Source organism: Gouania willdenowi, chromosome 9, assembly GCF_900634775.1.
Source record: "Gouania willdenowi chromosome 9, fGouWil2.1, whole genome shotgun sequence".
In the NCBI taxonomy this organism is placed as follows: domain Eukaryota; kingdom Metazoa; phylum Chordata; class Actinopteri; order Blenniiformes; family Gobiesocidae; genus Gouania; species Gouania willdenowi.
In genome coordinates, this window is record NC_041052.1 from 24954601 (window position 1) to 25026689 (window position 72089).

The 72089-nt window shown below is 37.2% G+C and overlaps 2 protein-coding genes across 3 annotated transcripts; one reads left to right on the forward strand and one right to left on the reverse strand.

Annotated features, from left to right (window-relative positions):
• The first annotated feature begins 4500 nt into the window (after window positions 1-4500).
• zbtb34 (zinc finger and BTB domain containing 34) lies at window positions 4501-34748 on the forward strand. Of its 2 annotated transcripts, none has more exons than XM_028457783.1 (2): window positions 4501-4646; window positions 28311-34748. In XM_028457783.1, the coding sequence occupies exons 1-2, from the start codon at window positions 4629-4631 to the stop codon at window positions 29829-29831; spliced, it is 1539 nt and encodes a 512-aa protein (XP_028313584.1). In that variant the 5' UTR covers window positions 4501-4628; the 3' UTR covers window positions 29832-34748. The 2 variants fall into 2 exon arrangements, with proteins under 2 accessions (XP_028313584.1, XP_028313583.1); XM_028457782.1 differs by having other exon boundaries at window positions 4510-4723.
• A 15651-nt stretch (window positions 34749-50399) lies between these two features.
• angptl2b (angiopoietin-like 2b) lies at window positions 50400-63398 on the reverse strand. Its single transcript, XM_028458197.1, has 5 exons — window positions 62868-63398; window positions 55351-56251; window positions 53771-53964; window positions 52362-52632; window positions 50400-51403 (listed from the first exon to the last, which is right to left on the reverse strand). Exons 2-5 carry the CDS (start codon window positions 56231-56233, stop codon window positions 51204-51206), a joined length of 1548 nt encoding a protein of 515 aa, XP_028313998.1. The 5' UTR covers window positions 56234-56251; window positions 62868-63398; the 3' UTR covers window positions 50400-51203.
• Window positions 63399-72089: the final 8691 nt, after the last annotated feature.

Consider the following 72089-nt stretch of genomic DNA (forward strand, 5'->3'; position numbering starts at 1 on the left):
GTGGACAGTGAATCTGCTCCTTCTCCTGGCTCTGTAAATGTGAGTGGAGCGCCTCACGATTCTACATACCGAAGCTTTAACCTGAAGCCACATACACATTCACTTAAAAAACATAATATTATAATGTTAAACAGATAGTATCCCTACAATGAAATTTGTCTCTGAATGTTTTGTATCCTGTTGAGGAATAAAATATATAATAATAATAAAAAAAAATAATAACAATAATAATCTGTAAACACACAAGAACACTTCTTATTCATATTTGTCATTTGATTTCTTCATTTAATTAGCTTACTTGCATTTTCAGTAAGAAACATCAGTTTTATTTTGGAAAAAGAAACATACCAAACATTTGTTGATCGAACATGTAGCAGAAATACAACATACTCATCACCCTGAAGCTGTGAACTACAACTCGCTATAACTTTATAAGAAGGCTGAGGTTGAGAGAATGCACAGAACTCTGCAAAGTTTGGCTGAATTTGAGAGTTTGAGTCTTAAATTGTTCTCATACAAAGCATTGTTCTATGTTTGTTTTCATGTTTGTCACCGGTAGAGGGTAGTCTTGTATGGGCCAATGTGTATAATTTGTGGCAATGCAGAGAGGCTCCTGACTGCTGGTCTATATAGAATCTATATATATTCTAGTTTCCAATGTTGCGTACCTCTGGGGGTACCCGGCAGGGTTGGGGTCAATTATAATTGTAATCTTGTAATTCATAATTAATTACAATTATGACATAATTATAAGTGTAATTGTCATTTTAAAAATCTGTTGCTGTCATAACTGTAATTGAATTGTAATTGAGTTTAAATAATTTACTTTGTAATTCTATAAAAATTGTCAATTATAATTTATCGCAAAACCGGGAACCATGTTACAGTTCTATGTACAGTTCTACACGTGTCGTTAACAATTATTAAAACATGTTTTATATCAAGCTTTCCCACATTTTACCATTTAAAAACAGGCTTAGATGCCCACAACTAAAAATATTAAAACCTCTATTTTAATTGATTAGGAAGCCTAACAAGGTTACCAATAGATAGGAAAAGAAATTAAATGATAGATATTTGTTTTTAGTGTATTTTAAAGCTGATTTAGGATTCGTTATTATAAGAGATGCTAACAGAATTCAGTTCAGTTCAGTTTATTAACCATTTTCAGTATGAAAACCACATTGGAAAAAGATGTGCAAGGAGCTCAAAGTGCACTGTCAACATTTTAAAAAGATATTTCACGATAAAAAAAAAAAACTAAACAAAACAACCAAACAATCAATCAATGTCACAAAAAATACTGTCCAATAAAGAGTCACATAAAGCCACATAAAATACTATAGGGTAGAATGCTGTACAATAAAAAGTCCATACAAAATTAAAGTGCCTTGTTTAGAGTCATCACAGCTTGTGGGAAGAAAGTGAAAGTGTTTGAATATAGCAGGAGAATATTTGATAAAGCGATACCTTTTCAAAAATGGCCCTGGTAGTGTGGCCTGAGACGTCATTCACAATTTGGAAAGCTGGAGGAAGGTTAAGTTTTATTACGTTATTTATTTCAGGCTCAGAAATTGTTGCTAATTGTAATTGAACTTTAGTAATCAAAAACACAGTTGTAATTTTTTTATTTTTTTATTTAATTGTAATTGGAAAAAAATGCTGGTCACTGTGATCATAATTGAACATGGGTAATTGAAAACATAATTGTAACTGAAAAATGTAATTGACCCCAATCCTGGTACCCGTACCCCACTTTGGGAACCTAGGCCGTACTTGAATGATGGTCATTTGCTCTAAATACAAGGAATGTCTTGATTTTCATATGAGGCATGCTGTTGGTCAGAGGCTTAACACAAAACAGTGGAGTTCCTTATTCCTGATACATGATATGTGCTCTTTAAGCAAATCATCTGCCCTCTGCTCCTAAACACTCTTTTACACTGACAGGGTGGTTTGGGGATTTTGCAATGTCATCTGGGATTTTTCAGCAGGCCATCAGAGCATTAAGGCCACACCACCTGCAGCCCCCCATGCATTTGTTCCCTGTCGCTGCACCTCTCACAACCAACCAGCCCCATTAGCTCTCCACCAAATCATTCCCAATGACACTGCACTAACAAAGCCCTATTTCAGGAAAGATTACAACTCCAACAGAAAACCCTTTGATTATAGGTTTGTTTAAAATGTTATCAATACCATGATCATTCCTGGGGATTAACAGAACCATCTCTACTCACCCTAGTTACCCTGCACCTTCCCTTTGTGCATCAATCTCCTGCAAAAAAAGGGGAGAAAAGAGGATTTCATCCCAGAATAGAAGAGTGACTTGTTTGACAAGAAGCACGTGCTATGGCTTCATGATTCCTTTCTGTATGCTGAGCAGCAGCCACCTGCACATAGATTAGGTCAGATATTCACCTGAGCTGCCAACCTGTCACTCACACTGGATAGAAAAAAAGAGACAGAAACACACACAGCACACATTCATCGCCCAGTGCTAGAACATAGTTGTCCTAACAGCAGACAGATTACAGGGGCTTATTTTTCTCCTTTTCCCAAATTCCCAAAACACAAAGCAGTACTGTTATTTATTCTATTTTATATATATATATATATATATATATATATATATATAAAATCAGAACAAAGAAGCACTGCAATAATTAAGGATAAAACAAAGCATGAAAGTAGTTAATAATGGCAAAAATAGAAATAATGCACAAAATGGTCCCTATTAGAGAAGCACACATTTACATGGTAATCGTTCATTAATCTTTAGTTTATTAATTAATTCAATAAACTTTAACTTAATGATTCCAAAAAGAATCTATTGAAAATCTTAGCAACCAGCCATTCAAAGTTACCGATATGTGTTTAAAATGATTAATAAACTACTGAGGTGCAGATCAGCCAAAGATTGAGAACTAGATAATAGATTAATATTTTCACTGAAAACTTTCCCCTGTTAAAATGATTCTGAGGGTCAGATTTACTGCTCTCAGGTGGACAATGAGTTTGACACATGTGATATTGAAAATCAATTAGAAATGATATTGCAGGGATGCATGGGATTTAGCAATAAGACCTCACTTTTAGTTCGTCAATGTTGATTTAGTCATCTAATCTTTATTCTCATGATTTATGTCATCAACACAAGACTCAGTGTGCATGTTATCCACACAAAGACTGATACCATTTAATGGATACTATAGTAAAATAGGGAATGTAAGAAGCTTTCCCACCAAACATAAACATGCATGCTGGAGACTTGGTTAAGGGCTATCCATCATGATCAAAAAGAACATAACTATGTACTGTATAGGCTAGAGTATATATAACTGCATTATAATAAAATATTTTATCATTGGTGGTTCCCAATGATAAAGATTACATTATTCTCACCCACAACTGTCAATAATGTAATCATGTCGTACTTACTGTAATATGAGTGGTCCAGTAAAAATATTTGCCATTTTGTAGAAAAGGAAGAAAAGTTGGACGCAAGAGGGTTCATCAGTTTAGTATCTGGCGCCCCCATGTGGCCGTTTTTATAAAGGGAAGAGAGGGTTTTAAAAATAAATTATCTTTAAATTGTGCAATTACAGATTTATTTATTCATTCATTCATTCATTCATGTATGTATTTATTATTTTTATGTTAGTGCACCACTCCTAAAACTTACCAATTTATAAATGACAAGATAGGTTTGAATTATCTGATGAAATAGGTTATTTTAGGTATTCAATTCATCCCTTGTTTTCAAGCAAAAATGAATAAATAATAATAATAATAATAATAATAATAATAATAATAATAATAGTCAGGTAGGCCTGTGTTTTTTTTTTCTTTCTTTTTTTTTGGTTTGTAATGTTTGTACGTTTCAGTTTTTACAAACAGTTGTTTTTTTTTTTTGTTTTTTTTAACTTATTGATAATTATCTGTATTGTTTACTGTATATCTATGGTTTTGTTTTTTTTCTAAATGCTAATAATCCTGTAATAGTACTCCTAGATGTATTTGGCATTATGTGTCTTGTTGTTTGTACATATACGATTTGTTTAAAAAAGCAACAAAAAAGCAAATATCATTGATGATGATGATGATGATGATGATGATGATGATGATGATGAAGCAAACAACTTTGATGTGATGGGAGTGGTGGGCTGATTTCTATAGTTGCATGTTTGGCAGACTTGTTTTTTCTATCTTTCGAATTAAAACTTCTGCTAAAACTTTGGTGTGTGTTCGTGAGTTAAATGAACGTGTTCTTATTACATTTTTGCCTCAGTTTAGGTGACGTGTCAATGCTTTATCCATAATAATGTAACACGTTGTTACATTCATGTTCCTTTTCGATCGCGTACAGTTTTGAGTGACTTTATCTGGGCTTCATTTGCACGTTTATGAGGCTAAACATTCAGGACACGATGTCTCGGTGTTAAACAGTGACACTAAGGGAGGGGCTGCTACTGCTGCAAAGCACGCTGACAGAATGAATGCAAAGAGCCCAAAGAACACTTCCTGTTGATGCAAAAATTGCAGCAGCAACTGTCTGACACATCTGGAGTGGAGAAGGGGGGGAGGCCTGGCTGTAGACAACTACTGAGGGGAATGGACAACATTTAATGCTAATTTGGAAGACGGTGAGTTCAGCGGACTTCGACTTTCGTTGTGGACCGGTGACTTGTTTGTTATGTCGGCTCGCCTGCCCTTTTACAGTGTAAGTAACGCGGTGTCAATTACATGCACATTACTGATTCCCCGCTAGCTTACATTAGCGCAACCTTAGCATTATGCTTCGGTGGAGCAACCCTGCTGCTAACTGTTAGCGCAAGCTAGCATCGGTGCTGTTTGCTATGACAGCGGACATACTTTCTACCAGCCTGAGATGTTATAACTCAATTACACGGATTTGTCAAGTATGTCCAATGTGGGGAGAGATGTCACCAAGGTGTTTCCTAATGTTACATTGTAGCTAATACGATAGTTACGTCTTTTTTATTCGTACTTCGGGTCGGTTTTGGGCTAGTCCTTGTAGCTCCTACACCGGTGTTCCAGTTAGACTGGTGATCAGTTTAAATGGTGAACGACATACGACTGCTTCACTAGATGCAAGGACCGACCAGATATGTCATACTAGTAATTATTTTTTTTAGCATTTTGAGCATGTTTTCAGGTTTATATTTCGTGATGGCTACTTGTATAAAACAAAGAGGTGAATTACCCATGCTTGGAAAAGACGGTGTGCTACTGTGAGATTTAGCAAGCCGTTTGGTTTCGATACCATTTCTATCATAACTTAGGTGTGTTCAGATGAATAAGTAACAGACTACTAAGAAAGTGGACTTCATGATATCTCTTTAAATCTCATTTACATGTTTAAGAAGTTAAATGTTTGCTTTTTCGTTTTTAACCTCTATCAGCGACGCAAGTCGGTCACCGGTTGCAAAGGTAACCTGATTAACCGGAACACCACTGTTTGGCAGCTGAGGCGGTCCGGCCCTGTTAGTACAATCCGGAGCTTTATAGAGTTCCACAATAAGTTACGGTGTCAGTGACCACCGACGATGACAACACGCCGAAAAAACAACGTCGTGTGAGGTCAACTGCTGTTAGCAGCGCTGCATCATGACTTATACTAGCTGCAGTGATATCAATTAAAGTTTACACAGCACATTTGTTCTGCAACGTAGCAGCATGGTTGGCATGTGGAAATGGCATTTATTCATAAGCTAACAGGGCTGTAAAGTGAACGGTCAGGCCCTCGAGTTTAGCAATGAGAACAGTGTCATGCGATGCTCTGAACTAGCCTGCGTCAACTTTCTGTAATGCCAAGCGCCTACAGCATGGGAGGGCAATTATATATATATATATATATATATATATAGTTTTTTTTTTTTTTTTTGACCAAGTGGGTTTTTCTCTCTCTATGTAAAATCAGATTGTTTTGATAAGATGTGACTATTTACAGTAAATGTGATTATTAAGAAATGGACAATACACTTTACTCAAATTACTGTCCTGTCAGTTTCACTTAACCAAGATTAAATACCAATTAAAAAAAAAAAAAAAAAAAAAGGTGCAAGGATGAAAAAAAAATACAATACAACACAATAACTAGTTACCTAGATATTGCGAGTTACCAGCCAAAATCCTAAGTGCTACAGCTGCTGATGATAATAGCTGGTAAAAAAAAAATGGCATTGTATTGGCTTTATACAAATAATTCAGTTTTGACTGTAGTCCACCCACCTCATTGGCTGTTTTTCCCTAAAATTTGTTGCGATATAGGGTTATAACCCAACCCTAAACCTAAGACGTTACGTACGTGTACTTCTGTAAACTGCCAATAGCACCGGGGGTTGTCCGTATGGAATAGACGCTTTTTTTTTTCTACTTCAGTGATATAAATGTAGTTTCTTTTGTGCCTTGAACAAGTACATCAAAGTCAGGCTGAATATTTGAAGTGGCAGGTGATTATCAGTGAGAGAAGATCTGTATCTGGATTTATTACATTTCATCACCATGTTTGTTCACATATGGAGGTAAATTCAAACGGAACCAGTGCCTTCTGAGCTCATGTGTGCAAAGTTCTGTTTCTTAATGGATGAGTAGAAATCCAGCAGTGATGCTGACCTAAAGTGCTCATCCAGTATCGTTGGATTGTGGCTCAATCAGTTTCAGTTGAACATCAGTGCGCGTATTACCCACTCTGCAGATAAAGGGAGGCAACCGTGTGCATTATACCCTTAAGTGTCTTGAAGTTTTTAAATCAACTTAAAAACTAACCATGGACTCGAGCTGCATGATTATGGCCAAAATGCTAATCATGATTATTTTGATCAATATTGTAATCATGATTATAATTGCAATTATATGTAATGCTAGGGGGGAAACGATCAGTTTTTATTACACTACTTTTAAACAAACAATATGTATACAGTTTACAGTGCAAAAGTAAGCTTCAAATAAGAATTGTACTTAAAAAATACGAAAACAATTCACCCAACAAATTCAAATATACCAATGGCAAACAAAATCAATACATTATTACAGAGCGCTGATACTGAGCCCATATTTTAAATGTAAATATTGCAAATGATCAGATGAATTTAATCGTGGCAACCAAAATTGTGATCACGATTCAAATGTGATTAATTGTGCAGCTCTGCCATGCAGTGCTCCTAACATGGATGAGGACCTGCAGATGTCCTCAACTGATGCTGGGACTTTTTTCAGGGTTTCACTTATGATTGAGTTTGTTGCTCTCAGTTTGCCAGAAAGGAACATAATAAATATCACGAACAAAACCTAAATTTTAGTTTTGTATTTGGCTCATGTTGCACTGCAGTCACATCAACAACAAATACAAAATCTGCCATCCAGTCCTAATCTGTGAGCTCTGGTATTTCTTTGACTTTTTTCCTCACCAAATTCTTTTATCTTTTCTTTCAGTTCCTAAACTCTTTTTAGCTCTTTGTCGAGGCTGAGCCATCTTACAGTTGCATGATAGCCTGTTTTCACCATTTTCAATATTTTTCTCCTTGATGTATTTAACAAACCCTCTATGATTTAATGCTTGTGTCCAGATAAAGTTAACTAACTACTACTGACTTGCTTAACATATTCTGATGTAGGATACAGTGTAAAAATACCAATTTCCGATCTGGTTTGATTTCACTCACTTTATCTTGCATCCGTTTCAAAAGTCAGTTTGTCCTCCTTTGTAATCTTAAAGTCCTTCTTTATCCGACAAAGAAAATGAGTAACTGGGCTGCTTCACAGATCTCATCCAAAGCCTAGAAGAAAAAGTCAAAGATGTCTACTTTATTCTGCAGCTGGAGCTCCAGATTTCCTGCCATGACCCCAATCCGCCTTGTTTCCACGTTTATAGAATTGTTCTTTTTTCTCCGGGCACGTTAGCGCCGCTGAATCCACCAAACATTATTTGATGAACTCACCCTCAGAGAATAACTTACTGTTTTTTGCAATTTATATACAGTATGTCACCATGTCTGCATATGTTGTCTGAAGGTAACACTATAAGAAGTGCAATCTTTTTGCAATATCTAAGAGTGACGTTTTAATACTTTTATTCTTTTGTTCAGTTATGACCATCACGAGCCCTCCTTTGGGAAGGGTAAACCAGACTTTATTAGAAGGAAAGACATGAAAAGGGAGGGCAGTGAATTGATACACCTGTGTGATGGTGAATTTACAAGGGAAAATTATTTTTGGGTCGTACGTCGTTGCTCCGTAGGTATACTTAGGGCCCTATAAATTCCGTTTTATTTTTTTTCAAATTCCGTTTTTTCCACTTTACTTTTTTTAATTCCTTTTTTTTTAGAAATATTTATCATTTTTTAAAGAAAATATTAGTTTTTAACTCCTGTTAGGAAACAAAATAAATAATAATAAATAAATAACTCATAATTAAATAAAAATGAATGTAAAAAATAAAGTATACACAATTAAAAGGTAGATATAAGTTGTAGTGACATGGATTATTCTGACTGCTCCTTTTTAATTATTTATATGTCATATAAAGATGTATGAGAACAGCATTAATGTCACCTGGTTTCCTCTCAGGGATCAATGGTTTACTGAATCTAATGAGATTTATTGATTAAGGTCTGATCATATTAGTTTAAATTAACCTAATTTAAATGATCCTATCTTCTGTGTATTGTGGAATTTGACGTTGACTAGATGTTGCACTTAGTTACTTTTGTCCCCCATAGTCAGGACAAAAGTAACACCATGCAATACACTGAAGTTAAAAAACAAAAGAAAACAAAACATTTATTTAAGGAAAACAACAAAGCAAAACAATTTTCGGGCTTATAAGCCATGCACTCTCTAAATAGAAAAAAATTTAATTTTTCATTGCTACATGCATTTTACTGTAGCTCTGATGAGATGTTAGAATGTAACATTCTAATAACTTTGCTCCAATGGACTTTTATTTTGTAAACCGGAAATTCCCACTGAAACGGTTGCACTTGACGTAGCTTGCTGACTGTGAATGTATAACTACGAGACACGGACAAAAAGCTGGAATAAAAAGAACTAAAGGACAACATGGACTGAGTTAGCAGTTCAAACACTGAGCAGGTGAAGATGATAAAAGCTGATCATGTTTTCACGGAGCAACGCAGCGCTACACGAAACCCGAACGGAGCTTTACAGGCGCAGCAAAGTTTAACTGGCACGAGAGGTTCTGTATTTAGGAGTCAGTGATGATTTGCGTTGTTTTAGAGGGTGTTTGTGGTAGTTTAAGATGAGTTTAATGCAGCCAGAATAGGAGGAGACAGGGTGGTGCACCTAATAAGCGGTCCCCGCAAACATTTCCCCATAAGAACGTTCTTTGCACCACAGTGACGGGGTTTCATGCCGATGTTGTCCATTTCCGCGTTTAAAAGTTTTTATTTGTCGATTCCGTGATTCCCTCCGCGATTCCGTTAACGCGGATTTTATAGGGCCCTATATACTGTGATGCTGCTAAGAGTAAAAACTGCTGTGCCAGTGTAGTGACCTATAGATGGAGATAATATCACAGGGAGAACATCCCACTGCTCAGACACAATGAAGACAGAAGTGATCATTGGGGGTGAGTGTGTGCTCACAAGAGTGACACAGCCATTTTTAAGCTAAATCACAGCGCAACCTATCCTGAAGTCCCAGACATGCCTGTGTGTTCACAGCAGATGTACTCATAAGATCCGCTATTGGAAGCCATTGCTTCCCACCAAACTTTACAGGCAGGCGACTTCTGAGGGCACCACTCCTGCAGCAAGCACCCTGCCGCCTCAGGTGCCCCACAGACCCCAAGGGCACGCAGAGACACCCCCCACCCCACCCCCAACCAAGCATGCCCGCAGTGCAGAGGGCACAGCGCACCCACCCACTGCCCAAAGACATAACGACAGAAAAAGATGCAACGCAGGCATGTTGAACACAGTATCTGGGTTCACCCTAGGACTAATGGTTTACAAGACGCCAACTTTAAACATTGGGCAGGTTCTGATTTTTCTACTCATGCCGTTACCTTAAATACACTCCTGAAGGTTTGCTGTGGTAAATGAGCTAAGTCCTTTTTGCGGCAAATCAGACATTCCTCAGTTGCTTGATTTAGACCTCAAATTTCTTCTGATTCTTGTATCTTGTATAATGTATGTATATTTCTGTAATATATACAGTATGCAATTTCTTGAAAGGAAATATGAAAGGATAAATAATTATTCCTCACCAAACTTTGTTCTTGCAAGAATAATTTCTGCTCAAAGTGGGTGCTGCATTTGTAAACACCATTTCCATAAGAGCATCAATAGGGTCAGCAAAATGCACATAGGTTGGATGCATACAGTGTGATACAACAACCACGAGGATGTTTAGACTTATGGTTTCCAATGTTGCTTAAAGCATCATATTATTTCCCCAGCTTGCTTTTTTCTATATGCATTTTGATGCCATGTGGTTCCTAGGAAGGATATTCACATTCAGCCAGCCATCCATGACATGATTTATCAGAGCAAGCACCATCTTCCACTTTCACATGCTTGATGTCTAAAGCTCACATGTCAGTTGTGGGTGCTTTTGGCAATGGACATATCAACAATCCTGACTGGTCTGTGTTCATGGAGTGCAATATGCAATATATTGTGATGCACTGTGGTGCATTCACCTGTTGGTAATCCAACAGAAATCCATGAATAAAAATATATTATTACGTACATGATATAACGTGTGCAGGTGTTCATTCTTCCTGTTTTTTTTTTTTTTGGCATCTTTTTTTAGTTGGGCCTGTATGCTACAGAAACGCTAGTAAAAGAAGTGCAGGAATTCATTCTTATCACAACCTGAAGTTCTCATGTAGACAGAAAGACTTTTACAAGTCCAGTTTGCCTGTTACATTGCAACCTAAATGTGTTGATGTATTACCGCTTCCATCTAGGTAATTCTTCAAAGCTTATTGGATGTGAGGAATTCTGCCAGAGGTGATTTAAGAACTTAGTAGCAAGTTATTAATTATTTCAGGTGTAAATAAGGCCTCGTTATCGTGGATGAACAAGAAACTTTTTTTCAGTGTTCTATTTTGGGCTGATTTTTTTTAAAATTTATTTATTTTTTTTTTTTACCATTGATGTAAATAAATATACGTCATTTCAAATCATAACGCTGGCTGCCATTGACGTAAATAAATATACGTCAATTGTGTTTTTGTACAGGAGTTGCAAGGAGACTGTGGCAGAGTCCTCTCATGAATATCAGCCTTGTACTATGATGTAGTGACCAACTGGTGTCATGTAGGTGGCAGCAGTGCACCTTTGGGATGAGAGATTAGCTGTGATGAGCAGAGGTCAGAGGAAGAGGAGATCAGGGAGAAAATGGCGCAACGAGAGAAGACGGTGAAGTTTACAGCAGCGCACTCTCGAGCAGAGCATGTGTTGACCTAAGTGGACTATTAAGAGTGTCGCGATTGTGAGAGAAAATGATCTACAAACCGGGCCAAACGGGTCAACTCGGCATGTCGGGAGGAGGAGGAAGTTGCGTGTGTGGGAACTGAGGGGAGGGTGAGAACTTGGAGGAACACACAGTACTGTAAAGGAACCATACAACTCTGACCCAGATAGAAAAATAATAATAATTTTGCCATCAAAAGCCCGATCTCAGTATTGTTTTTGTTGTTTTATAGAAGAAAACCAATGTTGAGGTGTCACTAAAATAGGGATGAGAATTGATAAGAAATTAGCGAAATTAGCTTTTTGCTCAGAAACTGGCCTTTTGTGTTAAACTTACCTTTATTCAACTGCTGATTACAAATGAACAAAACAAGCTAGAAACAAAAAATAAATAAATAAATTTGATGAAAGTAGAGAGTGATTTCTTTCAGAATCAGATTTTAGATTGTCTTAGTACAAAATATTCTGTGGGCCTTTAAAAATCAGTCAAAATGCTCTAAAATGGCTGGCAGTGAGGGGGGGTAGCTGTTCTGAAAATGGCTGGCAGCCAATGCGTTAATGATTTACACCCAAAACTAATCCCTGCCACTGTTGATTGAAATAAGGGAAGTATATGCTTTAGGGTCAAAACAATTTGTCGATTAAAACCAACTAAACCGTGCAGCAGGTTGATGGGAGGGTTTATTTAAAGCTTCTTTTCAAAACACTTTTATTGTATTTTAAGGCAGATATATAGCTGTCAACATGTTACATGGGTCAAAATTCAGGAACTGTAAGTTTATCAATATAAGTGTTAATAATAATAATAAAGTGAGTAGGGATGTAACGATTAATCGTAAGGCAGTTAAAAATCGATTCATAGGTATCACGATTGATATCGATCTTCTGAAAATTGAATCGCAGTACTTTTTTTTAACCATCAGGGGGCGCTATCCAGAAGTGTAGGCCGGCGGGCGGAGTCTGCTAATACTTTCTTTCTGGCTGCCTTCTACTCTTAAATATGTTGATAAATGATTCATTACCCCTTTAGCACCGAAAGAATATCTGCAATATTACATGAATATCTGTCAAAGTCACGTTTTTCTATTAGCTCTGTCTGCTAGCATGGCATCTCTTCTTCACTGCTCGATTAGCTGCATGCCAACCGACCACTGGGTTGCCAGCGCCCTCTGCTGGTCCAAACAAATATCTGACGTAAATACAGGGCAATGACGTTTTTTTTTTTTTTTTTAAAGTCCAATTGTTAAGGCACAAAATACATTTTCAGTTGCACTTTTAAAAAGAAAAAGAACTATTATGCAGTTTTGCATTGTTTATTATAGAACCAGAATTTAAATTAATAAGCTTCTTCTTCATTTGTATTTTCCCTTTATTTATTTAATTCAAGATTTATTTTTAGTTAAATTGCATTATTTTGAATAGTTTATCAAGGGATTCTTTTGACAATGAAAAATAAAAGGAAAAAAATAAAGGAATATTTTTCAATCATCATTTGTCTACAGTCTCATTTTGTAAAATAAATCGTGAGAGAATCGTATCGTGAACCCAGTATCGTGAATCGAATCGTATCGGGAGTTGAGTGAATCGTTACATCCCTAAAAGTGAGGCATAAAATCACATCAGAATCAGAATCAGAATCAGAATCAGCTTTATTGACCAGGTACAGTTTAGAACAATACGAGGAATTTGACTAGGTAGTTGCAGTGAGAGGAGACACATCAACACACCGGAGCAGCCATTTGCGGCGCCCACATGTACCCTCTTGTAATTTTAAAACAAAAGCTTCAAAACATAATCAGAAATCAGAATCAGAAATGTTTTTAATGGCCATGTACAGTTTTAAGGACAGTACAAGGAATTTGTCTTGGTAGTTGGTGCACAAAACAAACAAAAAAAATAAAAAAAAACAAAAAACAACCCAGCAACAATAATAATAATGATAAATATAAAAGATGAGGGATAAATAAAGGATAGATAGAGAATAAAGGATAAATAGGATAAATATAAATATATATATATATATATATATATATATATATATATATATATACAGTGCAGCAGATAATGTCATCATGGAGGTGGTGATCGGGTGGGGGGGGGGGTTCAGTGGGTGACTTGGGGTGTGTTCATGTGGATGGTGGCAGAGGGAAAGAAGCTGTTTTTGTGTCTGGAGGTTCTGGTCCTGATGGACCGAAACCTCCTTCCAGAAGGGAGAGATTGAAACAGTTTATGACCGGGGTGGGAGGGGTCGGCCACAATCTTTCCTGTACACCTCAAAATCCTGGAGGTGTACAGGTCCTAGAGGGAGGGCAGATTGCAGCCGATGACCTTCTCTGCAGAGTGGATGATACGCTGCAGTCTGGCCTTGTCCTTGGCAGTAGCTGCAGCGTACCAGATGGTGATGGAGGAGCAGAGGATGGACTGGATGATGGAGCTGTAGAAGTTCACCATCATCTTTGTTGGCAGACTGAACTTCTTCAGCTGCCGCAGGAAGTACATCCTCTGCTGAGCTTTTTTGATAAGGGAGCTGATGTTCAGCTCCCACTCATATGTTTTAAGAATTAACAATAAAAGTGTCAATATAACAATGAAAATTTAGTTGCATGAATGTGAATAACCATTTGTAAAAAAAAACCGCAATATTATTTAGAAAATTGTTTAATCTTTCAACTTAAAGCTTGAAACATTATACACCTTTTCGGTGATGTCAGCACTTCACTTAGCAACGCGCGCCGCCATTTTAAGAGTGGTAATCATTTGCCTGACAACCGCTATTTACCGCTGATATCACGGTGGAGATTTTGCAGTCTGGCTGATTTTTATCGTATAATGCCCAAATCCTGCGTAATATTTGGCTGTCATAACCAAGCATGGCTGAAGGAAAAGATATCCTTCTACAGAATACTGACAGAAAAAGGCCAGAAACAGAAATTATGGATCCAAGCACTGAAGCGAACAAACGTAGATGAAACTACATGGAGCCCAAAATCAAACCCATGTAAATTTGCGATGGTAAAACAGGGGACGGGACCCAGATAAGCAAAGTGCTTCTCTCGTCTCCTTTTTCGGCATGTACAAAAAAAAAAAAAAAAAATGTGAATGTAACCATGTCGGAAAAAAACTGAATAAATAAATAAAAAGTGGTCGTATGTTTGCAGTAGACATTTCGTTAATAGTAGGTTGTGTATTTTGGGAATCTAATTTCCTCTTGACTGATTTTATGACATTGATTATGAATTCCCTACATTTAAATTGTAATTTATTCAGTGATGACTGAAATGTTTATGGCAACTTGAAATTAACAGTAAATATGCAATGCGTTGACATGTACATTAAATAAACAAAAGTGCTTCACATACCCATTTATGTTTTCATTTAGGATTATTATTATTATTCTTATTATTAGTGGCACTAGCCTAGCATAGCCACAGGCGTAACAAGCCAATTATCATGATGACACAAGCCTACATAGACACAAAAACACGTACATAAGCCTACCTTAAAGAAAATATATGCATCCAAACTTTTGTAAGTCCTCATCTTCTCCATTGTGTAGACGCCAGGGCTGTTAATGAGGTACTCGTAAATAGCAGGCCATTGGAGATCTGGCCATGTTGTCGGGTCGTTTTTCCATGAACCTTGAGGTGCTTGGTATGGACATGATTCCAAACCAACCAGATGTAACTTCCTTTTATATCGGTGCTTGGCCTTTGGCTCTAATCTGCTGAAATATTTGTACAACATTGAGTAAAACCTTTGTGTTGTCCGCGGTAAATAGCAGTTGTCAGGCAAATGTAAACCCCTCTTAAAATTTTTTTTAGTGAACATTTTACTGTTTATTGTTGAACTTTGACAAAATAGTCTTGTTTTACCTCAATTTGGATTTAAATGCACTTGTCAGTGGTTATTTATTTAAGCATTGTTGCATATTAGGCCTTTATTTAGGTAATGCCTTTTTAAAAGATCATGGGAAATATTTTTTGTTAGATTATTTTTTGTTTATTGATTTGATTTTGTGCATTAAAAAGAGCTTCAAGAGGATTTTTGTGTCACATTAATTTGTTAGTTATGGAATAAGATCAATTGATTGATAATAGTTTATTAAAAAAAAAATTGTGATTAATCAATCAAAAAAAATATTTTCCTGCTGCTCCAATTTGCTCTGTGACATAATAGTAGGGATGTAACGATTCACTCAACTCCCGATACGATTCGATTCACGATACTGGGTTCACGATACAATTCTCTCACGATTTATTTTACAAAATGGGACTGTAGACAAATTTTTTTTTGGGAAAAAAACTAGAAAATACTATACTATTTTCCTTTTATTTTTCATTGTCAAAAGAATTCCTTGATAAACAATTCAAAACAATGCAATTTAACTAAAAATAAATCTTGAATGAAATAAATAAAGGAATGATACAAATGAAAATGAAGCCTATTAATTTAAATTCTGGTTCTATAATAAACAATGTAAAACTGCATAATAGTTCTTTTTCTTTTAAAAGTGCAACTGAAAATGTATTTTGTGCCTTAACAATTGGACTTTAAAAAAAAAAACAAAAAAAAACCTGATTACACTGATTTACGTCAAATTTGTTTGGACCAGCAGAGGGCGCTGGTAACCCAGTGGTCGGTTGGCATGCAGATATCTTGCAGTGAAGAAGAGAAGCTATGCTAGCAGACAGAGCTAATAGAAAAACGTGACTTTTATAGATAATCAAGTAATATTACAGATATTCTTTCGGTGCTTAAGGGGTAATGAATCATTTATTAACATATTTAAGAGTAGAAGGCGGCCAGAAAGAAAGTATTAGCAGACTCCGCCCGCCACCTACACTTGTGGATAGTGCCCTCTGCTGGTTAAAAAAAGTACTGCGATTCAATTTTCAGAAAATCGATATCAACCGTGATACCTATAAATTGATTTTTAACTGCCTTACGATTAATCGTTACATCTCTACATAATAGACTATTACATTTAGGGGTGAGTATTGGCAAGGATGTTGCAATACGATACGTATCGCGATACTTGCATTACGAACAATATTATCGCAATATATTGCAATATTCTACCCAGTTAATATCAAAATTAAACGTAGATGAAAAATCAAGTTTTTGTATATGTTCATCAGAAGATATTGATCATTCAGAGGACAAACTGAGTCAAAACTAGTTGTTTCAAAACATCTTATTTATTATTATAAGCGTTTTTGCACATTTTCACTGAAAAAAAGGAATGGTAGTTTCTTTTCACTGAAGCTACTGTGTAGAAGTCTTAAAGTAACCATGACAACATAATGACGACATTGTAATAACTGTAAGTGAGAACATTAAGGATAAAACACCTTGAGTTACTGATAATGCACAAAAATAATAAGAAAAAAAATCCTTTTATATCAGTTTAAACACTGATCTCAACAGATTATATGAAAACAAAATGCCTGTGCATACATAAATGTTGCAGGCAATACACACTGCCATCATAAAATCAAGTGCATCAAATAACCATTGCAATACAGTGAAATCTTTTCTTTTTTTTTCCACGCCCCTAATTAACTTTAGGTGTCCTTGAAAATTCCCCTCAGTAACAAACTGAAATGAATCCAGTTTTAAAGGTGTGTCAACAATAATGTACCAAGTCAAACCAGTTGCATTTGTCTTTGTTGAAATCATAGTTTGAACCAGCCCAAACAACTCCTTTTTCCAGTTTGGTTTCTGATTACTGAATTTTATTTGTCCAGTCTAGCCCTGGGTGTAATTTGGAGGTGCAAGGTCATGTGATGAGTTCCGACATGACACTAAATCTTCTAGAATTGAGAAGTTAAGAGGTATTACAACTTTATTGATATTTACATGAAATAAATGCTGTGGAAGTGTTTTAAATCAACTGAAATATTTTTGAATCTACTTAACAGAAACTAGACTGAAACTAGGACTGCATGATTAATAAATTTTAATGATATAAATGAGTAAGACAGATTTTACATGTTCATAGGGGTTTACAGCATGCATGGATATATAACTTCCTGGTTAACACATGCGTAATCAAGTCGCTGTGAAAGGTTATGTTTTGTATGTGATACGCTCCATACAAAGAGTTCCACACACTATGCTGTTAATACTTCATAGCTTTACTGATTCATCACGCTGGGTTCTTTTAAATGACATTTTCAATTGTTAATGGTTACCACTTTAACTGTAAGACGTTGCAAGCAGATTGTTACTGTGCAGGAAAAGGGTAAAAAAAAATCTGTTTTTTGGATGGTACCTGGATTAGGGATGCAATGACATTTCCTATGGCCAAAGACTTTCCCTAATATACAGTAAATAAAAAACAAAAAAACATTCATATTATTCATTTATTGTTATGTAAACTTGAAACCTACTGGCTCATCTCATCTCCAAATGTTGAAAAGCGTGTTCTGATGCATTTTACATAACGTGTGTTTGTCGGGAAAGCAGCTGCAGATGTGTATGTGGGTTGCATGCACCCATTACATTTTCACAAATATTCCATGCCCATACCAAAGTGCTTCTTTTCCTTGTTGGCTTTTGTTCAAGTGTTAAAAGAAGGCCTAACTAACAAATGAACAATGTATAATTATAGACAGTTACAACAGCTTGGTAACTCTTTCTGATGGTGGCCATCAGCCAGGTCATGTACTGCTATGAAATGGCATTTTGGTATTCAACAAGCAATTCTGTTACTGTGATGTAGTATAATTAGTCACCATTGTTTGAACAGTAGAACAGTACATCTGACCTAAAGTTCTCAAAGGGTTATTGTGTTTCTCCTCTACATTTAAGAGGTAGCCTCTCACAAACCATTCTTTATATAGGCCATTGCTTCAATTCTGTAGCTCTGTGAATGTAATAGTTCTCCTATACTCTAATGGAGCTCCTATTTATTTCATGGGATATATTTTGAATTGCATGGTTATTTAAAGGTTCCATTATATCATGCTATTTTTCACCCATCTCCATTTGTTCTAAGAACCCCAAAAACATAGTATTTCAGGTTTATTTTCCCAAATTCGCATGTTTTCCAGAGTTTTAGCCTCTGAAAAGTCACTTTCTGAGCAACTCTACACAAACAGGCTGATTTGTGGCCTACTTATGCATATTCATGAGTGGGCGTGTCTATAGACGGGACACTGACTTCCTCCTCCCAGCATGGTGACGTAAGGCCAGAGGACGGCCCGCCCTCCTCCCAGCCATTCCGTAGCCGAACTCATGCTGCTTTATAAACACGAGACAGAGCGTGGTGGCAGGGCGTTCGCCGGTACATACATATGATGTTTAAAGCACAGGAAAGTCCATTTAGCGTAACATGGGCCATTTAAGTTTGTTTACAGATCTTTTTAACTCAACCATCAACCCACCAAAGGAATCATAGAACGCCCCCAAAAAAGAAAGGAAAATGCCAGTGCTGGCAAAAAAAAAGCACATTTATCTTGTGGGTCACTACATATCCTCAGCGTTTCTGAACATTTTGAAGATTCATACACTTTTCTTAAAAATGTATGTGTTACCATAGTTTTTACCCCTCTTTGCTTTTCTTTAGCTAATAAACATGTTGTAACTTGAGGTCCAAGTGAGTTTTTTCTTCAGTCAGTGGATCTTCTCCTAAAATTAAAAAAGGGAGAGCACAGCTATATTCTAAGTAGGCAGCATTCAGCTTTGCACACTCATTCTGCATTAAGCTTTAGTATCTCTCAGTAGTACTCATTTCCCCCTTCCCTCAGGTGTATTGCAGTCTAGGTATTTTTAAACATCTTGTTTAAAACTGCACTGCCAACCTTTGCTTGTTAAGCAGTTCTGTTCTGCATCTGGTCCGCACCACAAGCTGTTTTTTAAAGTAGGTTTATGCTGCTGATGTGGAAGAAAGCACACAATACTTAGCTGCTGACTTAGATTTTTCCAAGCTTGGCATTGTCCTTTGAAAGGTATTATGGTTATCTTTTGGTCAATGACATTATTGCAGCAGGCATTTATTTATTTTTTACCTAAAAATACATAAAGTATCAGCGTCATATACTTTTAACAGACAAGGGATTTGTGCCACGTGGGCTTTTTCAAGGTTGATTTTAACATTTTGCTTGTGAGCTAAGCGTATGACCTTTTCTCAGCATGAGCATCTCAACTACTGAGCATGCATTGTTTGACTGCCCTTGGCTCCATTAAGTATTCTTGCTGGTAGCCATTCCTGGTATGTTTTAGTGTCTAAACATTATATATTTGAAGACTGTTTAGGGAGAAAAATAGTCCACAGACAGTTACTTTTTAGTCGGGATGTAACGATTAATCGTAAGGCAGTTAAAAATCGATTCATAGGTATCAGTACTCAGTTTAAAATAAATACCTGTTTTAGGTATAACTACTCACTCCTTCCCTCTGTTCACAGCCACCACCATTATACTTAAGCTTCACACTTGTCACCATATGCACAACTATAACATCACATCTCACTTTAAAATAATCCTTTCATTAAGTTAAAATGAAAACTTGTTTTCCATGATACAGTATCTCTTAAAGTATACAGTTACAGTATACTGTATAACATCTGTTATGAAATCTGACCCAGCAGCATGTTTTAGATGCTTCTTTGCTCTACCACACCACACCTTCAAAAGCAGGTTCATTTTACCATTTAAATAACTAATTTTGCAACACTGCAGAGAATGCACAGCCATACTGACAGTTGTGTTCAGTGTCTGCATTGCTCTGAGAATTGTTGCTCTTTCTTCCTAAATATCAGGCTTTACAGGTGTTCAGTGAGTTTAAAAAAATGATCACCGATCCGATCATATGAATTGAGGTTGTTTTTGTTGGTACCGACCAAATTCCTTCAGTCCTACCTGATATAGATTTAGGGAAAATCAAATGGTACCATTTTTCGGGACCTAAATGTAACCTTGTCGCTGCGAGGGAATGGAAGAATTGAAGAATTTCCATATAGGACGTGAACATAACATTGGTTGTCAGTGTGTGTGTGTGTGTGTGTGGGTGCGTGGTAGGGATGGGCGATATTGACAAAAAATGTATCCCGATAATTTCTAGTATTTATCACGATAACGATAAAAATCACGATAAATAAAAAAAATAAAATAAAAAAATTCACAACATAGTGTAAACAGGTACTTTACCAACGCAAATAAATCTGAATACATCGACACATTTAAAAAGGCTACAATAACTGCTGACTCAAACAGCTCATGAGATGATATTTTATGGAATATATTTGTGCATGTGGATTAGTATTAGTGTTACTGTATGTAATTCATTTATTTCCTTACTTGAAATAAAAATATTTCAAAAGAAAAAATCCACATTAAAAGCACAAATAACTTCAATAGTGTTTTTACTGCTGATGAAATATAATTAAAAAATATTGCGTTTCACAAATTGGGATGAATGAATAGTGACATTAGTTATTATGTTCATATTTATGTCACACAACGTGTGACATGTTTAGCTTTTATTCTTCCATACAAGTGTTAAATCTGACCATAAACAAAATGGTGGCTCTCTGTGGTTTGATAACGGTAAGACGTGGTCTTTTTACTTGGTCTGTTATTCCTTATATGCTGTGGTTAGCGTTAGCACTTAGCTCAGTGTGTCGGTGTGTTAGCTTAGCATAATTAGCTTTAGTTGAGTTTCCAGTTCATAATTGTTGCTACAGGTTCATCTCTGTACCCGTGTTTGTGGAACTTTGGGTGGATCTGACGGAGGAACTTGAATCTGTTCCCTTTGTTGGATGGTTTTCTGGTTTTAACCAAGTAGTGGTCCGTGTTGTATTGCAGCAGAGGGATGACAAATTCTTACCGGTGAGAATGTTTTTGACGATAAATCATAAATGATAAAATATCGCACATCCCTTGACCATGGCCCTTTCACTGCGAATGAATGACCTGGTTGCTCGACCAGTGTGTGGAGTGAGAGAGCGTGTGAGACCAGAGCAGATTGATTATAAGCTGTATACCGTTTTTAGTGATTGGCAAAATAAACGTTGCAGCTGTTGAGTTAAATCGAAGTCCCATATCATACTCAATGACTGCTGTGAAGCAACTACAAGAGAGTTGGAGATGAAGCTGTGAAGGCAGACCACACTGGCACTATGTGAAGCCTCCATCAGCATTAGCATTAGCATTATTGGAGCAAAGATATATTTCCTGACTGTGGCATCACAAAACCTGCTGTTGCTTATAGTCCATAATAGTAATAGTAATGAAAATTATTTTTACTCAGGTTTGAATATATTAAATATATATATTTTATTCTTTGACAAAAACAGTTCACTATTTTATGGAGATGGTACTGTTGAACAGTTTGAGTTATTTCAGAGCTTAAGGTATGTGTACATATAATACATAAAAAAAGGGTGTTTGACTTCAATTTCCACAGAATAGATGTGATATAGCAGGATAATGATAATAAATGAATAAAAGCATATTTGATAATCTTCTCATTAAAGATGGATACTAATTTTCAAAAGAGGTAAGAAGAAGTTTCAAACTTTTCTAGTCCTACCCACTTGTGTTAATCATTTAATAGTGGAGTGAAAGTAAAAAGTGTCCCCCAAATATAATACTCAAGTAAAGTACAGATACTACAAAATATTACTTCTTCGTATTCACATGTGTACAGCGGAGGTGGGGCGTGCTTCTGTGTCCACTTCACCCTGAAACAGACAGAAGTCTCCAGTATGAAAGCGAAAGTAAACGGAAGTGCATCGCTCCGTTCTTTTAACATGCTCAGTCTGAATAAACAAAACAAGCGTGCACACTAGGGATGTAAAGATGAATAGTGAGGCAATTAAAAATTGATTCAAAGGTGTCACATCGATACTCTAAAATTGAATCGCAGTACTTAAAAAAAAAAAAAAAAGAATTTATAAATTATTTTTTAAACAGCTGAGGGCACTATCTATTTAGAATTTGAAATTCAGGATGCACCACCGTGTTTTAAATCAGAAGGTTGGAAGCATTTTAGCTTCCACAAGACAAAATAAAAGAAGTGAGAAAGAAAGAACATGTGAAAGCCAAGGTAAGAGAGAGACAGAGTGGAAGCGGAGAAACGAGAGAGAGAGAGAGAATGAAAGCCATAGTTTGTTTATTCATGTTATTTTTTTTGATATGGGATTTGTTTTAAACGTCCAATTGTTAAGGCTCAAAATACATTTTCAGTTGCACTTTTAAAAAGAAAAAGAAAAGGAACTATTATGCAGTTTTGCATAGTTTACTGTAGAGCCAGAATTTAAATGAATAGGAGTCTTCTTCATTTGTACTATTTCTTTATTTATTTCATTCAGGATTTATTTTTAATTGAATTGCATTGTTTTGCATAATTCATCAAAGGATTCTTTTGACAATGAAAGATAAAAGAAAATAGTACAGTATTTTTATTTTTTTGTAAGAAAAAAAAAATTTTTCAGTCATCATTTGTCGACAGTCTAATTTTGTAGAATAAATCGTGAAAGAATCGTATCGTGAACCCAGTATCGTGAATCGAATCGTATGGGGAGTTGAGTGAATCGTTACATCCCTAGTGCACACATAAAAACACACACTAACGGCAGACGTTGCCCCCACATTCAGAGCCAGAAGACTAGGGAAGAAGGCCGGTGCTCTGCTCTAACGAGAGACATTTTTGCCGTTCACGACAATGACGTCATTGATCGGATCGGCAAATTAGGACATTACAGCCGATCACATTAATTGCATAAAATGCAAAATATCATCCGATATAGCTGACCAGATCAGTGTAAAGCCTACTATATATCAATTCTAAACACTCACTTTTCCTGCTCATCCCACAGATGCTTATTGTTACAAACATGGCCCCATTAAAAGTCAATAAACAGGCTTTCCAGAAACATAGTGTTTGTTTGCTTGGTGCTATTTTTTGACTATAAAGCTATATATGTACACTTTCCATATGTATTTACAAAATATGTTTCCCAAAACATGTTTTAGTTTAAGTCAAGCATTGAATTTGATATCTTGTTAAATATTTTAAACTTGAGGGAGACAGTTGACGGGGAAGCCCCTGAGAAATAAAGCAGGTTAATTACACATTGTCATTACAGAGGCAGTGTTCCCCCGATTGATTTTCACTGCTTCAGTTCCATCTGAGGTTGTGAAACACATGGAAACCAGTATGTACCAACTCTTTGCTTAGAAGTAGAACTGGACTTTCCCCTTTCAATGCCAAACACCATTTACGTATACATCTAGATCTATAAACACTAATTTATCTGTACTGTGCCTTACCACAGAAAGTACAGGTTGTATCATACTGCATTGTTTTCTGATGATTGCAGTTGGCTCACCCAATGTATGTGTGTACACACTAAGCAGCAGTAGTCCTTAAATATAAGGTCATGAATAACATTGGGGATGAATATGGTGAACCTGCACTGGGTGGTTACCTATAATAGATTGTTGTTGGCCTTTTCTGCATTATTATGGAACTTCATTTATGTCCTTCTGAAAATCACAAAATTTAGATTGCCAACACTTTTCCCATGCAATTTGATTTAATTGCTATAACTCTCTTGCAATATAGACCAATTGTCTCATGGCCATCCAGCTCTTGTGTTGTTGTACAATGCAACATCAGCACACTTACTAAGAAATAGCATTAAAGCAGAGAAACTTCTTTTAAGTGAGGAGGAGAAGGATCAAATTGTTTGTTTATTGAACTAGTACCCAGCAAATATGTTTTTATTTAACACAAGTGGGTTCTTATTTCTGAGTACAAAGTACAGTTAACATGCTGTTTCTAGTTCCTTTTGCACCAAATACGACTGCACACGTGTGTGAGTAAGTTGCATGTAAGCAGAGAATCTACATTTTCACTGTTTGACATTATGTTTAATTTTTGAAATAAACAAACAATCTCCCGACCCTTTGTATAAGAAATCTATATCCATGAAGGATTTGTTTGGGGTTTGTCTTAACACTAAAAATGACACAAGATTAAATTGGCAGCAGCTCTTCCATAGGAATGTTATTATAGGGTAAAACTACAGTGTTATGTGAATCATGCTGCACGCAAAAGAAATCTAGTACAGGAATCGTTGACTCATGCAGCTGGTTATTAGTCAAGTGTAAGACAGGTGGCCTATAAATGGTTAAAGTTCAGCACTGTTTCTACTCTTTTTGGCCATTCTGTAATTATGACTACGAGAAGAAAATACACATGTCTCAGTGAGACGTAGGATAATTCTAGAAAGACTATAATATATAACTGCATATAACTAGGGATGTAACGATTCACTCAACTCCCGATACGATTTGATTCACGATGCTGGGTTCACGATACGATTCTCTCACGATTTATTTTACAAAATGGGACTGTAGACAAATGATGATTGAAAAATATTCCTTTATTTTTTTGGGGAAAAAACTAGAAAAACTGTACTAATTTCCTTTTATTTTTCATTGTCAAAAGAATCCCTTGATAAACTATTCAAAACAATGCAATTTAACTAAAAATAAATCTTGATTGAAATAAATTATTAATACAAATGAAGAAGAAGCCCATTTATTTCAATTCTGGTTCTATAGTTAATAGGGATGTAACGATTAATCGTAAGGCAGTTAAAAATCGATTTATAGGTACCATGGTTGATATCGATTTTCTGAAAATTGAATCGCAGTACTTTTTTTATCCACAAGTGTAGGCGGCGGGCGGAGTCTGCTAATACTTTCTTTCTGGCTGCCTTCTACTTTTAAATATGTTAATAAATGATTCATTACACCTTAAGCGCCGAAAGAATATCTGTAATATTACTTGCATAGTCACATTTTTCTATTAGCTCTGTCTGCTAGCATAGCTTCTCTTCTTCACTGCAAGATATCTGCATGCCAACCGACCACTGGGTTACCAGCGCCCTCTGCTGGTCCAAACAAATATGACGTAAATCAGTGCAATCACAGTTTTTTTTTTTTTTTAAAGTCCAATTGTTAAGGCACAAAATACATTTTCAGTTGCACTTTTAAAAGAAAAAGAACTATTATGCAGTTTTGCATTGTTTATTATAGAACCAGAATTTAAATGAATAGGCTTCATTTTCATTTGTATTATTCCTTTATTTATTTCACTCAAGATGTATTTTTAGTTAAATTGCATTGTTTTGAATAGTTTATCAAGGAATTCTTTTGACAATGAAAAATAAAAGGAAAATAGTACAGTATTTTCTAGTTTTTTTCCCAAAAAAAAAATTTGTCTACTGTCCCATTTTGTAAAATAAATCGTGAGAGAATCGTATCGTGAACCCAGTATTGTGAATCGAATCGTATCAGGAGTTGAGTGAATCGTTACATCCCTAATAGTTAACAATGGAAAACTGCATAATTTTTCTTTTTAAAAGTGCAACTGAAAATGTATTTTGTGCCTTAACAATTGGACTTAAAAAAAAAAAAACCAGTCTGCATTGTATTTATGTCAGATATTTGTTTGGACCAGCAGAGGCCGCTGGTAACCCAGTGTTCGGTTGAGATGCAGCTATTCTTTGCAGTGAAGACGAGATGCTATGCACTAGCAGATAGAGCTATTAGAAAAATGTGACTTTTACAGATATTCACATACACTTCCATCATTCAGTCTGTTCTGTGCACCTCCATCACTGTCTGGTTTGGATCTACAACCAAACTAGACAGATACAGACTACAAAGGATAATCAGGACTGCAGAAAAGATCATTGGTGTTGATCTGCCCTCCATCCAAGACTTATACCTGTCCAGGGTCAGGAAACAGGCAGGTAGCATCACTGTAGATCCCTCACACCCTGCACACAATCTGTTTAAACTCCTCCCCTCCGGCAGACGCTACAGATCACTGTACGCAAAAACTACCCGCCATAAAAACAGTTTCTTCCCCCAGGCTGTCACTCTGATCAACTCTAAACAGTCATAGAGTTTCAGACCTGTTTCTGTTACTGTGAAATAACCATGGAACTAAACATAACCCTGGATCAACCTGTCACTGTGAAATGTTCATGGACATAATATTTTCATTTAAATGTTCACCTGCACTACTCATCAATGCACTACTGCACTATTATCTTATTATTATTGTATTTTTATTTTATTTCGTTATTATTGTTATTAGTATTATTAGTATTATTATTATTATTATTATTATTATTATTACTATTATTATCTTGTTATTTTATTTAGTTTGCACATATTAGTCTAACTACTCATATATTTATCTTTATACTTCTTTTTTTTATTTATTTTTCTTTATTCTAGTTGATTGTTTTTATTTAATGTTACACTATCTGAGAGAGCACAAGTCACCAAGACAAATTCCTCGTGTGTATTCATACACTCTTGGTCAATAAAGTTGATTCTGATTCTGATTCTGATAATATTACAGATATTCTTTTGGTGCTAAAGGGGTAAGGAATCATTTATGAAGAGTAGAAGGTGGCCAGAAAGAAAGTAATAGTAGATTCCACCCGCCGCCTCAGCATTTGGACAAGAGAAGGATAAATATATAGCGCCCTCTGCTGTTTAAAAAAAGTACTGCGATTAAATTTTCAGAGAATCGATGTGAACGTGATACCTATGGATCGATTTTTAACTGCCTTACAATTAATCGATACATCCCTACATATAACAGTATCTCTGACATGATTATGTAAAAAACCTAACTGGAAATTCTGCCATTGTCTTGTTTTTCTTGTTCAGATGATCAGATCATAGAGGTTAGTATTGGTAGCTCAAAAAAGACTGAAACGAAAAAGTTTAATAGCCTTTCCTTCACGACATAACTGCTTATGCTATTCACAAAGAGAGCTACGCAAGATCGGAGGCTGTCAATCATCGTCATATATGACGCCAAATCCAGTTTTCAACCTCAAATCACTTAACTAAAAAAATGAGCACTTGAACACAATGTTGGGTGATAATAACTAATGATCACAGCAGAGTTTAGGTTTGAAAAAAAACATGTGACAAGTATTTTAACTTTACAGCTTGACCAACATTGAGGAGGTGGGGTTTATGACCTATACTGCAACCATTCAGCAGGCGGAGCTCTAAAAAAAAAGCTTCACTTCCCCATGAGAGCTTGCGTCGACCGTTTTTTTTACAATCTATGGTGCTGACTTTGTACCAACCTCGATAAAATGAAGGCATTGCATGTGCATAAGTTAGTATAAATGCTTCGAAGACTAAATCAATTGAGAATTATGTGAAAATATTGAGTTAGCACTGACATCCAACAATACACAATATAAAATAAAATACAAAATGAAATGTTTAACTTAAGCCCATTCTGGGCTGCTTAAATATGTCAAATTGTATGTGTTCTCTCATAAAAACACAAAGTGCATATAAGTTCTTGGTCAAAGAGTAGCTTCGCTGCTTTATCACAGCATAGATTTACTTTACTTTAATTACTTCAATCAAATCAGAGCTGCAGCACTGAACGGTCTCTCACTGTGCGTATCTCCGTCTCCAACGACGTAGATCACTTCTTGTGTGCGCTGCTCTGTTCCCACATTCAAGTAATAATCTTTCTAATGCAGATTAAATACAGTCATGATGAAGTGAAGAGGATCTGAATAGATTTCGATGAAAGGTGCCCAAAGACTCTATTGCTAAATGTATGCTTCTGAAGCGTAGTGAGGATTTTTTTGGAGGTAGGCGTCAGGTTACTGCGTAGGGGTCCAAGTTGACATGGAGAACTTTCCCAAATGCCTATAGTGTCAAGTCCAAAAATGTGTTGTCTTTTTTAATATCATTAATTTATTTAGATTTTAAGTAACTTGGCATGCATGATGTTTAGATTTCTAATGCCATTCTTTCTTTTATTATTTTTCAGGCTGTCAAAAAACTGGAGAAGCATATTCAAGAAATGGACGACGGCAGCTACATCGAGTTTGATGTGCCGGAGTTCAGTAACACGGTTCTGACCCAACTCAATGAGTTGCGGCTTCAGGGGAAGTTGTGTGACATAATTGTTCACATTCAGGGGCAACCATTTCGAGCCCACAAGGCTGTGCTGGCAGCAAGTTCCCCCTACTTTCGTGACCACTCTGCTCTCGGCACCATGAGTGGCCTTTCAATCTCAGTCATCAAAAGCCCAGAGGTCTTTGAGCAGCTCCTTGCATTTTGCTACACTGGTCACATGTCTCTACAGCTCAAGGATATCATAAGCTTTCTCACTGCAGCCAGTTTTCTGCAGATGCAGGCAATCATTGACAAATGCACCCAAATCCTAGAAAGCATCCATTCCAAGATCAGCCTCCCAGTTAATACCTGCAGCCCAGAGAAGGAAATCCAGCAAAGCAGCCGCAATGGAGTTAATGACAGCAGCCTCTTTTTAAATCCTACCCAGATCTCCCCCCCTTATTACTCCCGACAGAGTCAGACAGGACACGAAGGAAAGGTCCCAGGCCGAGCACGACAGCAACTAGAGGAAGGCCAGTCGGACCGGGGCAGCAGTGATGGTGTGTCAGAACATGATGCACCTATGGAGGGAGAAACGGAGCAAGTGGAACTGATTGGCAAAGACGGTCAAGTGACGGATGTGCATGTGAAGATAGAAAAGACCGACAGGCCTTCTTACTCTGATAGTTCCTCAGCTGGTGATGATGGGTACCACACAGAGTTAGTAGATGGAGACCAGGTTCTGGCTGTAAGTGTTGGCTCCTATGGCCCTGTCATTCAACCTGCTTCCTATTCCTACTCAGGGCTGTCCTCCTCATGCTTCGTCAACCTTAGCAACTCCAGTCCTTCGCGCTCTATGCTTAGTGGCTTCAGAGGTGGACGGGCTCGGTCTAAACGCCCATTGGTTATTCCTGCAGGGGTGCTGAGTCATCTAAAACAGGCCTCAGATGATGGGGAATCAGCTGTGGCACCCACTGAGTTGAAGAATGATGTACGAGAGCGAAGCCTGCGTAACCAGTGGTACCCATATAACGACAGACTTATTTGCATTTACTGTGGAAAGACCTTCAATCAGAAAGGGAGCCTGGACCGCCACATGCGTTTACACATGGGAATCACCCCATTTGTTTGTAAGTTCTGTGGCAAGAAATACACGAGGAAAGACCAGCTGGAGTACCACATCCGTGGGCACACAGACAACAAGCCCTTCCACTGTCAGATCTGTGGCAAATGCTTCCCATTTCAGGGCACTCTTAACCAGCACCTGAGGAAGAAGCACATGGGAGCCTCCGAGCTCAACAATCATCCGGACTCCCCCGATAGGACGGAGGGAAACTCGGTTCACAAGGACCAAGAGGACACCTCTGAGGGAATGGCACTTGAGGCCCACTTTGCAGCGGAGGCGGGAGCAAATGATATGGAGAGTTCAAAAGGCAGTCCAGAAGAGGATTAAGATGTGAATTTTAGGTCCTGCTTCAGGTTAAGGAAGCTTTAAAATGTTTTTAACGTCAATTTAAAGGATTCTCTTTTGCAATTTTTCTCCCTCTACTATGAAAATTTAATATGTCATTTTCAAAAGTTAGATGCTAAATATAGAGAAATAATAGGTGATTTATAGAAGTTTTAATCTGTCAAGCAAAGGGGAGTAATACACACTATTTTTGAGGAGGTCCTAATAATCAAGACCTCCCCCCCAAAAAAAATGTAACTTTTTATCTTTCTGTGTTTTTAAAACATATTTACAGAGTTATATAGGCATGTTGCAATAATTGATAATGTGAAAGCTCTGATAAGATGCTTGTCATATCACCTTTTGATCTGATCCGTTTTTGCACATGTGGCCACAGAAGGTCACTAACTCACAAGGAATGATTTTAGTTTTTCTGCCAGTGCAAAGTTTGGTGTGACATATCCACTCAATACCTCATGATGCAACTACACACTCATAACAGACAGTATTTTCACTTCACTGAAACTTACCGGGTTCTACCTCATAGCTAAGAACCTATTAAAAACCTACTTTTTCATTGTCATCCTATTTTGGTTTTTTGATTTTTTATTTTCAATGTATGTACAAAATCTTCTTGCCAAACTCTGTAAAGAATTTTCTCTTAACACAAAGCCTTAGGAGAAATATTCTTTCCTGATTGTATGGACTAGGGACAAAGTCCTTGTACAAAAAAAAACTTAAAAAAAAAAATCTTGGTCAGCCAGGTTAAAACAACGCTTCAGGGTGTGTTATGTTAGTAGTGCATTAAAATGACTGGCTAATCTATAAAGAAACGAGTAAGAAAATGACTTTTTAAGGATTCAAGAACGTGTCTGAACTTGCTATCAGAATTCTTACTCTGTTGTCTTTGGCATGGCTTTGATACCGCCATTGATGCAGTGGCTGAGAAACGTCCATTAAGTGTTTTTTTCTTTTTCTTTTGCTTTTCACTCTGGTGGCAGTCTTCTAAATAACTATTGTATATGTTTCTGTTTTTATCCAGAGATAGGCTTCCAGTGCAGTACTCGTCTTACAATGACGAAAATAGTTAATGTGAACTCAGCACAGCGGGATCGGCTCTGGATCTGTTCACATAAACCATAGTGTACGTTGAACAATATGCAAACAGAAAGAACTAAGGAAAGCAGCCATTGTAACATGGGGTTTCTTACTTTATTTGAAATGTTCCAATTTCCTAGTTTGGTTTGTCTTTTTTTTTTTTTTTTTGATGAGACAATTGATCCATGATTGGATTTCTGAATGATTTGGGGTCAAGTGAGAAAATAGTTTCCTTTTTTGTTAATCCTACTTGCATACATAATCATTTGGCTTAACCAGATTAAGGTTAAGATAGAGCTGGTGATCCAAAGTATTGATGCACTTTGCAGAGTTAGTGGGTGGTTGGGTTCTTCCATTGTTGAATCAGCTAAATTCTGTCTTAAAGTTGATGCTACATCAGTGGTGTTGGAGCAGTACTTGTTTCACAGCAGTAGTTTTTCTGTGTTAAAATGTAAGCTTGAATGAATTTTGGCAATCAACATAAAAGCTTTTGGCTTAAAGTTGTGTGAGATTTTAAGATAATCCATACTGCATTACACTTAGGTGGTTTTTTATATGGTGTTCCTAAAGAAGTTTTCTTTTAAAACAAATGATTATATTGTCAGTCAGCTAATTTAAGGCTTGGTTGGGTGGATCCTTTTGCCACATCCTGTTTGGCAACTAGCTATTACTTGCCTTTTTTTAAGCACCTGCTTTTGGCCTTTATTACCCATTTATGTTTATGTTAATAAATGAATAAAATAGTTATTTCATACATTTCTACTAGTGCATTTGGTGGTAAACTGTTTCGTTGGTTATGTATGATGATACACTAAAAGGCAGAAGTTTCTAAGCCTCTGAATGTACAGTTTTAACTGACTGTCACGATGGCTAACCAAATTTAAAGAATTTAGTCAAAATCCAGATAGGTAAAATCGGTATAGCTTTGTTATTTCTGTGTAAAAATCTCAAATAACATGTCTCCAACAGCATTCACAATTTGTCGGACTATTTCAGTAATTGTCACGTGTTCTGCCACGCCTGCTTTTCAGAAGAAGACAATCTTCCTCCAAAATATCTTCCTATTCTATTTTGTCAAGATAGCCACCAGTTTAAAAAAAACACTGGTACTAGTTTGATGAATGTTTACAAAGTTATTTTCTATTGGTCATCCACGTATGTGATATGGAAGTTCGTCAATTAGTCTGACTTCACCCAGCGTCAGTCTTTGACTCAGGAACCTGTTGGTAATTTTTAGCCCTCCGGCCTTTTGTGAATGGTGGGTGCAAATGGCATGAATAAACCTTTTTGCCAGGAAATCACACCAAAGACTGAGAACTAATTTTAGCAGCCAAGTCTCGACTGTATCGCATCACTGAATGATCTCGCAAACGTTCTTACTTCACTGTAAACCAAGTTCATTGCTGTTTTTAAGGAATGTAACAACCATTTCAACAATATGCTCAACAGACCTTAAATTGAAAAATCGAAAGTAACATCGTATTCTAAGCCATACAGAAAAATCAAAGAAGATCCAATGTGCAATAGGTTTTTTTTAATTGTTTAAAGCCAATGCAAACAAAAAGTGAACTTCCCAAAAAGTGGCGTTTTACACTTGAGTGCCTTGCCACAACCTTTGTACTTAAGATTTTGGCACTTGAAATCTGGTGCCTCTTTCAGTTGAAGATTAAATAAAAAAGATGGCGAAACAATATGGCTGCATTATACAGTATATCATAAGGAGGTACTAAGGATGGATATATCGCCATTCATATCATTCTTGTTCATTATGTGATATCCTTCTGTATTTTTACTTTTGTGCTTTTTGTCATTGAATGTTGAATTGATTGGGAAGTGTACCACATTTTGTAGCAGCCAATTATAATCAAATAAGGTGGTTTTGTTGTCTTTGGTGAATTCTGCATACTGTATTCATCCTCTTGATCTGAGAACAATCGAAGCAATGTACTGTAGGGGAGGCATTTCAGTGAAGGAAGAGCATGCATAGAAACACAAAACAGCCTTTGTGCTCTTAGAGCATCAGGCAGTTGAACCTCTGGATGGGATTTTTAGTAAATAACGTGAATCTTAGGCTTTTCTCATATACTGTAGCTAAAATTGCACGTCGCTAAACCACAAAATTGTACAAAATTGCCAATGTTTTATTTTTCTTTTTTCTTTTTTTTTTTTTTTTTTTAAATCTGCCTTTTCTTGTATTTCTGTCATTGATTGTGCACTTAAAATGTTTTCAGTCACACTGGTTCCATTTGAAATGGCTCAAAGGGACCGACTTTTAATAGCCTCAATCAGTACGGTAGGAACCTTTTCTTGCCTTGAACGGTGCTTATAGTCTAGACCTTTTTTTTTTCTTCTTTTCATTGGATTATGTCATTGTGTTTGCTCATGGTGAAGGGGGGGGGGGGTTGTTAAAACTGCTTTTTACAAACTATACTTAGCCATCTGAAAATACACACTTACAGACCCAACTTAACTTGACACACTCAACTCAGTCAACTCTTTGTTCCCGCCCTCCTGAGAGGAACAAGAGGCTCATTTCAGGCCACAAGTAATCAAAAGGAAGTGTTTACAAGGAAGGCTGTCGGACTACTCTATGAAATTGCAGCTCGATCTATTCCTTTATTAAAAAAAACTCACATCAGGTAGTTTACAAACACTGATACAGGCTTTAAAAAAAAAAAAAAAAAAAAAAAATCATCAGTCTTCCACAGATTTTCTGTCAGTTTCTGTCCTCTGTGTATTATCCAGAAAAAGCAATAACCTTTTTCAAAGTAAAAGTGGCGTATTGGGATCATCAAACCCTTTGAATTATCGACCTGTCGCCTGTCAAGGAAACTAAATGTCAAGGAGCTGTTGAATTGACATAAGAGCAGGACAATTTGGTATTGATTTGTGATTCTTTATGAATTTTTCTAAAAAACTTTTGACAGATTGATTTTCGCTAACTAAAGTTCCCAGTGTAAATAAGTGGTTTTAAATGCTTATCAAAATAATCAAGGAGGAAGCAGAAAACTGCAAGTGAAAAGTTCAGCGCGTGGCTCAGTAAACACTCAGTGGCACTGTTCAGAGATGCATCTCTCGCTGAGTTACACGTTAAAAGGGATTTTGGGCTGCAAAGCCACTGTTAAGAGAGTGGGATGTCTGCTGACATGTTGAGGTGCACTTATCTCATTTGGACCCAAAACAATAGCTGTAGCTGTTCAGGGTTGGAAGGGAGGTCTTAGATGAAGCTGTTGTGTTTATTTTTATCTCCCTCAAGCTGCACTACAGTGTTTCTGGCTCGCATATACTTGGTGATGAGGCACAAAACCCATACAACTCCTAGAACTCAGGGTATATAATGTGGTCTCACTGGACATGCAACTTGTGTCCATAGTACAATAGTGCACTTCTCTCTTCAGGTGGGGAAACAAGTCCTCAGACATTAGTTTCTCAACATTCTGCCTCAACGTCTCCACAGGATCATATTTATCATTGAGCCCAAGCTTGAGGTCCCCAGGAGTACATGAACCGAAGCATGGCAGCAGAAACACCCCAACTCCTATTTGTTCACTCTACACACAACCTCACAACTCAACTGTGAACCTCAGAACTCTACTGTTTTGTACAACTATGAAGTAAATGAAGCTAGCTACAGCTGATGTATCTATTGCCATTTATGACTTTATTTTATAGCATGAAAAAATATATTTATTCAAATTCTATATTTTACCCATAATCATTCTGTGCTGCTTCATTTTGGTTTCTACGCTTGTATATTGCTTTTTTATTATATAAAAATGTCAATAGAAAAATGCGTTTGTAAAATAAAAGACGCTGATTTGACTCCGACTTGTTTGTGTTTTTTTTTTTTTTTTTGCAGTGGGTTGATATTGCTGTTAAACATGTCGTCAGGGTAGATGGACCAGATTTGAACCACGGACTTTCAATTTTACACATTTTGTATGAACGCTGCCTGGCAGGGTTGGGGTCAATTAGGTTTTTCAGTTACAATTAAGTTTTCAACTACCCATGTTCAATTATGATTAGTGACCAGCATTTTTTCTAATTCCAATTCATTTTTTTTTATCCTCAAAGTTGATTACAATTATGCTCTCAATTACTAAATTTCAATAACAATTGGTCACAATTACTGAGCCTGAAATAAATAACCTAATAAAAGTTATCCTTCCTCTTGTGTTAGCTTTCTGTTAGCATCTCTTATAATAACGGATCCTAAATCTGCTGTAAAATACATTAAAAACAAATATCTGTTGTTTAATTTCTTTCCTATCTTTTGGTTACCTTGTTAGGCTTCCTAATCCAGTGATTCTCAACTGGTGGATCGGGACCCAAAAGTGGGCCACGGACCTGTACTGGGTGGGTTGCGGACAGCTGGTCAAAAATAAACACTTAGTCTCTCATGTTGGACTTGTCTCTTATTTTGAAAGAAACTTTTCTTTTGATAGGCATGCTGTGCACAGGAAAATATATAGATTTATGTTTTTTTTTTTTTTTTTTAAGTATCTGTGTGTGTGTTTTCAGCAGCTATTTCTGAAAACCTAAATTTGGTTGGTTGAATTCTAAAAAAGGTTTGCGATTTAATGACCATGGCAAAACTTGGGTCCCAGGGTGAGACCAGTTGAAAACTCCTGTCCTAATCATGAAAATATAGGTTTTAATTTTTTTTTTTTGTGTGGACATTTACCATTAAATGGTAAAATGTGGGAAAGCTTGATATGAAACATATTTTAATAATAGTAAATAATGATCAATTACGCAATTGCAATTGTAATTGACCCCAACCCTGCATGCTGGCTAAATAAATGACGTATGTGCAACTGTGGCCCTCCAGAGGGAGCCAGAGGTCAACAGATACACATGAGATGGTCCTCGCCACAGAATTTACACCAGGGTCTCAGAGTGGGTCCAGGACAGGTCACATCTCTAAATCCAAGTGGTTTTCTGGCTATTCAGATCATCTATTATACCCATTCCATTGATATTGAGGCTTTTCAACTTGCCATCCACTTGGCTGTTGTGGGAAAATTATCTGAGATCATTCAGTCCTGGCCTTTTCAGAATCACTTCGTTGAACTTCTTTAAGCACCATTCACCAACTCACTTTTATTATTTACATATATACATTCAAGGCACTAACCTGTGCTTTTTAAGAATGCCATAGATTTGTTTCTTTTTCGTTTTTTTTTTTTTTTGTGGGTGTGTCCAGGGCTGGCCCTAGAAATCTAAACACCTTTCGGGGCCCCACACTGCCAATTATGAACAGTAAGGAGCCCAAAAGCAAAAACCGTATTCTATTATAAACCAAATTAATTAAATTTGTCCCTCTATGAACATGATGGCTATAGTTTACTGACTGCTCCTCTACTGTCTGAATGCTCCTCGGTGTCAAACATGTTAAATGACAAAAACGCTGACTAGCACATTGCCAGTCGGAAGTATGTATTCATATAGTGGGAGCTTAAGTAGAGTTGTCAATTATGGCCAAATGAGTATGTGTTTGAAAGTTGGATGTACAAAGAGGTGTACATACTCTCTAGTGTTATAAAGGGGTATATTTGCGAGTGCAAAATGAAATAGTGTGTCTGATAAAAGACAGGAATTGCTACAAATAAAACTGTTTATTTAGCATTTAACATTGCTCAGTGCAGTGGTGCTTATCATCCAAGGTTAGTAATTAATATACAAATAGATGTAACTTAGCGAGCAGATTGAAAATAACTTCATCTATAGATCATGTGTGGCTCACACTTTCAGAGGAAATGTGTGTGTCTGCGTGTGCATGTACGTGTGTGTGTTTTGCAACACCAAATAAGTCCAAAATAACAGATGCACACACTCGGGGTATTTGGAAACAGTTAAAAAAAAAAGTTTCAGCTCCATCAGACACTGCGTCAGGGAGATTTATACGTTCCACACGCACATGCACACACACACACACACACACACAGACGTTCCTTGATTTATTAAAGAGATGAACCATTTTAACCATGAGGGTAAAATAAAATGTATGCAAAGCCACTCTAATGAAACATAAATAAATACAACAGAAGGTTAAACCCTGATTTTAAATGTATTCACAAATGATCATTTACAATAAGCCAATAAATCATTTTTGCATAAGGGATTCTTTCAAATACACTTCCAACTCTGAACTATTCAACTGAGAAGAAACACAATGATCAAGGTAATAACTGCAAAAACATATTTTTTTTTTCTTTTAAAACAAAAAACAAGTAACGTTAAGGTAGTCTTCTATATCTGACATACTGTATGTCGAATGTAAAAGGCTCAAGCACAAGACCTTTCAATATTGCTGTACAATTGTTCCTAATGCAAGCAACAATAATCATGAGCCGCAGGTGAAAAATGTAGCAGATTTACCACAAGTCATTAGTAAAAAATAAAAAGCAATTCAGTCACAGAGGCTAAGTAGCTGCATATTAGACAGTTAACAATATTAGTCTCAGCAGCGTTAATCCCACTGTCCCATCAAAGTTAAAAAATGCATCCTGAGGGGAAATAGTTCAACTAAGTGACACAGCCCACGTGCATCCACCTCCCCAAAGTGTGAGTTATAAAAAAACTCAAAATTTCAAGGATGCATGACTATGAATGTGCGATTCCTCACTCGTATGTGCAAACTATAACAACAAGAAATGACATAAAAGAGCCTTCAGTCTGCTGGAGGTTGTAAGGAATTAAATAAAATGTCAGACTGACAGTGTTATGGGACTTGCAAAGACACCAAATACTAAAATAACAGTCTGACTTGCTCCGTTCAGTGGAATAAGAGAATGAAAAAAGCCACGGAGTCCAAGGACAATAACCTCGAGGCATTTCTGTTTCCACAAGATCTCTTCAACTGCATTCTGTGAGAATGATGTATTATGGTGGCTGTAACGGATACTGAGGACTATGAAGCCAATGCAGAATCTGTTTTTACACTGTAAAAAGTACAGTAAATGCAATGATCAATAAAAACACGATAATATTGAGTTCTAGATATTGGTTTAGAAAGCTTGACACCTATGTTAATAAAGAAAATAGGATTTTACAAGATAAGTAATGATGATGTGAATAACATGTCATACGATTTCTTTTATGAGATGTTTTCATACTGTCCCACTTGACAGAGAAAAAGAGCCAGATGTGGTCCCTTAATGACCACATTGATAAAGAAAAATTGGTTTGGATTTGTTTGAACTACCAAGTAACTTTTTTTTATTTTTTTATCTTGGATTTCATGCTTCACTGCACCAATGGAGGAGCTATCATGATTAAAAAGCTAATAAACGCAGATGTGACTATAATGTGTGTGTATTGGATATCACCTTTTTCTATGTTTTAGCCCTTGCCCAGAATATTTAAAAAATAAATCTGTTACTTTTATTTTACAAGGTTGGTTACTGAGAACCAGCTCACATTTACGGTGACGACCTGGCCAGAATTGACTGGATATTTACCTTTAACCACAACATGTGCACATTGTTTAGAGACGTAAGCAAACAAAAGATCACATCGTACATGTGTGTGCCTTATCTTACTTCAAATCTGAGCTTCTTCTCTGCCATTTAATACATTTCTTATGGTGATGAAAAAACATTCACTGCTTGATGTACCTGAACTCTTTTATAGAAGAATCAGACATGTTGTTCGGTGCAGACAGGGCTTTGACATGTTTTTGCTAAAATAAGGTAAACCATCCTTGAAAAAGACATGACAGATGTTATTGAAGAACCTCCGTTTGCATCCCAAATGTGCAGATCAGTCATGACATCAACATTACCCTTACAAAAAAGAAGTCTATTTAAGTGTGCTTAGAGCATACTTATTTAAACTAAAAACTCTAAACTATACATTCAGTTTGCATTTTATGTAGTTAGCGGAGACACTTAAAAGCGCATCACTTTAGTATACTTTCAGTACACTGAAATGTATACATTAAAGTACAAGTATATTTACTTCTTACTTGCATTCATACTTTTAAAATACTTAGTACAAGTATTTAAATGGCTTTTACGTATATTCAGCTTGTGAATGTGCAAATTTTAGTGATTGCAGCCTAATAAATTACTAATAACTTATTATAGTATTGTATTAATATACCTATAAATGTACTTGCAGTATGAAATAAAGCTTTTGATAAACTAAAATTGGGCCAATTTAGTCACAAGAAGTATTGAAATAGTAAATTTTGAAGTATACTGCTAGTGTACGGGGTAAGTGTACTTGGTACCTAAAACTGTACTCAGCAAAGTATACTTAAACTATACTTAAGTATACTTAGTATATTACACTTTAGGTATACTTCTTTTTGGTCAGGGTACCCTTAGCAAAAAGTAGTTTATTCAAGTGTATTACAAGTACACTTATTTCATATTAAAAATACATATTTTTACATATACATTAAGTGTACTTTTTTATATCCTATATTTCATATACTTAATACAAGTATAGTGACGTATACTTAGCTTATACTGAAAAGTATAAAGAATAGTCAACATTAATACTTTCACTTGTACTTTAATACTAAACCTTATACTTATTCTTAGTTCATAAAAGTATAATTTAAGTGTACTTTAATAAACTAAAATGTGGACTAGAAATATCTACCTAGTATACTAGTAGTATATAGATGGGTATATTTGAAAGTGCACTTTTGTAAACTTAAAATGTTCCAATTCAATCTGAAGAAGTATTAAATTAGTTTACTTTCTAGTATTCTACAAGTACATGGTCCATAGTATACTTGGTATTCTTATACTCAAGTATAATTAATACAATTAACTTCAAGTATACTACTTTTTGCTAAGGGTAGTGCAGTTTCATCACTAAAATTGAACAGCAATATTGCACCACAGGACGTTTTCTATTCTTTTTTTTTTTTTTTTTTCTAAATATAAAAGGTTCAACCTGTGCCTTTAAGTGTGCTGATAAAGTAAGCTTCCAATGGTTTCCAGAATGGTTTTTAAACATATTCAACTCTGCCATCCAGCATGGCTTTGCTGCTTTCTCCAATGAACACACAGGGTCTGATTTTAAAATTTTAAGCGAAAAAAAAAAAAAAACATGTGCAAACGTGTCAGTGCACGCTAACACTCAATGCAGTTAATCTGCTAACAATCTGTTAAACATGCAAACTAACTCAAGCAATTTATTCAACACATCTAATGAATATGCAATCTGTGCAGAGTTGCTTTAACAAGCAAAATATTGTAAGGAGAAGATCCAAATGTGATTAGTCGGGACTGTTTTGCACAAAATATTTCCAGCGTTTGAAAAGCAGGTGTTACCTAATGGCTTTTTACACTGACGGCTGCTGGCATGAATAAAAGAAGAAGAAAAAGAAAAAAAATGGACAAAGATATAGATCTGTTTTTAATATTTCTTTAATCAAAAATGTAAACATTATTTAAGAGCTAGTTTTTCCTTATTTATTTTTTTTAATCGGTAATATAAAGATATGACAAATTAATTTATTCACAGCAGCAATGGCCGAAAAACAGGATGCTGAAAAATAATTATTTGTAGCTGTAATGTAGGAAAAGGGGAGGGACTTATATGTTTATACTTCCACCCACTCCATTTTGAACACAAAAAAAATGTGTGGATGCAGTAATATATATATATATATATATATATGCAGTATGAAATTGTTTTGTTTTTGCTTGTTTTTCTGGAGGGAAGCCATTTGCATTAAAATATTTCGTTTATTGTAATATTGTTTTTTGTATTATTGCATTTGTTCGAAATTTTGAAGAAAAAGCCTTTATATTATGTATTTTTAAGCACACCTAATTTAATACTTTTTATTTGGAATCTTGATAAACCAGGCCTTTTGAATGCTAAAATTCTAAATAAATAGCAAAACTTTTTTTTTTTTTTATATCTTAAGACAATTATTTCTTTAACATCCTTGTGTATATTATCTCAACCTTTTGAAAACCTTCTCAACTTTATATTGTAGTAAAACATACAATCGGCCAAAATGAATAAATTCTTTTTCTCTTAGAATACTTTCATTTTTTAGTCTTTGTCATTATTCCATCCTTTTTATGCCTTACTGTAGCTGGCAAGCACCCAATATTTATATTTATATGGTAGCAAAGAAATCACTTGTGGCCTACAGTGGACAGACCTGCTTGGGGTTAAAAGGTATTGTTTGAGCACTGCTTTGACCCAGATCATTCTGGAAAGAGATTAAATGATCCATATGAATGTCTGTGGTTTCTGGTTTACCTTAGTTCAAAAATGTGTATGTTAGGATCGTTGTGGTTTAAAAAGGAGCTTTGGAGTGGATGTGTGTGTGCCTGCGCTTGGCCGTCTAACATTAGCCTACTACGGACTGGTAAAATATGGAAGTTGTGGTGTACACTGCCTTCTGCCCTGTGAAAGCCTTGGCTAGATTTGGAATATAAATATTTGTTACTTTCAATTGATGGGCTATTTATTAAAATTTAAATTGCGTCACTGTTTACCAAATACAATAAAAGTAATACAACAATACAACTTGGTTAAACGTCATTTTGTGTGTGTGTGTGTGTGTGTGTGTGTTTACAACCTTTTAGCTTGTTTCTGCTTTGCATTATTTATGTATAGTTGCATTGTTGTGGCGTATGTTTCATATAAAGAAATCCAAACATGTTTTAATCAAGGGTACAATACAAAGATTTTTTGCCAGTTCCCAGCCAGCGATGATTGTTTGTATTAAGGATAATGGTAAGAATTGTATCTTACAATTACAGAAACCTTTTCTAGTTGCCGTTGTTTCTGCTCTGGAACAATTGGAGGGAAAGTAGCGTATTTTAGTGGCATACTCCATTGTATAAACATTAGCACACTGACCCTATTTGACTCTATAGCCTGGCTGTGAATGAGATCATCCTGACAGGTCAAAAAATAAAAGGAAGGGAAAGAAAAAGCCCTTCAGTGACAAAAGATGAAAAAGATCCTTTTGTTCCCAGCAGTATTCCTCCCACTTATAGATTGAATAGCTGCTGGAAGATATCTGTTCATGCCAAACTGGAGGAAAGGTGAATCACTGTCAGAAATGCGTAATGCGATGAATTCAAATAGGAACATCGGAAACGTGACCTTTGACCTGTAGGCCACACACGCTCCTCTGGAGTGTCATGGCTGTAGGGCACAGGAACAGCTGCTTCACATGACTACAATGTTGTTGATTAAACCGCAGGAGGCCAGGAACCAGCTGCTGAGGTAGCATCTGGCTTTTTTTTCCCTAGGTGGCTAATGGCTGTCTGCTGTATCTGCTTATGCAGTACAACATTATAGGGGTTGCTGGAGCCTATCCCAGTTAACAAATTTGGGGCAAAGTACACGATGGCATTTTAAACCGCTGTGGCACCGAGCAGGTGGTGCTGCTTAGTAAAAAGAAACTTATATTTTGATGCTAATGGCTAATCTTGTGCTACTTTTTAACATCATTCCATACTTTGCAATTCACCGTCATCTCAACATGATCTCACGGGGGATTGTGACTAATGTAGGGACTTTATCTTGTGTTACTGGAGAGTTTTCTGATATTTTAGAGACATGAAAGCACTAGTGCATGATGGGAATTCTGGCTCTTTTAGAGAACTGGCTCTTTTGTTCTCGGCTCACTAAAAAGAGCCGGCTCTTTCGGCTCCCAAGTGGCTCCTTAAGATTTCTTGGCGCTTAAATTAATTTATTACCAACAATAATAATGTAAAACTATACACAATATGACTTACTAATGTAAAAATACATGCACTATATCAATTATATAAATACACCTTTATTTATACACTCTACAGAGTGCAAAAACAATTGTTTAACTATCTACAAATGACCTAAACTAACTTTTAGCTTTTTACTACTAAACAAATTTAATGTGAAACAACATACAGAAGTTTACAATCACATAACAAAATATAAATTAAAATGTATAAAATAAAATAAAATAAAATCTGCATCCAGGTAAAAGTTTTCTCCTTTATTGAAGTTTGGCATTGACAGAAACTAAGTGCCTCAGCTTTGAGAGGTAGATCCTGGTGGGTTAACTGATTTTGCTACATGAGCAAGCAGGAAGTGATGTTGAGCATGCATGGACTTACCAAGAGTGTGCAGAATGTGACGTTGTTGCTTTCACGCGTGTGGATTTTGAAACTAATGTGAAACCATAGCCCCTCCCCACTCTGCTCAGCGCAGACAGAGACGACACACACATTGACCAATCAAATGTGGCTTGATGAGAAAAAAAGAGAGAAAGAGAAAACAAAGCGGCTCCCAATCAGGAGTCGGCTCCCGTCGTTCACGTCACTAAGAGCCGGCTCTTAGAGCCGGTTCTTTCACGACCGACACGACACTATAAAGCACATATCACTCACTCATGCTGTGAGGACAGTAAGAGGTTCACAGTGGCTCTTCCGCCTCCTCATCCCAGATGCAGAGCAGACACACTACATCCAGACGGTAAATTAATTGCGTCGTTCTCTCAACCATGGATATGCTTCTCTTAGTTTTACAAACAATTTATCCCGTCTGTTATCACCCTGACTTGGCATGTGGGGCAGACTGAAAACGGATTGCGCGCAGTCTGCCCCACATACTGAGTAAGAGGAACCTCTACGGAGTCCGTTCCTCCTGAAAACATTTGTCCCTTTAAATTGTTGCTTCTCCACATCGGTCTTCCTTTTTCCGCATGCTTTGCCGTGTTACCGTTATGATGGAGATTTCTGCTAGACAGTCCGCCATTACACTTTTACTATCGATGGTACGTGAGCGCGCAATGACTTCAGTCAGGCAGCCAATAGTAATGCCCAAAACAGCTCATGGAGCACACTGTTTGTAGAAAGATCTCTGATTGGCTGAAATCCAGTGTCTCGTTCCTGGATTCCTAAAGTCTAAATATAAAGCCAAGAGAAGCTTTAAAGGTCCACTGTCCACTCAGAACACATTGGATTACAATATGCTCAAAGATGATTATGGATTTTTGACCAAATGACGCCTTATATACCAACTTAAATACAGCAGTTTTAACTACAACTGAATAGAACACTTCAGAGTTAGGGTTACAGTTAGAGATAGGAATTTAGAGAAATAACTTCCTTTTAAAATACATCAGTTTGAAATGTGTTTCAAGCAGCAGGTAAATTAGGAAATTGTGTTCATTTGTGTGACAATTTCACAATACCCCTGTGAAAATGGACTGGTAATAGCTACGTCATAGTCTGCATGTTTTATATTAGTATTGAATTCCACAGTATGTCCAATAGGATATATTTTTTTAGAAATAACTCTTAGCTGCCTTACAAAACCGAGTAATAAGAATTGGATTGATATTGCAATGACCTGTTGGTAGCATTAAAACCCATCCATCCATTATCTGACCAGCTTACTCCTTTTTTCAGGGTCGCGGGGGGCCTGCTGGTGCCTATCGCCAGCTTTCATTGGGCGCTAGGCGAGGGTACACCTTGGACGGTGCACCAGTCCATCGCAGGTACCATTCAAACTTTTCAGCAAATTTATTCAGAAAAGACTTCATTCCCCGAGGCTTCTTCGACACAAAAACTCCAACTAACATTTTTCACATGACGTCACTTTCTCCAGATGAAACACTTTTGTTTGACAGGCAAAATAATACAGATTCTTTCCTACTTTTTTGTTAAATTAAGCAGATTTCCAGCCCCCTCTTGTGACTCTCTTTTATGTTTCACAACGAAAAAGCATTTTTCCGTCTGCAGTTACTGTCTTCAGCAAGTAGAGCACCATGAGCCCCCCAACCCTGAAAGGCAGTAAGTCTCACTGTAGCCTTGCACATGCACAGCAATAACTACTTCAGTCAGAGGAGCGAGAAGACCCACACAATCCATTCTAGGTCCACACTGCACATGAATCACGGATGCAAAAATAAAGGTTTATTACTCTTTCTGTTTATGCTTTTAATGATGTCTTGTTGGGAATATCATAACAGAAATGGGTAAAGTACTAGATTCATAGAATAAATAACTGTAGTCTCGTTTGACTTGTATTGTGATTTGCCAGTGGCAAAAAAAGAAGAAAAACAAGAAGCACTGAACTACAAACTCCTCCCCAATAACAGTCTTTTGGGTTCATTTTAAAGTCCAGCATTTGATTTATGCTATATGTTGGTCAAAGTTTATTTTTGGTTTTACTTACTTCTTCATTATTTCGCTCTCCTCTAGAACAGTGTTAACCAAAGTTTTTTCTCCCATGTACCTTTCTGTTATATCAAGTACCCCTTAGTTCATGTTATGCTTTGTTTAGTTGTGTCAGCTGTCATGTTTAAACCCTTCCCTTTGTCTAGAACAGCACTAACCTCAGATTTAAGCCATTCCATAACCTATTTCTGATGTTTTGACCATTTTAGATTTTGAACTTCACCTTTTTATATATTTTAAAGAATGCGCCTCAATGTATAATTGATGGATGAGGAAAATGTCTGCGTGTATGTAAAAATGTGTCATATAATGTTGGAAATTGAATTGACAGATGTTTCCATGTACCCACTGAGATTTTTTCAAGTACCTGGGAATCCCTACTCTAGAGAGAGTCATTTATTTGCAGAATGGAAAATTATATTATCGTAACACTTTAACGGTAAGCCAACCTCTACTTTCTGGAAAGTTAGCTAAACCAGTGTTACAGAATGTATATATCTTGCTGCATTCAGCCATCACTCTCCTATTTAAATGTTCTCTCCATCTCCTTCTGGCAGATTCAGAGAAACCGCTCCCTCTGACAGAAAATGCAGCGTTTAGTCATTCTTATTTCCCTTGTAAAACTGACTCAATCTGTCGTCATTACAATGAGGTGATTATATAGGTTTTTATTAGCATTATTGAATTAGGCTTACAGATTGAAGGTTTCACAAAGACAGTCCTTATTCTGTAGTATATAATTGTAAATACCTGTTGAATAAATATGCAGAGCTTTCTTTCACCAAGCTTTCTTTCTCTGACAAATGTAAAAATCAATTAGATTAGATATTCTTCTCACAAATGCAAAAATTCCCTGCAAACAATGTTCAAACCCTAGTATAATATTTCAATTGTACTTCAAAAAGCTCTCTCTGTCCAGCCCTGGGAGATTTCCTGTCTGCTCCCTGCAGATAACTTGCACAGATTTTAAAAAGAACATGAAATATGGGCCATGGCATGTGGTGGTAAAGTAATAGGCAAACCTTTACATCTGCTCAGTTGGAAACCAGTTCAAATGCAAATGGAAATTCAATGAATCCACTATATAAGCAGTACTGTAAAGAGATGCATCCCCACATCAGCATTATGGGCCTGTACTACGAAGCTTGATAAGTATATCAGGAATATCTCTCCGTTAGCAGGCTTCACCTAACCAAGCATTCTATGTCAGATAGCCCCTGTCCTATGAAGCAGGATATAAATATGTTCACTGTAGCGAGGTGGGTCCAGCCTGGCTACGTGTGCGCTCCTGTGACAGGGGTGGAGATTGCAGCGTCTGACCAATCACAATCATGTAGACGCTGTAGAGCAAATTACGTCACAATTGAGGAATAATTCTTTAAAATATGAATAATTAAAATCCATAATTCAAACAGGTGCAGAAGGTGTCGAATGAATGAATGAATGAATGAATGAATGAATGAATCCATCCGTGATACAGAGAGCCCCCAACAGAGGGTTCATCAACTGACTGTAGATCAGTCCATCAGATGAAAATCTATACCTTTCCTAAAGGATGTCATCGGTAAATGAAAGGATTGCATTTATCCATTAATATTCTTTCTCTCCTAAACGCAGCTGTCGGATCCGCGCACCAGGATCTTCTAACAATGGGCAGGTCATTTTCCAAGAAAACTGATTGGTCAGGAGGCGTGGCATTTGTACTCGCTCATATCTTATCCACTTCTTAACCTGGTCCCGACAAGGTTAGGTGTTCAGTCTGAGTTACCATGGAGATTTAGCACGGTAAAACATTGCCAACGTCATATTACAGGACACACCGAATAAATCCCGGAAGGTAACGCGATTAGAGGAAATCCTTCTTCGTAGTACAGGCCCTGTGAGACCAGAACACAGTAATGATACATAAAATATACTGATCACTTTTTAATATGACGCATTGAATCTTTTGGGTATCCAAAAAGTTGTATGAGTAATATTTTTTGGCTGAGAGTTGGAGAATGACAAAGGCAGACAATACTGTAGGGTCACCTTTGAATAAAATACCCTGACACAATTACCATATGTAATGCATTTTGATTATCCTTTCATTACAGAAACAGGGACATGCAAGGTTTCATTACATTGTGAGGAAGTTTTCAAAAACATGGTAGCTATAAACAACATGAACGTTGTATATTTGTAGTAGTAGGTGGCTCCAGTGCCTGGGCATTTGTCCCAGAATTGGATGCTGACTATTAAAGAATAGGAAAAAGTAGGAAGCTAAAAGGTTACCTTTTCTATGTAGAATCGGAATCCATGAGTTTAAAAAGGTCTGTGATTGCTTGGTTTTATGCGAAAGTTGCAGGACCTATTCAACGGTAATCTGTTGTTTGTGAATATGTCTGTATTATCTTCAATCCCATAATCACTCCAATTTGTTCAGCTTGTTCAGTGGTTCCTTTTAGTAATTAACAGAAAATAACAAGGTATGTAGTGAGACCAGCTCTTTTCCGATGGAAGAATGGAAAGTTTGACTTTTGCAGTGCAACATCCTGACATGACGACAGTAAGTAATGTATTGAGTTAAAATGTGAGGTGAGAAAAGGTACTTGTATAAGCAGAAAGATGCCGACTTTTGCAGATGTGAATCAACAATACTGGCGGGTTTGAAGGTTCAGGTCTGAGGGCTTAGGAAATGTGGTTCACTTTGTGCTGAGCAAGCAATCTGTCAGCCCAAGGTTTTCCATGTCGGTTGAGTAGCGGGGGCTAAATGGGCCACCCTTAGTGAAGGTTTTCCATAGTGGTGAGTCGTCAGACTTTGACAGCATCCAAAGAGATGAAACATCATCCACTGTTTCACCACGATTGAGATAATTCATAAAGCAGAGGTAAACTGCTTCTAAGACGCCATGCAGAAATGATTGGTTCAATGAGCATTGTGCTGGCCAATCTATCTTTTATAGGAACAAAACAGACAGATTGACAGTCACTGTGATATATGTTTTCCTTTGTCTCGCCTAAAGCCTCTTCATCATTGGACGGAAAATCTATTAGCGTTTGACTTACGAGTCAGATTCAACAGCCAGTCCGTCAGTTTAATCACTGACAAGTGTTTTGGCTGCGACTGTACAAGCATACATTTCCAGGTAATTGGCGCTAAACTGATTTCAAATGCTTTTACTAATAGCTCCTAAGTTCTTTCGACTACTATTTGTATCTAAAGTATGACAGTAATGAAGATTGGTCCTTTGCTGTGTCTAGCTATTTCTATGCTGTCTTTGGAGATCACACTGACACGTTGCAGGCTTGACTTCACTGCTAAAAGCATTAGTTTTACAAGCTCGTCATCTTTTGTTTGCTTTGTCCAGTTTTCAAACACTCAAAAACGCCAGATATATTTTAGTCGGTAGGTTTTTTATGCAATCACTTCTGAAGACTTAGAGTAAAAGCTAGGCCCTAGCATTTACTCTAAGTCTCCAGAGGTGAAGGGTTAGGGTACATTTGTTCATGACAAAATTCATTTTGTGCTTTTAAAGTCGTTTGACTAAAGGATTTACTGTGAAATAAAGTGTAGCTCAGACAGAATGAATGAGAATTTCTGTGCAGCGCAAGACACGCAAAAACATTCCTGATGACACCAGACACTACTATTTAGCATCCATCATTTAGCTTTGTGTTTTCTGTCCACCCGTCTAACACGGGTCTTCATAAACAACACTTGTGAAAGTGGATTGTGCTTTCTGAGTTTTTGGCATTGGATCCTTTGACGTTTTACAGAAGAAGACAATTTTCATGGGTCGATCATCATACAGGGATCATTACTCAGAGAAACTATTATATTGTGTTTTTTGCCATATTTGGCAAGCTGCTGTCAAGCAAGTTGGAAAAAGATTTACTTGCTGCATACGTACTGCTTCTAGGATTATATTCACCATCTCTGGAGCCTAATATGTTGATCACGATCCACTGCAACTTATGTGCCTTGCAGAACCGGCCAGGTGGAGACTGCTTCAGTGCTTTGTGTAATAATTAGTGTTGGGAACGTTACGTTAAAAAAGTAATTAGTTACTCACTACTTGTTCCAAAAAGTAACTGAGTTAGTAATTGAATTACTCTATAATAAAAGTAACTCATTACCAAGGAAAGTAACTATTTGAGTTACTGTTAAAAAATGTCAAAGAATTCAGATTTTTTAGATGCGTGTGTTGTTATGAGGTGCTTCATTAAATTTGAGTTGCTTTCAACGGACGTGGACAAAGTCTTTGCTCCTGGATATAATGAACACTTCACATGCACGTTCTTGCCTTTGACCACAATTAATTTAAAGTAGTGTTTGTATCATCACCTTAAAAATGACAACTTTTCATCAGACTGCTCCGCGCTCGCCATCACTGCTGCTTCATCAAATCTGTAGTGGTTGTGTGTGTGGCGCTTGTGCTGGCACATGTACAGTGGCTCTGATTGGCTACCGTGGCTCAGGTGGTAGAGGGTCGTCTTCTGATCGAGAGGTTGGGGGTTCGATCCCATCACCTGACTATGTGTCGAAGTGTCCTTGGGCAAGACACTGAACCCTAAGTTGCTCCCAGTGGTTGACTAGCGCCTTGCATGGCAGTCCTGTCCCACTGGTGTGTGAATGTGAGAGTGATTGGGTGAATGAGCTGATATGTAAAGCGCTTTGAGACTGCTTCAGTGTGGTGATAAAGCGCTATATAAATCGAGTCCATTTACCATTTTACCATTTACAATGAAACATGACGCCACCGTAGCCAATCATAATCGCTCACCTTATTTTTATCCTACCTCCTCATTACAGCTGAGTATGAAGCCAGGGATGCTTTCGGATAACAGTTTATTCAATCAATGCATGTAACGCACCACATTTAACATTCAGTAATGTTTACGGCGTTGTATCGGCGTAAAAAGTAATTAGTTAGATTACTGAAAAAAAAGCAGCTTCAAGAGCCAATCATTTGTCTTTTTTGGAGAAATTTCAGATTTTAGTGAACAAAAAGCATGTATAGTTAACCCCACCCTGCCTGAGTGTTTATTGCAGAAATTTGCAGAGTCAAGTGGGCAAAGTATTGGCATGGCCATTATTGCTCAGAAAAGGCCAATGGCCAATCCTCCAGGTTAGAAGGGTTAAAGTGTAATTATTCTCAGTGGAATTTTTATGCACTTAATATTATCCACACATGTAGTACACTTAGTATATGTAGCTATATTTATAACCTGTATATTATTGCTGAAATACTTTTTTTAATCATCATCCCACACATATAGACAATGCTACATGTTGTTTTGCCTATAGCTGCACAAAGTGAAGAATACAAAAGCTGTACATATTTTATTGCAACCTATTAGTACCATAACAATTTCCATTACATTATATTACAAAATCTTATGTACAAACGCAAAATAGATCATTTGACACAAAAAAAACTGCTAGAAATATACAGTAAATACAGTGCTTGATTGATACAAGCAAATCAAGCAAAAAAAAGAATGTTTTCTACACGTACTAGAAACAATACAAACAATGAAGAGAAGGTACCTGATCAAGTTAGGGCAAGGAATTTCAATCAAACCTTTTTCCTTGACCTATAGCTTTTGTGTTCCATGTTGTCTTGTTTGAAGCAAGATACTTAAATATTTGTGTTTTATACATTTTACTGCATTTTTATTTCATTTTTTTTTATGTGCATTTCATAAGACTGTCATTATTATCACGCCTTTATTCCAAAACAAAAAAACATTGCTGTAAGATTGTTTTATTCACTGGATGCATTTCCTGTGTCAACCTTGTTCTACTTGCAAAATATCTTACAAGTTTTCTTTTAAAGCTTTTTTTTTATCTTACAAGTGAAATAATGTGCTGTCATCCAAGATATTTGCTTACAACCTGGAGCAATGCATAGTTATATATAATCTTGTGTAAAATAGAAAACTGTACAGACCATTGAGTAGCTGTACTTTTATTTATACATTACATTGTTAGGACTGATATCACCCTGATGTTTCAATATTGCACTTTTAACATCATCTTTCTCATCCAAACTCATCTGCAGCCACTCCATTGAACAAAAGAAATATTAGGCCGGTTAGTTGAATGATATAGTACAGTACACATTAACACTTAATGGAAAGTGTTTGGGTTTGGACGAATCATCATGATGACTTTCTTTAGCGAGTAGGCTCCTCCTCTGAATTCCGCCCAGTAGACTCCATCTTGATATCGACTGCGGTAGTGTCCTCCTCTGTACCAAACTCCATTCAGGTTTGAATGGGCACAAGAGTTGTACCACCAGCCTCCTTTCTGGTAGTGGGCACAGTTTCCTGGTAACAAGAGGAGAATATATTGTTACTCGTGAGAAAAGCTAAGATTACTGCGATTAAGACGAATTCCTTCAGGAGATCGGTGATATGTGATAAGGAGCATTTTTTTTTGAGAACTGCCAACATGGCATAGACATGCCCAGAATAACAGAAAGCACAATGTCATCAATCTAACAAAAAAGTGAACATTTAGGGCTTATGTTACAGAGCAAGATTACCTCTTATCGTGCTAACTTCCAGGATTTAATCATCTTTTACGCATTAACAGTGACAGCAGCTTCCTGCCTGGGTACTTTCATTCCTGCCTTTTTTGTAACAACAGTGTTGTTTTTGGTCTGAATTATGGATTTTAATTATTCATAACTTTAAACTTAAAGCTGATATCCAGAATTTCTGAGAAATCTATGTTTATGTATGATTCTTTTGAAATGTGAAAAAAATACCTAACTAGTCTTTTAGCTTTGGTCTACTGCCAGTGGTCATTCATATACATTAATGTATATAAGTCCCTCCTTCATCCTATTATAGACCCCTATAGAAATGGAAACGATCGCCGACTGCGCCCAACCAATAGGCTTTGACTTCCTGTTTTTGAGACTGTCAATCAAAGGGAATGCAGAACTGTGCATACGTTGCAATCTCCACCCCTTTTATGTGAACACGCACGTACCGAGGCCCAACCCCCCCCCCCCAAAACAAAAAAAAAACTATTGCAGGTGAAAAAGAAAATGTGCTTTTTATTAGACCTTAACTCTAGGTTTTGCCATTTCAACTCATAGGAATATAAAAAATCAAACCAAACCATAACAATCTGGTGTGTAGTAGATCATGTTGATTTTTATTTTTATCTGACAACCCCTTCGTGATACCACTCGTACCCTCAATGATACATCTTCTGATCTTGTTGGTAAACAAGCTTCGTCTGTAATCAGTTGTAACAGTGTCATTTTTCTTTTACCTGTATATGTGTCGTGGTCTCGGTCCAGGGTCGTGAACTGCTTGCCATTATGCCAAGTGAGGGAGTCGCCCGCGTTGCCATGGTAACGGCCCACCCTGAGCTTGTAGAAGTCCGCCTCGGGCTCCAGTCTGAAACTGGCATACTCTGCAAAGACCTTCCTGCCAGACCAGTCTTCCATTGTGACCAGCAGCTTGTAGTTCCCCTGGTTAGTCAGCCAGTAGATGTTCTCCAGGCCCAGCCAGTACTCGCCGTCAATATTACCAAAGCCTTGCTGTGAATGCAGTGAAAATAAAGGCACATCAGTGAATGTTAATTTTACTTCTTTTTATGCCAACATTAAAAGGTCTTTCTTTTTTTGCTTATTGTGAGTTATGGCTGCTGATGTATTGTGTGTTTTATCCTAAAAGGACTTCTTTCTAAAAGGACCATCTGTGTAATATATTTGGCACACAAGCAGACCCCACAATTTCAGTATTATTTTGTTAGTGCAAACCCAACAGGATACACTGAGTGATTTTTATCTATCAACATAGGTAATAAACCCATTTATCCTGTTTAGGCTCACAGGAGACTGGGATCTATCCCAGATTACTCAGGAAACAGAGAAGCGACACGCAATGCTGTTCTTGTTATAATTTTGCAATGAGTTTTTTGCAGCATTAAATCATTGAGTAAAAACACTCCTTATGAGCACATGGCAGATTTATTGTGGCAAGAGGTTTTTTGTCAGTTTCATTCTTACAGAAATATTTTTGAACACATTTCCAAACCCTAACCCACTCTTTTCATTAACATGTGCATTCAGACACTTTCTCCCACTTTCCAAAGGGAGGATTATCTTGAGGTGGATCCTTGGTAGATATTTCTTTGCATTGAAATATTCAATGCGAAGGTCTTAAGTTAAAAAGACAACTTAAGACCTTTTTATTTGTTCAATCTTTTAATTAGCTACTCTTGGGCTGCTATGATTCTATGTTGACATGACCTTTTGTACTGGGTGTTCTGTTTTTGCTTTTAAACTGTGTTGTGAAGCACTTTGTGGATTTTTGTCTGTGAAAGGTGCTAAAAAAATAAATGTTACTTACTTACGTACTTACTTACATTGTGTTTATATTCTCACCAAAGATGGTGATTTTTCCAGAACCATGATCAAGCCAAAACAAGTAAAGTAAATTTGTGTACAATTTGTTTTTCATTTTTTTTTGCTTTTCACTACTTTTAATAGGACTGTTAGATTGAGTGGAATCAATGAGTCACAAGGCAGTAACGCAGCCAGACCAAATTAGACACTCATAAACCTTAAAATACTGTACAGTCAATGCCCATCTGGTTAATGTCAAAACACCTAACACGTGTCACCAGCTTGTAGCCAAACTATGAGGTTGTTGGTTTGGTGTGAGATGTTGCACCTTATATGTCTCCCAGTTTCTAAAGAAGTTGACAGAGCCGTCCACCCTCCTCTGGATCACAGTCCAGCCGCCTGGGTCGTGTCTTTGGTCACACCACACCTGCATGAGCCGGTTGGCATTCTCCGGCTTCACCAGGTACATGCCACTGGCAGTGTGGCCATCCTCCAGAGCCTGCAGACAATCCTTGAATGGACCTGAGGAGAATGAATACAGCATTTTTCTTTTTTTTTTTTAAAATGTTGGCTGAATGTATTTTCTAGATAGCGCCTATTAGGAAATCAAAGGAGTTGTTAAAGTCTACTGCGGGGAATGCTGGTATTCCACATGGGGTCTCATTTTAACAGTACAATTGACTTTGGCCTCTCAGCTCATGGGGGAAAGAACTAGTGGTTGTGTAGCCAAAACAAACACTGGCATCAGAGTAACAGGAATCTGAACTAGTGAATAATGAAACAGTAGCAAAAACTTCAGAAAGATCATTTCCTGCACAACTACTTTCCAAGGTCATTTCTTAGTGTCACACAGTTTCAGTGGATAAAAATATGCTTGTTAACGAGATCTTTCTTGAGATTACACAGCATGTATGTAAGCAATTGTATGCTTGTTGCCTGTCTTGGAAAAGTTGTTGAGCAACTTAATTCAACAGCAGGTAAATGGTGGTTTTTTTTTTAGAATGCTGCAAATTCCGTAAAAACTAAATTGCACACATGCAAGTATGTTTATCCGTCTAACCAAACGGCACTACAAACATGATTACATTTTCACTTGTGGGATTTGCCAGTTGACATGCATTACAGAGTGTTTAAATCCAATTGAGGTGAATGGAAATAGTGAACGTTTAGAGATGATGTAAGAGATGTCTCAAAATAAAGAAGAAAAAATTGTGGATTGTTTTGGGTTTTATGGAATCATTGTGAATGGCTCATGTTCAACCATCCATTTGCCCTGAGGAATGTCTCTGAAGTGAAGATACAAGCAGGAGAGTTGCCCCTGCCCTGCCCCGCTCTGTTCTGCCTGATAAAGCCTGCTGCTTTGGTGGAACGTATAACTGGTTCTTGCCTTGTGCAACTGGAGCAAATGACATCACCGACTGTGTATCTCTGCTTGCACTCTCCCCCTCTTTTCTGTTTTTGCTAATTCCCACCACATCTGCGTCTTCCTGTCCAGAGTGTAACTATTTGCTATTTACTAGCCTGTCTTTTGGGAAGTTTGTACAAAGGCTGCTGTGAACACCAAGTGAAGTAATAGGAACCATTATTGCAATATGCTTCAATGGAGAACTGTTCCCATAATTTTTTTTTTTTTAAGGATTTGATCTTTTTTCCCACTATTTGTCGTCAAATGAAGCTTTCAAATGAGAGGGAACGGTAGATGGCTCACTGCTACTGAATCTACTGAGTTTTACTAACATTAGTTTTTAATCAGCCAAAATGATCAAAGGCTGCGGGCATACGGCCAGGCCAGTTTTTCCTCTAACACACATCTTGTGTGTGTGTGTGTGTGTGTGTGTGTGTGTGTGTGTGTGTGTGTGTATATTTGGGTAAATTCTTGTGAAATGTGTGATTGTTTGTTGGACATACCAGAAGGCTTGTCTGTGGTGGATGGACTGTTCGTGCCAGTTGGCATTGTTGGCAACGGTGAAAGTGATTTTTGGTCACTCTGGATCTCATTGCTTATTGGGTTGCTGATCCGAGGAAGCACCGGCAGTTGATGAGGTTTGTTGAGAGGGGGAGATGGTGGAGGTGGCTGCGGCCGCGGCTGAGGGATTGGGATGGGGATGTGACGTGGAGGAGGTCGACTCTGGCACTGCTCCTCCAACATGGCGATAAGAGTCGACTGGTTTGTGGCCAAAGAAGCCAAGTGTTGATACTTGTGCTCGAGATCTTTGTAGCGACTGGTGAGCAACTGCATCTCTGAAGTTTGGTTAAGGATCTTGTTCTCCATCTGTGCTAATTCCAAGGCGTTATCCCTTTTCCTGATGATCTCATGTAGCAGCTGCATGTAAAGCTGTGTGACTCTGGAGTTCATGTTTCGGCTCTCCTTCCTCAGAAGCTTAACCTCATTGACAATACCTCCGTCCACCTCCACCAGCTGCTGCAGCGTCTCAATTTGCCTCTTCTGTTTCTGTAGCTCCACATTTAACAGCTCTAATTCTTGTTTGTTGACCCGATTCTCCAGCAGTGCCTCGGGCTCCTTGGAGTTGACACAGATGGCGCCGGTAACTTTTTGTTGAGGCACAATGAAAGTGTAGGAGCATTTGTCCTCTGGCTGCTCAGCTGCAGCCCGTTTGCTCCTTCCAGCATAAAAGAACTCTCTCTCGAAGCCGTCCTCACTGCTCTCAAACTCCTGAGTCTTATCCCTGCCATGGTTACTGTCCAATAGGCTCCCCTGTGTCAGCTGGACACCCCACGTTAGTCCATAAATAAGAAGAAGCCCCAGTAAAACCACTGTTGGAGGCTCCATGAGTCAAACTCCTAAGGCCTGAAACAAAAGGATAAAAACAAAGAGATGTTTTAAATTTGGTGATAATGCGTCATTCTACATTTGTATTAGTGTATCTATGAAATATAGTTTACAGTTCATATAGTGATGTTGTGTTGCTACAACATAAAATGAGAGTTCTGCCACTAGCTGTTGATGCACTTTCAGTTGTAATGTCTATACCTCATAAAAACTGAGTGAAAATATTACATAAACTGATGGCGCAAACTTGAGTGACTTTTTTGCATGCCTGGTTGAGAGCCAAGACGTCATCAGGATATTTAATAAGTACGAAAAGATACAGGCTTCTGGAAATGATCATGTCTGAAAGGAACTTCCTCACTTGCTCTGAATGAAGGAATGTCTTTAACTTCTGCACTTGACATTCTCTGGCTGTTCTTTTTTAATCTGTCTCTAATGTTTACCTATCACTGCTGTATTTATTTGCACATCGTGTCTTACATCAACCTTTGCTGCAGTTTGTGCTGTAAGACTTTAATATAGGAAAGTGCTAAACATATCACGATTGAGAATCAGCACACATGCATGTCAATATTAATTGAAATAATTGAGTTGTGTTTAAAAACTGATATTCTCCAATGAAAGCCACGCATTTTAAAGCGAATTAAAAACAAGTATTTTTATGTAATGTTTTTATGTAATGTGTTTTTACACTCTGAGTCAGTGCCATTACTGCTATGGGCGTGTGTTTGGTTTGCTGTCCTTGCTCCAGCACTCTCTGGGTGACTGCCACAGTTTTACAGTCACCACTCTGCTATCTGTTCCCGAGATAACTTTGGCTATAGAAGAACAAAAAAGAAATCCACAACCAGATGATCCTACTCAAGGAGCATTTTTAAATATTGATCGAGTTGCACCAGCTGTGAATTTAACCTTTAAACAGCAGAGAAGCATACATCACATGAAAGGGTAATCATGATTTATGTGTCCCCATTCAGCATATGTGCTGAAAAATATTGTCAAAACCAAATGGAGAAATCCAATGGCACACAATCTTCCCTGTTCACTTTCAAATTCCTCAATAATTTCACAACACAGCTTGTTTAAGTTTGCATTTAAAATGACCCACAATATTTATGAAGATGCTAATGTCAATATATTTGTAGTCTAATGTTCCTATAAGTTCTTATAATAAAAGGAGTAGCTTTCTTCATTATTTTTAGTAAGTGTATATGTAAAAATAAATAAAAATTGTAACATAAAATTAAAAATCTTTGTATGAAGCTATGTCCAGTCCTGATGTTTGTATTTTATGTATCATTCACACGGGAAGTTGCAGAAAAAAAGTGAATACATCCTTGACTCTGGGATGCAAACCTCTCTGAAGAGTATTTGAAGATTTGTTTCTTTGGTCTTGGAGAGATAACTTTTGTTTGTGTTGAACAAAAGGGAATTTAATATATAGAAGACATTGTGGTGTAATGTGAAGAGGAGATGCCAACGAAGGCGAAGGAGAATGTACCTCTTTTCTCAGGATAACAAGGCCTTGAACTCCCAGGGCACCTAATTAAAAGCTACTGCATATTGGATTACAGAGGGGTCCTGTCTACCACTTGGGTCCAAAGAGGCCCATCTAATCATAAAAGCATTACAGAGAGGCCCTTACTGACATCATAAGAGCTGCGTAATCATGTGTCAATCTTCCCTCACACTTTTCTTATAATGTATCACTGATGGGTTAAGACAAAGATGAGGACAAAAATAGAAAGGAAATGTTTTTAGATTAAAAATGTGGAAATAAAGCCAGTACATTAAATTTCAGCTATAGAGAAGATTAATGCAACACTTGCAGAATGCAGAACAAGACCTAACTGTTACTCAATCACCCTCCAGTTTTATCTGTCCAGAATCAATTGCAAAACTTAACAAACAAAGAAAGAAATAGAATAAATCCTGGTAAAATAAAAACTAATGCCAGAAAACTTTCTCAACGATTTTAAAAGCTCCTGCTTTGCACCAAATATGTAACATATTGTGTTCAAAATCTATAAAACTTCTCTCCCAATGACAAGAATGGAACTGAAATCCAATAAAGTTGCATCACTTTCCTTCTACTGGGCGCCTGTAGCTTTTCTTTGTGAGTCAAGCTCAGGTGGACTCTTTCAACATTCTTCTTCTGATTTCAGAAATAGAGAAGTGTGGTTTCTGTTTAGCGGAAAAACAAGTACGCTCATATCTGTCAGCACGTCATTATGTTCCTGATCATCCTAATCCTCCTTAGAGACCCCCAACGCAGTGACATCATTCTGGATAAAGATTCAGAAACACACGTTTTTCTTGTTGCATAGATACTCATTGGATTAGGATACTAAGTTTTTCTTGAAATTATATGGATTAAGTCCAAAGGATTGGCAGAAACAAAGTACAAGTCCGTTCTATGATGTCAGACCGCAGGGACCGCGTCCCTTGTAAAGTGCTGATGACTGTGTTTGGCGAATGGCTACTGTGGTTTCTGCCCTCAGAAATCCCGTTTGATTTTCCCCCAGCGCTGAGGAGTTCCATTTTGGCCGCTGCATGCTTCGCTACACTTCTAAGTTAAAGGGAAAATGTTTGCAGCTTGTGATGAAATATGTGTTTGTGATCTTCCACGCTATGTGCGTGTCGGAGTGTTTTTCCGTTAATGTGTGTTTTCAAAGAACAACAGTCTCTCAGAATCACAGTATACCATCTGCCTTAGCGGAGACAGCCTGTTATTAGCCCGTCGATAGTCTGTCAGAGGAGCCAGCTCCTTGTCCTCCTCCATTACTGCTGAACTGCATTAGTAGCTCCTTATTGTCCTGAAATGAACTTACTTTAGCCAACCCAGGCAAAAGCTACAGTGTTTAACTAGTGTTGAGAAGTGTTAAAAATCTCTCTCATTCTCTTAAAATGATTGGCAGATCCACTTCTCAAAATGATTTGGTTGTTCCATCTTTATATTCTCGACTGTCCTCAGTGCAGACATGCAGCATGGGAGGGTAGACTATTTCTTATCAGTGAGGAAATATTTTTTTTAAATTAGACTAATCTTAATGAAATGTGACTCACCTATGTCATAGTTGGTTTCTCAATTAATCGTTTCATGCAGATCATGATTGTGCATTTCATCATGATTTTTTTAAAAAAAAAATTTTTTTAATGTTGGTGCCCATACATTCGGACGTTCTTCATCATTAATAATGGGGATAGAAATGTCTTACTTTAAAGCGTAAATGATCATGGTACCATAAGCGCTGTTGTTTCTTTTTTGAATGGCACTTCATTGTTTAACCTTGATTTTACTGTAGCTGTACTGTGTTATATCAGATAAGATAAGATTAAATACATAAATGAAGTTCAAAGACTTGCAACAACTTGAGCTTTTGCTTATTATTTGGTGATGTGGGTCATAAAAGCCAGCTCAATTGAAACCCACTGTTCAACCACACTGCTGTGACATTGGCTACGTTCATCCTGCAGGTCTTAATGCTCAATTGGGATGTTTTTGAAAAATCCGATCTTTCGTGTGCTCCTTCATATTACTCATTAAATGCATCTTCCATCAGTTCGGAGTTTGAACGGAATGCGACCCTGAAGTGACCTGCACGCACCAAAAAGTTCCTGAGGTACTACTTCCCCCCTCCCCAGCCGCTCTTTCTGGCACGAAGAATTATGACGTTATAGCATTTTAATTACGTAAAGGTTGGATAGAATGTGACCTGTCGATTCAGACTGCAGTCACATTGCAAAATATCACATATGTATTGGATTTATATGTGGCCTGGGTTGGATTTGAAAAAAATCAGAATTGTACTGTAGTGTGAACATAGCCATTATGTCATTAGTTTGTCATTTAAATTTTAAGTTCAAATATGTGTTATTTTTAATATAAAGACATCTTTTTTGCTGTAGACTAGAGAGAGATGAAATACTCCTCCATGCCAATAGGTGGCAGGAGGTAGCCTGTAAGGCTCTGACGTGGTGTAAATTGTTTAAATGGCATGCCATAATGAGGTTGGTTAAAAATCATCATCAACTACAGAACATTACTACATAACGACCCAACTTTTCATTCACTGGTAGCCAAAGCAGACAGACAGGCCAGCAGAGCAGCTTTGTGCCATACGTTCAGTCTCCAGCCTGACACTTTATACCAGTGGTCGCCAACTCGTCAATCGCAATCGACTGGTAGATCTTTGAAACATTCCGTGTAGATGGCTTCTCCCGTGTATGAAAGTGTGTGATTGCTGTGATACCTCATCCACACAGTTGCTCCGGTCAGAGAGCACAGCCACAGCATGACAACAGTGATGAACTGTTCATTAGTTCATCAGTGTAAAGGATAAACAATGTGATGAGATGGTATTTTCCTCATGAGCGCCAAACATTTGCGGGGTGTGACCCTGGATTTGCGTGACATCAGCGCAATCTGCAGTCCAGCAATCCCCACCGTCTCTGGTTTTGCTGCGCATCTGTCGCAGAGAGCAGAGAGCAGCAAGGACTCAGGAGATCCCGCTAATTCACGTGTAATCACGCGATACATATGTGTGATTCAACCATGGATAAATGCAATATTTACAGTATATGTGAAGTGCGATTTTAAAAGTGCTCGGATCGGGCCGCTAGAGCCGAAATGCACAAATCTATTGCCGAAAAAGAAAGTGTTAATTTTTTCAAAAATGTGGTATCAGCGGACAGGTTTTATTCCCCTGAGTCTGAATATGTGCTCGGTTTTTGGTTAGAGTCCAAAATGGGCCCGTTGGAGGTCCCGGAAGGTCAGTGTTTTACCCCTTGAACAAGTAGTATTTTATTTTGAAAATAATCTGGATATTTTATTGTGTCTATGTACTACTTCCTGTTCCGCACAGGCTTATTTTTGTTAACTTACTGCAGCACAGCTCCAGCATCCAGCAAAAATAGAAGTGCTGCGTATTTGCTGCAGAGGGCAGCAGCATGACTCAGCAGTGACGGTGCTGCGCTGGAGCAGATTCGCATGCGGTAGAAATTGACACACTGACTTTAATGGAAACCTATCAGCTGCGTTGCTGTTTCGCAGCAGTTACGCATCCAGGGTGACAGAGAATATTATCGCCCTTACATTCCGCGTCAGGACCCCTTAGCAGCCGAACACTGCGGTGTAAAAAACAATAGCTGCCCGTTTAGATGCCTGAACAAAACCACGGGAACACAAATGAAACAGGAAATGTATAATAATCGCAAAAAATGAATAAAAAAAGAACACAAATACAGTGCATTATGGCTGATTAATGTTCACTTCTGCTAGCGCACTTTTTTTCTCTGTTTCTGTCGATCCAGAATACAACAGTGTCATAAACAATAGCTGCCCGTTTAGATGCCTGAACAAAACTACCAGAACACAAATGAAACATAAACAAAGAATAAACAAATAAAAATACATTATGGCTGATTAATGTTTCTGTTGAGCCAGTCCTTGTATGTTTTCAGCGTAACAGGCACATTAAACAGACCAAGAGGATCAAATGATACGGCCAGTTTAATATGCTAGTTGTTGGACTAAAGCTGTTCATGTAATTCAAATAAAGTTAGCCTGAATAAAAAGCTTGAAAGTGGAAGTAAAATCCGCTTTTTTTTTTTTTTACACGTTATTGGGTAGATCTTACTATCGCCATGGTGGAGTTCAGGGATCTTGGGATTGAAAAGGTTGGTCTATACGTACTGGATGAGAGACAACTTCAATCTGCTCCAAGAAATCCGCACACTTTTGCTTTCCCTAAAGGATAACCTCATTCTTTCCTCAAGCATGTTACTCCTCAAAGTGTGTAACATGACATTCAGAACATGATTAGGCATCACTTGGCTTAACGGCAAGGAACATTTATACAAATTGCCCATTTAGTAGAAGAGGCGGGTGTTCTTGTTCGAATTAAAGCTCCATTGTGTCTTTTTCTTGCTTCTCTGTGTGCTTGCTGTGATCTCATCTGCAGAAGTAGGGGGTCCTGATGATTGTTTCGATAAGTTCCAGCATACTACCTCAAAGCCTCTCTATTCAAACACAGTGCTTGCTACAGAAACAAAGATGGGATTAAAGTGACTACGTCCCTGTCCTCCAGTGACCAGGAGAACATCCTAAAGCTGTCGTCAATGCAACTCACTTTCCCTCTATTTAGCTTTATTTTTAGATATTAAAAAGCAGTTTATGATTTGTGAGCGTGTGTTGCATAACATCAATTGACTGCCCATTCAACCATATGTTTTTAAAAAGCTGTTTTTTATCAGAACTACTTCACTACCCTTGGGATTTTGCTTGAGCATCGCCCTGCAGTGAAATACTTCCTCTTTGCCAGAACTTTTCACAAGAATCAATCCAGTTTGTCAACATGCAAGAGCACCACTCATTGGCATCCAAAGGTTGGTCCGACAACAGATGTTGCATGGTCATCTTAATTAAAAATAAAGAGTGCAATTATTTGGCTTTAATAAAGTGTCACTGGGCACCAAATTTATTCAATGCCTGTCATAAAAATGTTTGCGTGAAACATGCATTGATGAAATGATCAACAACATACATACACATGCTCCACTGTTGCAAAATAACCAAAGAACAATAAGAGAAACATGCTGAAATAATGTTAAGACAAGATGACATCATGCTTACGAGATAAGTGCACAGCGCTGGTGAGGCTCCCTCAGATGACTCTCCCTGATGTTTGAAGTTTCCTCTGGCAGAAAGTCATCCCAAGTGTGAAAGCTGCTCCTTCCTGAAAACACGTCGACTTTCTCACCTCAGTCCATTCCAACTGTGAAGAGGTAGTAGAGATATTTCGACGCTAAAAGGTGACTGGTGTTTGCCCAACAGAGGTATAACTGACAAGTTTGGTAGATTATCCCAAAATTCACTTGAACTGCTTGGCCGGCTTTCAGCAGACAGTGCGTGATGTGAGGTGGATGTTGAAGTAGCTTCCTGATGAGTCCAGTAGAGGATGTGAGACGCCTGTTAGCAGAAGACTGTCACTTTTCTGAGGGTCAAATCCATCACTTGTGCCTCAGAGCTTCAACAGGCTGTGTCTCTCTCTCAGCAGCACCCCCCACTCTCTCTCTCTCTCTCTCTCTCTCTCTAACCTAACACACCAGCATTAGTGCAGTGGGCAGAACCTTCCCCTCTCCCCTTAAAATGAACACATTCTTGTTTAAAGCAACAGGCGTATTTCTCCACCCCTTCTCTCCGTGGCACAAAGGAGATCCACAAGCATGCACAAGAAGCCTCACACACATACATGACTCAAATTTCCAACACCCCCCCCCCCCCCACCCCCTCAACCATTTCACCACTACCACTATTTCTGGTTTTGGTTGCATGGCTTTCCAGCACTGATCAGGTCCTAATTGGGTGTGAGCAAACACTTTTGCTGAGTTAGAGGGAGACTGACAGGTAGGAAGCAGGTCCAGGTGTTTTACTGCATGGGACCAGGGCTGACTTTGGTTTACAGCCCTGGAGGTGAGATGTCTGGAACGTTCTTCTGAATATCACTGCTGTGTGGAAAAATGCATCCATTCCTTCAGATCTAGGGCTCTACATGTTCCTGGTTTGGTGGAGCAGGGAATATGAAACACATCAGGAAAAGTGTTCTTCCAAAGATCTGTAAATTTCTCAAGAAAATAAATGGTTTCAGGTCTGTTTCCAGTTGAGTTTATGATTTTTGCCTCAAATAGTTTTTGTCAGACAAAATATTTGCTGAAAGTTTCTCAGTAATCTTTTGAAATTCATATTAGCAGCTTTTCAAACTGCTTATGTTGTTAATCACTGGTTGTAACTTTAAATAATTGTTTTAAGCCTTCTTTTTATTCAATTAAATTACATGACATGACTGATGCGGGCTAGAGTATTGATTTAATTTGCTTTATGTTTGTTGCACAATAGTTGTACAACGTCATTGTCTTATTTTTGCTTTGTATCTTCAGCCGTAAAGCTTGATTTACGTCTCACAGGATGTGTGATACCACTGGAGTATAATTGTTAAAGTTGTTGCAGATGGCATTTAGCTTTTATGTGTTCTAAATCAATTTGTTATAGTCCCCGGATATGTACAAAAAAGGAAAAAGGAAGAAAGGAACTAAGTTGGTGTTTTGTTTCTTTTTTTATTTTGCTAAATCTGATTTATTTTATTTAAGTTTCCATTGAATCATTTTATCCCACTTTTGTCATTCCAAAATAAGTTAAATCATGCAGTAGTAGCAAGAACTGATCCCAACCTCATGTATTAGATTATTAATATAAAATAATGATTTAATTTTAGCAAACATTTTATCACAATTAGGCTAGGTTTTTAGGCTTCGGAATAGTGTTAGGGTTAACCTGGATATGTTTATGGTAATTGTTATTGTGAGCTTGAGGCTTATTATTAGGTTAAAGGTTATACCTATAACCTACAATATGTGTGTGTTTTGCTTTGATTATTATGTATAAATGTGCTGCATCTCCATGGCAACAATGTGCTAAAGGGATACTACTGGGTCCGCTACAGCGAGCTTGACACCTTACTTTTATCCTTTTGTTTAGCGCAGTGATTCACAATGGGATTTTGGTTACAGTTTGGACCCTTGGGCAATGTTCCTAATGCCACAGCCTTCTTATTGTGCCATACTGGGTGTTGGTACAAAACTCTGACAAGATAGGACTGTTTCAAACCACAAAGCAAGTCGTTGACAAGCTGATGTCCTCTGTGGTGACTCAGCAAAGGGAAAAAGATGTTGCAATAATTGATACCAGTTGTAACTCAGACTGAATGAAGTGCAAGTAGCGCAGTCACAATGAGCGCTTGCATCAGTGTTTCTGCCTGGCCATCCCACCATATGTGTCAAAGTTAAAGTTCCATCCATCCATCCATTTTCTTCCGCTTTTATCCGGGGCCGGGTCGCGGAGGCAGCAGTCTCAGCAGAGATGCCCAGACCTCCCGATCCACGCACACCTCCTCCAGCTGTTCTGGGGGACCCCGAGGCGACACTAGGCCAGCTCAGAGACATAGTCCCTCCAGCGTGTCCTGGGCCTTCCACGAGGCCTCTTCCCAATAGGACATGCCTGAAACACACGACCAGGAGGGAGGCGACCAGGAGGCATCCGAAACTAATTTACAAAATAGGGATGTTTTGTTTTGAAAATAACAGTATAATGAATTGTGGCTTAACCACATTTAATGAATGGACGTTTGACTCTGTACAACATTTGATGTATAGTAAAAAAAAAAAATAATTTTTTTTTTTTGTGCGCTCTTATTTTGTCATGGATTCATTGTTCTTGCTGACACGCCAAAATATCACAGTGTTTCATTGCATTATTAAACAGTTCATTTGGGTTTAAACCCTCTGCAGTGTCTCTGAATTTCATGCTAAAGCATCATCTCCATTCATGTGTTTTTTATCAAGCCATAAAACGGTCAAAGAAATGTTCCCACGCATGTTTAGACACATCGAGTGAGAGTGGAAAAAGGAAAGTTTTTCACAATAGCTTGCAGTGAACCTTTGTGATGCTAAAATGTCCTCAGGGAATCTAAAAGGAAAGACTGTGTAACACGCCAGTATACAACAAGTGCAGGATTAGTGTCGATTTCCAAAAAAGCGACTTAGATAAATATTTAGATTAAAGACCTTCATCACCAGCATAAACACAAGGACATTACATAAAGGATATTGTGAGTTTTATATTCATGAAGGATTTCTTTATGTAAATAACACATGGTTTTGTATTGAAGGGCGGAGAGTTTTTGATTGTTTACTCGCTAGTTGGATTTCTTTCCGACGTGAATGGCTCTTTCTAAATGATTCTCTTTATGACATTAAGAATGTACTTTTGGAATCATTAAAAGAAGTTCCTGGCAGAAGATTTTTGGATTAACCAGACGGGGGCATATTTATTTTATACCATCCAAGAGTAGACCAAAGAACAGCTCACTGTAATCACACACAGAGAGGTTTGATCAAAGAGAAGTAGGATTTCATCTTCAGCTCTCATGTGTCACATTGTTCTGCTGAGCTTGCATTCAGTTTTTTTTTAAACCACCTTCAGCTCCTTCCTCTGTGAAATGACAGCTGCAGCTGCTTTTAGGCAGCATGTGAACTACAGGGCTACTAAGTGTTCTCTGTGAGTGACTCAGTGAGTCTGCCTGAAACCGCGGCGTCTGTAAGTTGATTAGCCGTCGTTCCAACTCTAATCGTCAGCAGGTGTAGGAAGACTGCATCACTGAAATGTCGGGGCGGAAAATGTTAGTCCCCTGGTGCAGTGGTAACTAATCGATGCATTTTAAAGCTGCATGCCTGTACCACATGGGAAAGATGGTGGAAAGTGGCTTCATGTTGGAAATGTTTTACAGATGGGCTCCTGAGTTGGCATTTTAAATGAATGGACATCATGAGGGACATGTCAGGCCCTTTAAAAGATTAGACCGTGCTGTCAAATTGTGTTGTACGGTCTTTGGAGATCATGGTATTGCAGCCAGTATGAAAGCTAATACAGTGTTGTAATGTTTGTATGAACCTCAAACAAAGTTAACCTGTAATGTATGTGTTTTTATACATGTATAACACTAAAAAACAGTGTTTTTAAATTGCTGTAAGCAACATTCACGTGTTTTACAGAAGGAAAATTCCATATGTTTACATTTTCTTTATTACAAACCAGTGCTTACTTGAATTTTTTTTTAATGCAAAATGTAAAATAGAAGTGTTGTGACCCCATGGGACACAAAATTTACAATTCGGAAGTAACTTGTCTCCCTCAAACAAGAGCATTTGCAAAAGAGTGTACAAACCAGTTTCTGGAATTCTGATCATGGTACCATGATCATTTGCACTTTAAATATGATACAGTACATCCAAATGTGTGCCCCCCCCCCCCTTTTTTTTTTGGAAAAATTGCAATGAAATTGGCAATTTAGATCCAATCTGGGAGAAACTTGATGGGATAATTCAGTAACCAACCTGACATAACTGACTCCAATTTCAAAATGATCGACCAATTAAGAGATATGAATTTTTCAAATTTTGAAAATGATCCAGAATCACTATATTGATCTGGATCCCCTCCAAAATGTAATGGAATTTTCAATGGCGGTTAAATTTTTTGTCAAAGTGTGTTTTCCAACTAAAAGACAAAACAAATAAATCAAAGCTGGTGAAAATAATACGTCCTTTACGGAGCAAATAATAACAATTTATTAACAAACTATGTGTCTAATATTTGGATTTGGATATTGCAAAACATGATAATTATACTCTAATCATGACCAAAGTTTTAATCAATTGCAACATTGACAAATTCTAATTTTACCAATTTTGACTCCAGACCAAAAGTTTAGAGAAGGAAAGAAAGAAGGAAAAATCTAAATCTAAAAGATATTTCATGTGAGTGGAAACGCTATTGGCTTCAAAAAGGGTTAAATCTTTAGAATAAAAAAGGAAAATTTAGTGTATAGCTGGATTTATTTTATACAGGATGATGTCATTGTAAAAATGTGCTCCTTGAGAAGTAAGGAAAAACAATGACATGTTTTATAATCACGTTAAAAACAGCTGGAAATGTAATAAAAGCTATAAAGTCTGCATATGCATGCAATGAAGCATGGATAGTCTGTACGCACGAGATATTTCCCTTGACGTCATTTAAATGCAAAGAATTATATAGGCAGATTTGCTTTAGTGCTTTTTTTGTGTAGTGTGTGTGTGACTTTCAGGTCTCAGAACAATGATCACAAATTTCATGTTATTTTATTCATACATGATGTTTCACTAAATCCGCCAAGGGGGTAAATATTTTCACCAGCATTTATTTATTCTTTTGTTTGACTGTTAGCAGGATTACATCAAAAATACTTACACATTTTGGCAACATTTTCATCAAAGATAGCCTTACGCCATGGGAGATTCTATTACATTTTGGAGGGATCAATATACTGATTCTGGATTAGTTTAAAAAATCGAAAGATCTCTCGTCATTGGCAAAATTTCAAAAATGCTAATCACAGTTCATAATTGACTGATCCTTATGAAATTGGTTCCTCAATTACCCCGCCAAGTTTTATCCGGATCTGGATTGAGCATTTTGTTGTGATTCTTCCAGAAGATGGTGGTACCCATACATTTGGACCTACTGTATCGTTATTAATGGGGATTGAACAAATATTAATGGAGATTTAAATGTGTGAATCAGATAACTGCAAATATCTGGAAAAGAGAATATTTGGCACTTGGCGGAGGTTTGCGTTCTCTGAGTGCTCTTGTTTGTTATGCAGTTTGATGATAAACGACAAGACATGAAACAACAAAAAAGATTAAGCGATCTTTAATTTTTTTCTCACTTGATATAGAATTAGACATGATCAAGTCACTCATTAATTTTGCAGAGACTACATTATCCATCTAAAGGTTTGAGTACAACTCATTTCTTCCTCCATCTACCATAAGGCATTATACAGATAGTTTGTTAAACAGCTGCTGAAATCTAGACCACAAGGTCTGTCTAGGCTTCTGCCCTGAAACCAGTCACTACAGAACTATTAAACAACTGCTTCCCTCAAGAACATGAGAGACTAAAGTGGCAATAAATCTTGACATTGTGCAACTGTGAATAAAGGTTTCTGTGACCCAGTATCATCAATCTGGTAAAACATTATTAAGAAGAAAAAAAAGATTGATGTATGTATCACGCTTCTGAGCAACAATATCAAAATATATGTTGTGTCTGTCATCAGCCAGCCCTAGTTTAAGCCATTTCACTTTCTTTTCATGAAGAGAACTAGGAAACCAAAAAAGTTTCTGAAATACAATTATATAATTATGCTCATGCTTTTCTTCAGAAACAGTCCTGAGGTCTACAAAAGACTGAACGATATCAACAGTGTGACCACTGATTAAAGTGGCTATGTTTATGTAAGGCTTTCTTTGGTTTTTAAAACCAAGGAATATGAAACACATCACAAAGGTCAGACTGTCGAGTGTGCTGCCAAATCTAGATTTCTCAAGAAAAGAAATGATTGTAGTTCTGTTTCCACTTGAGTTTATGATATTGCTTCGAGGAGTTAGCCAAAATATTTGCTGAGTTTCTCAGTAATTTTTTGATTAGTATTTTTTTTTAATGCAACAATTATAAATACACTTCTATCTGCTTATATTGTCAAACTCTTATTGGTTGTAGCATTGAAGTAATTCTTAACTCAAATGACAAAGACAGCTCAACTAAAAGACTGTTATACAGTATTTACTAGAAGCAATTGATATGTGATTACAGAATCTCCCCAGGTCACATACTATAGTACTGATAGCATTTACCAAGGTCTTTTCTCAAAGGCTCCGTCATTGTTATGACTAGCACACTGTCAGCAACATACAAAACCCTGAAAGCACAGAACAACTACAGATTCATTGGGGGACACACGGAAACCTCTGAATCCCAGACCAGTCAACTTCAAAAACCTTTTGACTAAATAAACCCTGTGTCCGCATCTGACCAGCAACCCTAAAACTCGACTCTGTTTCATTCCATTCAAAACCGCCTCAACAGGAATGAGAGGCGATTTAGAAGCTTTATGCAATAAAAAGCACTTCAAACGCACACTTGTCAAGATCAACATACAAATCGTTCCCATCAGAGTGTAGATTTACCCGATTTAGGTTGTCTTCCTTTTTCAGATGAAGGGAATGCATGAATCTGTAGTAAGATGGCTGACAGTGTCATCCAAATGCTGCATTACATTTTTAAAGCTCCATTTCTTGTTTCCTGGTAAGAGCAATGTCAAAATCTTCCCGAGCTTCATTTATAAAGCGATGTGTAGCATTCATCTATGCTAAGTATGGTAAAAAAAAAAATAAATAATAATAATTCAGATTCATAAAATTGTGCGTAGGCAGACTTTTTCCTACAGTATATAAATCACAATCCACCCGGAAGATTGTGCAGGCAGAGGAGCCTGTGATTAGTTTTTGCATCTAAGCAAGGCTGCAGACCAATGCATTTTACACTCAATCATTGCACAAAAGACTAGCAAAATGAATTTCAGAATAAAACGAGTTGTTTGTGAGTGATGGAGGACAGAAACTAAATCATATACAGTCGCGTGTAGAGCCATCACTAATAAACAAAACATAACACTGCGCGTTTGGGTGTTTATGATTAGTTAGATTTATGAGTCTGTTATGTGAAGACATAAAATATATGAAATGAATTTGACTACAATTCACCACATCACCACCAGCACCAACAGTTTCCCCCGTCTCCAAAATGTTCATGAGCAGGGGTCAAAGATGTCATAAAGGTGTGCTTATTTTCACGCCAAGTTTATTTTTATAAATCACATTTGTGCATCTTTCAGACCCTGTTTTGTACATAAGCAAGCTTTATAAATGAGGCCCCTGGTCTTCTAAGCAATAACATGTTTTACTATTCAGTGTTGGAGCTATGATCGAAAGTGATTTCATGTTGTGTTTCGCTTAAAATAAACTCAGATGATTTTAACTAGTTTTGAAGTAAATGAGACAGGTTGGGTGGGACAATACACTACATTTACGATACAATACATAGTATTTCATGGTTTCATGTGATTGTTAAAATATACAAAGTTTTAAAAAGAAGAGAAGATGAAAAAAATATTTCTTTTATATTATATTTAACAAATTAAAAAGATATTTGACTTTAAACTAGTTTCAAACTCAATATAAAAATAGAATAAACAATAAAAACCTAAAGTGCATATCCTATTACTGTCATGCTGATACTTTTAATCAAAAACAGTCTCAAGGTCTTCAAAAGACTAAATATGATCAATAGTGTGACCACTGATTATAGTGACTTTGTCCATGTGAGGTGAGTCCTAAATGTAATTTTCTAAAATCAACAAGCATGTCTTTGGTATTTAAGAGGCTGAGTTATGGAAACGATTCCTCACAGCAGTGAACAAAGTCAGCAATGACGGGGCTGTGTTGCTAATGTTTTTGTAAAGCAGACTCACAATGAGAATGACATCAACATAATAAATACTCTACTTTCATGTCTGCTCTGGTCCGTGTTTGCCTATCCCTCGGAGCTAGAATTGAGCTCAAAATGGGGAATGTTACTGTAGAACTTGTACACAATGATCATTGGAAAAAAGTTGTACTCATTTCTTCTCTTGAATTCATTTAGTAAACTTGAAATTGAACAGTACATTTTTAAAGCTTAAAAAGAAGTTAGCAAAAACTGACAAGTTTTAAAGCTGAAATAGGGAAAAAGGAAAATTTGATTTTAAAAATAAAATACAAAATATATATAATGAATGTGTTTATGCCATTTTTATCACTCATGTTATATATGAGTGATGTTATATACATAGATTTGTATTCAATTACAACCATTGAATGGTCTCTCTGTGCAGTTTACATGTTTTTGCTGAGCTTGCATGGGTTTACTCGTACAGTTCACTAAAATAGATGTTTGGGTCAGTGGAGTCACTCATTAGTCATAATAGTCAGTTTTTTTTGGATAGGCTATGGCTTAGCTCTGTGACCTTTTTGATGTGATATTTTTTCCAATATTTTTTCCACTTTGTGGTGTATTTTTCTGTGCATGCATGGGGATTTAATATATAAATGTTGTCTAATTATAATGTCATACTCATCCTATAAATTCTAATGATTTTACACACAGGCTGTCAGAATATGTTGACTAAACCAGTGGCTCTATGGTGACCTTTGTTTAAGCCAAAGTATGTGCAGACCAGCCTGCCTCCATGTGTGCCACTATGATTGATGTCCCACTGGTGACCTCTAATAACCTAGTAACCCAAGGGTCTCTGTTGCTTGTTGTTTGTAATTTGTTTTTGATTGACAAGCTTTTTACAAGGCCTAATTTACTTCT

Coding starts and splice junctions, on each gene's coding strand:
- zbtb34 (XM_028457782.1), top strand. CDS start 4,697: ATGTCGGCTCGCCTGCCCTTTTACAGT. Junction 4,724..28,310: donor CTCGCCTGCCCTTTTACAGT/GTAAGTAACGCG, acceptor ATTATTTTTCAG/GCTGTCAAAAAACTGGAGAA.
- angptl2b (XM_028458197.1), bottom strand. CDS start 56,233: ATGGAGCCTCCAACAGTGGTTTTACTGGGGCTTCTTCTTATTTATGGA. Junction 53,965..55,350: donor CACCACAGACAAGCCTTCTG/GTATGTCCAACA, acceptor CATTCTCCTCAG/GTCCATTCAAGGATTGTCTG. Junction 51,404..52,361: donor AGACCACGACACATATACAG/GTAAAAGAAAAA, acceptor TCTTGTTACCAG/GAAACTGTGCCCACTACCAG.